Consider the following 72,089-nt stretch of genomic DNA (forward strand, 5'->3'; position numbering starts at 1 on the left):
GCACCTGTATGGTAGGGTGGCTCACAAAGACCTGAAACTTCTGGGGATCCAATAACATCTTCTGGCATCTAAGGGTATCTTTACACATGTGATATACCCCCCCCCACACACACACACTCAAAGTTATACACACAGGTACACATATGTATGCATAGTTAAAAATAAAAATAAACTTAACTCTGTCTCAAAAAAAAATAATTCCTAGGTTTGGACTGCTCATAGCTTTGGTGGCAGACAATGGTCTGACCTTCACAGCCAAGTTATCTCAAAATTTAACAAAGGTATTAAATATTAAAGGAAATTATATTATGTGTATAATCACAGAGCTCAGGTCAGACAAAAAGGATGAATAGAACTCTTAAGGAGACTTATCAAATTGGTCCTAGAAACTGGTGAAAACTGAGCCAACCTTCCCCCCGTTTCCATGCTCAGAGATTGATGTATTTCTTGCTAGGGGGAGCTTACTCCTTTTGAAGTTACATTTGGGAGACCATCTCCTATCCTTCTCCATCTCCAAGATTTTCCCCAGACAGAAATTTCTAATCATTCCCTTCTCAAGTCCTTGAAGGCTTCTCAGGAAACTTGCCAGGCCATTAACTGGACCATGAAGGGAACCCTGCTATCCCTCATCTCCAAACCCACCCATCTGTTCCAACCAAGAATACTTGATTTAGATAAAGAGGATCCCTACCTGGACTCTGGAACCTGCCTGGAAATGACTCTACCCAGTTACCCTTACAACTCCAACTGCTGTGAAAGTAACTGGCACCATCCCTTGGATCCATCACTCCCAATTAAAGAGGGCTACTGAGGATGGTAACAGATGGACCATGGCTCGGACTTAAGACACCTTAAAGATAAGACTGACCTCAGATTGTTTACCCAGAATGCTATGCTTGCCTTTTTCTTTTCTCTATATATGGGGATGGGAACCTACACCCTTCATTGTCCCCCAAACTGGACTTGGAAATTAAGAATAACAGACACAAGGAAGTTGATAGTCAATCTAACCCCAATTACATATGGACCTTTGTTCTTTTTTGCCCAGTTTTGGAGCTTGGTTAAACTACAACAGGGATGGTTATAAAGACTTATCTTCTGATAGAGAAAAACAGGAAATCAAGGGTGGTGATATTTTGTTTGTGATCTAACAAATAAAGCTTGCCTGAAGATCAGGCCACTAGTTAGCCATGAAGCCAGGCAGTGGTGGGATATATCTTTAATCCTAGCACTTAAGATCTCATACCTTTAACCCCAGCAGTAGGGAGGTGGAGACAAGAAATGATATGGCTGAGTGGAGAAAAGGAATATAAAGCAGGAGGAGACAGAAACTCCTTCCCTTTTGGCTGAGGAGTTGGTAAGGTGAGAGGTGGCTATGGCTTGTTCTTTGTATCTCTGTTATTTCAGCATTTACCCCAATATTTAGCTCCAGGTTTTTATGAAGACCAATTAGGATTCATGCTACAGTCAAGTTCTATGAATGGCCCATGAACACACCTCCACACTGTCAGGGGCTAGGTAATAGGGGGAATTTGTGTTGTGCCAAATGGGGTTGTGGAACTGAGGCTTCCTGGAAGCATGCCAATGACTATATATACATAAAAGAGGGGTCCATCCCAAGCACTGCAAAATATGTAACTGTAATCCTATAACCATAATACTAAGATATTGGAAACAACAGAGGGGTGGCTATGTTGCACTCAACACTGGAAGAACTTGGGAAATAAGACTATTATGCTACCAAAAGAGATGTAGAAAATAAGTGTACCATTCAGAGGAGGCTACCTCCTCAGGCTCTCAACACCCATGGGTCCCAACACAGACACCTTTCCCATCATGAGGGGAAAGACTCAACCTTGGCTGTCTTAGTTAGGGTTTCTATTACTGTGAGAAGACACTATGACAAAAAAAGACCCAAACCTAAAGGGAGCTGGAGAGACAGCTCAGTTAAAAGCACAATGTATACTTCTTAAAGACCCTGGCTTATTATCTATCTGAAATATATCTATGTATACCTAGAAAACTTAACTAGTATGACTACAAATTTGATTATCATGGATGACTAAAAACTAATCTGTATTTCTTAATTATACATTACAATATTAAATGAGCTACACAAACATAATACCTTAAAAAAGAGTAGAAATATGCATATAGTATAACAAAATTAACTTTAAATTTGTAACAATAAAATAAAATCCATAGCAATGCAAAATATTTTAAGCAAGTTGTTGCTCTTTAAAAGTAAATTCAATAATCTACCCTTTTATCCTATCATAACTATATCCTATATTTATATATCACATCCCCCTTTCTTTTTTTAGAAAGAGATTGACTATGACCAATAACAATTTGTAACCAAGAACCTAAACGAAGACACACATCCATAATTCATTTTTTTGGGGAATGGGGAGTAGTGCTCTAGGCTACTTCCTGCTGATAGGGTGCTCTGGTAGACTTATGGGAATACTGAGAAAGTTCAAGATAATGGTCAAGTCCTGGGAAGACCACTTGTAACCTTTGTTGATAGGTACCATCTGTTAAGGTTCAGGAGGTCCAGTTTGATCAAATCTGATCCATCTTGGCCTGGAACAAATCTATAGCCTCTTGCTTCCTGTGGAAACAAAAGCAGAGCCTCTTTTCCAAAGCAACATATCCTTAGATCCATAATTTGAAGTCAAGATACCTTTAAAATACATGTATTGGTTTAACTGAGCAGCCTTTGTAATTAAATGTCTTTCAGCAGTTAAAAATCCCAAAGACAACACAATCCAGATTATCTGTATAATAGCCATCTTTACCTGGCTTATTTTTTATATTACCTTTACTGTCTCTTTAAAGACTTTATTTTTTAAAACTTTCTATTTCTTTATATAACTGTCTATATTTCTTTTCCTCTCTCTTCCAAGCCTACATGTATTTTTACACATATTATAAACAATTTAACAGGTTAATCCCATCTAAATCTGTCTTATTGCAAATCTATTGCTTTAAACTGCAGTGGCTAGTACTGAAATGGCAGCTTTGGCTGCTGGCTCCACCCACCTCAGCTTTCCAACATGGTGAAACTACTTTTACTGCCAGCTCTGAAGGAACCATGCTCATTGCTGGCTCTGTGAAGCAGTGGATCTATGCTTCCATCTAATAGCTTGTAGCCCTTTTTTTTTTTTTTTTTGTCTGTACTAGCAAAAGCTATATCCACCAGGAACCATGCTGTGTGGCTTGCAGACTCCACTGTGTACGGTGGTAGGGAATCCACCATGTTGCACTCAAGGTCATACTCCATGAACCTGCCATGAACCTGCCATGCTGTAGCTCAAGTCGATACGCCACAGTGTCTCTGTACCTTGGTGTTTCTATACCTCAATCCACATGATACATGAAGTAGAAAGCTGGTTTTGGCTCTATTATTGTGTGTTTAAAAGCCCTTTTTAAACTCTGTTAAGCCTTATGGAAATTTGAAAGCCCCATGTTGGGTGCCATTTGCTCTGCAAAATTGTATAGGCTTAGATATTTTCTCAATGAAGCAAGAAAAATTATGTATAACTTTAGGGGAGATTTGCTGTTTTTTTTTGTTGTTTTGTTTTGTTTTGTTTTTTTTGTTTTGTTTTGTTTTTTTTTTGTTTTGTTTTTGTTTTTTTTTTTTTTGTTTGTTTGTTTTTTTTTTTTAGGTTTTCCGAGACAGGGTTTCTCTGTGTAGCTTTGCGCCTTTTCTGGAACTCGCTTTGGAGACCAGGCTGGCCTCGAACTCACAGAGATCCGCCTGGCTCTGCCTCCCGAGTGCTGGGATTAAAGGCGTGCGCCACCACCGCCTGGCTGATTTGCTGTTTTTATCCCAATCAATTACACTTAATTAGGAAAAACCTTGTTATGGTCAGGGGAAACATCAAATAAAGATATAGATCAAATAACTGCCATCAGTCTCTGTTTACCTCATTCCTCCTTGGCTGACCACCTTACTGTCAGCATTAACCTGATTGATTGTTAACTCTTATCATGATCCAACTAACTGTGGGACCCTGCATTCTCAACTGCATGGCCAATTACATCAAACAGAGAATAAACTCAGTTCAACTACTGGTCCTTAGCACCAACTATCTCCCTCAAAGACTAGGAGGAATCAATAATTTGACTCATGCCCATTGAACCAGTGGGGAATGTGATGGGGCAAGACAATGAAGAGGTTCCTCCATGTTGCAATTCTTGCTGAGGCCATTCCACATTTAACTAGAATCTGATTTCGTTGATGAAAATCATATGGGAGACTACTCAATTCTATTAAAGGTCAGGATATCCTAGCTAAATTATTTTAGCTTTTGTTAAAACTAATGGTTGTGAGGAACCTCCAACTTGGAACTTCCTCCAACTAACCATTTACCTTAAATGTCTGCGCAAAACCCCTCCAGCTAACCATTTAGCTTCTGTTAAAACTGCCTCCAACTGCTTACTCTGTAAGTCCTCTCCCCAACCCCATAGCTACTAAGCAAGATTCCAGAATGAGGTTTCTGCCTTTAAAATTTCTGTGTTCAGAACACCTGGAGGCGATACCTAAGTCCCTGAACACTTCAGTGTGGTCCCAGCTGGCTGGAAGAAAAACTTTCAACTGGCTATACACTGTGTTTGAGTGATCATCTCTAGCCAACTCCTACTAATAACATGAAATATTTTGTTTGTCTCTGCTGTTAGTCTGCCTCCTTCATACTGTACTTGGAATTCAACCTCTCTTGTGACTTTATTCTTTCTGCAACAACTACCATTTAATTATTTTTAGTTTTCCATTGTTTTTGGATTACAGGCATGAGCCAGTCACAACCAGCACATAATATCAAGCTTTTAGGGGAGCCATGCCTACTGGTACAGGGTTGTGTATAAAATCAGGTACTCAGGAGGGTTAGAAAGGAGGATCACAAATTCAAGGCTTATCTGAGCAACTTAGACTCTGTTTCTGAATAAAAGCAAAAATGGGACCAAGGATAGAGTTCAGTGGTAGAGTACACATGTTGAGGCCCTGGCTTCAATCCTCAATACTGAAAACAAACATACAAAAACAAAAACAAGTGGCCATGATGAGTACCTTCATGTCATATTCCCCTTATGCATTGATTTAGGGGTGAGGATGACTGGAGGCAGCAGAAACTTCTGAAGCATCTCTACTAGGTTGGAAACTTGGTCTTCTTAAGCATTTCTTTTGTTGCAAAAAAAAATAATGGTAAAATCACCCTGAAGTCAAGGATGAATTTGTTGGCATAGTCCCTTTAATATTTAGGTGTCATTTTTATAGGCACACAATTTGCTAGATATTTCTCCCCTATTCCTCTTATCTGAGTCCTGTTGGCTTGCCATACTTTGGTAAATCTATTCTCTTCTCTTTATACAGGAAGTATGAGGAGGAGTGAGTGTCAGTTGTGATGGATAAGGAAGTGGTATAGAGTTACAATGATATGGCTGTAGATGGTGGTAGAGTACTTGCCTACTTTGCTTGAAGCAATGGCTTTGATCTCCATGCCCCCAGAGCTTCCAGAATATGGTATTTGATTTTGTGTTTCTTTTTTCATAGCTCTCTCTTTGGAGATATTTGGAACATACAAATTTCAATTCTCTTTCTGAAAACACATCATTTTCCACTGTAGAAAATTATGTTCCCTGTTGATAGACAGATCCATTTTCATTTCTTTGGAATTTTTATTAGCATTATATTACTTGTACAAAATAATATGTTTCATTTCTTCTTTCCTTCCTTCTTTCTTTCTTTCCTTCCTTTCTTCCTCCATACCTTCCTTCCTTCCTCTCTCCCTCCCATCCTTCTTTCCTTCCTTCCTTCCTGCATTTCTCCTGCTCCATTTTTTGAGAATTATTTTTATTATGAATTCCAAATTGACCGGATACTCACTGTGCAGCTGAAGCTGACCTCAAATTTGGGGCAATCTTCCCATTTTAGCTTCTTGAGTGTTAGTATCATAGATATGAGCCTATGTCAATATCTTAACAATGGGTTCCATTACAATATTTCAGATGTATATCCAGTTGGTTTTGATCATATTCACCCCATTCCCCTTTCTTCTTTGCTAATCTTCAATTGTCTCAGAATCCCACTGGTTGGCATCTCCCCCTTCTACTTTAATGTACTAGTTTTCCTTTAAGAAAATATTAAAAAATAATTCCCCCTAATCCACACAACTTTGAAAGTCTTGCCATCCATCGTGTTTCAGTGTGTTTTCTTTGGGAGGAACAGGACTGTAGTTCTGTTAATTTTAAAACTCAGTATCTGTTTATATTGCATGTAAAATAGAGCCAGTATGGACAATTTGATGCAAAATGTCAATGCTATGTGTCATTAAAGGATTCATTTTTAATATAAACCACTACCTCATTTAGCTATGGTGTTTTGAATCATTTTTGTCAATTATTTGAATTACATCAGTGAGTAGACTAACCATAGCTTCTATAGGTCTAATAAACTGAAGTGGAAGAATAAATACAAATACAAAAAAAAGTTTTTTTTAAACAATCAAAGAGGTATTCAAAGTCTAATAACAGATCTGTAGATTCCAAGTACAAAAACACAACTCTGAAGAACTGAAAACTAAATGAAATGGGCATCAAGAGTAACGCAGGGGTGATCTTGACTCACCTCAATTTGCAAATCTTACTGGTTCTATAGATACAAAATCATGATTACTTCATTCATTCATTCATTCATTTATACCTTCAATTATAATCGTTGGGAGAAAGTGAGGCTGGGGTATGCAGTAGAGATAGGCAGACAAGTAAGACCTATTGTGTATTTGGAGAGGCCTTCCTTTATTATTTTTCATTGCTTTTGTTGTTGACTTCCTTCAGAGAGTTGAGCCAGAAATTATGTTGAAATATAATGTATCAAAATAGTTTTCCTTTGATAAGAGTTTGCCCTGTGATGGTTTAATATGTACTCTCAACAGTTTTTTGTTTGTTTGTTTGTTTGTTTGTTTGTTTGTTTTTACCAATAGCAGCCTAGGCTTTCTACTAGCTAAGAATTCCTGGGCTTTACTAGTAGAGCCAACGGAATAACATTTAAGAAAATATGTCATTGTGTAATTTGGTGGTAGAGTACTTGATTGAATTATGTGAAACTCTGGGTTTGATTCCTGAGCCATGTCCCACCTAAAAACTGTTCAGTTGCTTTAATGTTTGCATTCTTCTGTACTTTGTCCCTGCTCTCCCTCTGCACTGTCATCCTTCCTTTCAACTTTTGCATCAATTTATGTGTAGCTTTCTTCTAGAATTGAGAGAATTTGACTTTGAGATATAATTGACTATTTGTAGGATAAAATTCATTTTTTTATTCCATCTAGTCTGCTCTAGAGTTCAACTTAGAAAATATCTATAAGATGTCGAATGAGAGCCAGAGGTAATAGCATTATCTTGTAATCCTAACATTGGGAAGACTAAGACAGGAAGACAATGAGGTCAAGGCCTTCCTGGGTTAAAGAGTACATTCAAGGTCAGCCTATCTAAATAACTGTAAATAAAATGGAAAATGAATAAATGGGGTTTGGTTTACATGGTACTCAAGGAAAGATATGAGTGAGATGCATACATTTGTGTCCACAAATGAATCTCTGCTTTTTACATAAGAACGATCCGGTGGAGAGAAGCGGGATACAGGGCTAGAAGATGTTCTGCTGGTGATCTTTGCCCTTTCCTCCATTTTCTCACAAGTGAATTATCAAAGATACTTTTTGAAATTTTCATTAGCCATTTTTGGTAAATTCTGCAGCTGCTTTCCTTTGGAGAAGAATTGATATTGGTACATTAGGACTAACTGAGGAATGGGAGGTGAGGGGAAGAATATGGTGGAGAAAGAAAGTGTCCACTAGTTGAGCTTGGAAAGAAACAATGAACACAACAGTTGGCCCAGTTGTGCACAGAATCAATGAGCAGCTACAATAGGGTAGAATTAGGAAGTGAAAGATAAGAGAATGAACTTGCTATGTAAACATTTGACTACAGAAGCTATTCAGGGACAATAGACTGGTCATTGTGTCCTTGTTTGCCATGAGCTATTCATATGATAGCAACAGCAAATGACTACAGGAGCTCTTGGTGAGCTCTGGGTTGGAGAGAGGAGCAGAAAGTTCTTGGAACCCAGCCAACAGAGATGAGAGGGGAGGCAAGGGTAGATTCAAAAGTCAAGATGGAATGTACTTTCAGATATTTGCCTCCTACAAAGCCCACAGCACTGCTGCACTTTAACCTTGACTCTGTCTAGAATCTTGAAATTCAAGGGAGTGTCACTCTTTGCTATAGATCAGGGATTCTCAGATATTCAAGTCCTATGTTTCTTTTTGTTTTGTTTTGTTTTGTTCTTTGAGACAGGATTTCTCCGTGTAGTTTTGGTGCCTATCCTCGATCTCACTCTGTAGACCAGGCTGGCCCTGGAACTCACATAGATCCACCTGGCTCTGCCTCCCGAGTGCTGGGATTAAACCTTTCTGCTATCACTTTCATTATGATGAAACCTCCCCTTCATTTTTCCAATGAAAGACATGCTGTCAGTACATGTATGATTTTTGATGATTTTCAAGAACATGAACATTCGCAGAAAGGCTATTGGACATAAATGTAATTGCTACAGGGCATCAGGGTGATTTGTTGATATGTAAGAGAACCAGAAACAAAAGAAACATGGGGTTTCTCTGCTTATTCTCAGTGGACTACAAAAGTTACAGATGGAAATTCAGGGAATGGAAGGAATGTGGGTGGGAGGCAGTGTTTGACATGTCTACCTGGACTCATATCTTCCTAAATAGCTGACTATGTAGGAAGAGGACCAATGCTAAGAGGAAAATGACAGCACAGTGAATGAGGCACAGGTACTGCCACTTTCCACTGAATTGATGATCTTAGAAAATAAACTGAAATCCCTGAACTCTGTTTCCCTTATGTGTGAAATGAGGAAGGTAATATTTGTCCTAGGGTTTGGCTGGAGTTGCCTTTCCCTCATTCCAAGTTATCATACTTTAAGATGAATATGTAAATGACCAAATATAGTCTTATGAGTTGTAATTTTTGAAGAAAGTTTTGATTGAAAATAAATTGAAAGTTTCCAGAGGTTGTTTGATATAGTTTAATATCGTTGCAATCTACTTTAAAACTGTAGGTATTTTAGTCTTTAGTCTCACTGATTAAATGTCTTTAATTAGCTTTATATGATTAGCAGATGACTTCATTCAAAGAGAGAAAATGTCATCGTGAATTTTCTCTACAAATATAAAAATTTCTGGGATCATACTAAGATTTGTAAGACCATTTTTGTTTACTTGAGCAGAAGTTCATAAAAGTATGTGCATATCTCCTTGGTATAAAAAGTTGGTCTTTGAGAATGCACAGAGAATTTTGAAATTTTGTGTGATGACTACCTTCTGTTCAATAACATTGTAAATACTAAGAGGTCTAGTATTGCACTTCTTGTGCAAACCTCTGATACTCAGACGCTTAGCCCTACAGGTGTTTCAGTTCTTGTGTGGGACAAAGCAGTAGAGAATGTTCAACCTTCCTCTGTAATTAGACTTGCAGATCCAAGGCAGCCTTTGATATTGAAAAGTCTCAATCCTTGGCAGCAGACATTTATAGGTCTTATGTAGGCCTAGGAAGTAGGGGAATTTCTTAGACATTAACACAAGCCAGCACTACAGCTCTTAGCCTAAGACTGAAAACACCTCTGAAACAAAGACTTGACTGCTCTCTGGAATTTTCTGTTGTCCAGGGACAGTTGTTTCTTCTGTATGACACTTTAAAACTCTCTCTTCTTCTTCAGGCTCAGGTCTATTCCACTCCTATTGCATCTCTTATACTGTCCTTCTTTCTGCCCTAGCCACTCTTGAAATGTTCAGCTATTTATTTCCTGTAGCTGTGTAGACAGCTGCCTTGCTGCATTCACATTTCAATCTGTTGATACTTCAGATGCCACTGATGCTCTGCTGCCTCTTCTGTAACTATCCCACCTCTGAAGTTTATCCCTGGGTTACTATATCATTTTATGAAAATGAGGCAAGAATATATCTCTTGGAAAGGATGGAGAAATGAATCTGTGGTTAGTAACACTTGATGCCCTAACAAATGACCCAGATTTGATTTCCAGTAACCACATAGTGGTTAACAACAATTTATACTTCAAGTTCTAGGAGATCAACACATTTTTCCGACCTCTACATATACAAGGCATGCACATTGGTACACATACATTCATGCAGGAAAAAAAAACTTACATAAAATAATAATCAAAATATATATAATCACTTAAGAGATATCTTTTGTTTGGCTAGATATTACATACCAGGAAAGGCAATAACATATGAATGTCTGCCTAGTCATTCATTAAGCACAACTGCTTTGGCTTGTAGAACATGTCACAAGCATTAAGTCTTGTATTTTAGGCCAATTACAGCATTGCCACTTACCACCAATCATTCATCAAAGATTATGTTTTGAACAAATCACAACATTGACACTTAGGACCAATCATAGTAATTGAAGTTTTTATTTTTATATCAATCACAGTCTTATTCTTAACAGAAACCAGAGTCATTTAAATTTGTGTTTTGTCCAATCACAGTCTTGGACCAATCAGAATCCATGGGTCTTATGTTCTCAACCAATCACATAGTCAGTGTGCATTCTTTGGTTGCCCGGATACAGTAAACATAAGAGCAGTTGACTTCAAGTGGGTGGTGAGGTAAGGTTAAGTCAATTGGTGCTGTGCTGTAATGGAAAAATCTTGAGTTATTTTATGTTTAATGTTGTACCTATCATCGAGACAGGGATGGTGAACTCACCAACTGTAAACTGTGGATTTGATAATTTCATATTTCAGTTATATCAGTTTTTAGTTTAGTCTGAACTCATGTAGTCAAGTACATACCTATCTTTGGTCTTTAAGCTTAGTTGTCTAACTTGATCTTTAAGAAATGCCTCTCATTTTCTCAAGTAATACTATTTATAGCACACTTCACTATCTCTGATATCCTTGTGCCTTACATTGATAAATAGGACCAGACTGGCTATATTTTTAAATACTGAAAAGTTTTATCATGAGGGTTAAATGGTACCAAAACACATGAAAGGTGACAAATGATTGATAGGTGATAAATTATTGGTCACTGATACAAAAATAATGGTAGATTATAGACAATAGATGGCAATGTATAGATAATAGAAGAAGAACTAAGGTAAAGAATAGCTGATAAATTGAAGAATGGGGGTATAGAAGAAAGAAGAGAGATTAAAGATGACTAGATATATGATAGAGGATAACTAAGGGATAGATGATAGATAGATGGAAGATAGATTCAAGATATTTTGAGGATAAATGTCAGATAAAAGGACAGTCATAGTACAGCTAAAATATAGATGATGGATGATAGTTACAGGATACCTAGAAGAAAGATGATAGATGGAAAACAGACAGAGGATAGCTAGAGTATATATAATATATAGATGTCAAATGAATTGATAGAAGATGGGCATAGACATGCTAGAGGATAAATTAGAGGTAGAAGATAGACACAGGATAGGTAGAGGAGAGGTGATAGAGGAAGATTGGCATAGGATATCTTGAGGATGAATGATAAAGATAAAAGACAAGGGAAAGATAGAGGCTAGATAGATGGTAGACAGATACAGGATAGGTGGGTGAGAGATGCTACATAGATGGAAAATGATAAATGGAAATTGACACAGAATAGGTAAAGGACAGATAAAAGATAGATTGAAGGAAGTTGTTTGGTAGTTAGAGGATTAATGATTGATGGTAGACAAACAGGATAGGTAGAGGATAGATGATCCTTACATGGAAGATAGACTCGGGATACCATAAGTATAGGTGTGTGTGTGTATAACAAAATTAACTTTAGAAATTTGTATCAACAAACTAAAATCCATACCAATTTAAAACATTTTTAAACAAGTTGGTCTTTAAAAGTAGATTCAATAATCTACCCTTTCATCCTGTCCTATCTATCTCATATCTCCATTTTTTCTTTGAGATAGAGATATACAATTTGTATCCAAAAACCTAAACAAAGATGAACATCCATAATCCATTTTTGGGAATGTGGGAATAGTTTTCTAGGCTTTTTCCTGCTAATAAAGGGCACTGTACTCTTGTGGGGATATAAAGAACATTTTAGGAATATGTTCAAGTCCTGACTGGAATAGTGTGAGAGGCTGTCTTTTCTGAACCAGTTTTCTTGAAGTTGATTTTAGATGTTGGTTGATCTGGGCCATGGTGTTATTGGAGACCTTTCAGTAGAACTTGGCTGGTCAAATCATATTAACCTTCAATCAATCCAAAGGTTCTCATCTTCTGTGGAAAAAAAGCTGAACCTCTTTCCCAAAGTAATATATCCTTAGACATAAACTTTGAAGTTCAGATACCTTTAAAATATATGTATTGGCTTAACTCCACAGCTTTTATAATCAAATGTCTTTCTGCAGTTAAAAATCCAAAGACAATAAAATCCAGACTCTCTGTGCTCTTTCCATCTTCACATGGCTTATTTTTTATGTTACCTTTACTTTCTCTTTAAAGCCTTTATTTTTTAAAACTTTCAATTTCTTTGTATAACTGCATATATTCCTTTTCCTCTGTCTTTTGAAGCCTACACATATTTTTAGACACATTGTAAACCATTTCGAGTATTATTTTATCAGAATCTGATTTATTGTTAATCTACTATTTTAAACTGCAGCATTATTAGGACCAAAATAGCAGCTTTGGCTACTGGCTCCACCCACCTCAGCGTTTCAAAATGACAGGGGTAATTCACCTTAAGTTCAGGGAGCCATGTTTTCTGCCATCTTTGGGAGACAGTGGGTTCAAGCCTCCATATAGTAGCATGTAGCCCAGAGAAAATTTTTGTTTTTACTAGTAAAAGATTAATCGATCATGCAGCATTCTACATGGCATGGAGATGCCTCTGTGTACCATGGCAGGAATCTGTCATGCTGATTGGCTCAAGCCCCTGCACTGTAATCCTGCCATAGCCAGGGCACACATCATGTACCTAGGTACACCATGAGCAACATGAACTAGGAAGGTGCTCTTAGCTACATTTATAATCTCTTCTCAAGTTTGCTCAGGTTTTAGATGGAAACTCTTGCCACCACGTGTGGATGCCAATTGTAGTTGAAAGTTTTTCTGTGTTCTGCCTGGTCTGCAGCCACTCAGACCCAAATAAACACACACAGGCTTATATTATTTTTAAACTATGGCCATGGAAGGCTTCTTGCTTGCTAGGTCTTATATCTTAAATTAACCCATTTCTGTAAATCTATATTTTGCCACATGGCTCATGGCATACTGGAACTTTTGTATCTTGCTTCTCATGGTGGTAGCTGGCAGCATGTCTCCACTCTCCTTTATCTTCTATCTGTTTGGATTTCCTGCCTGCATCTAAGCAGCTTTGACATAGGACAAATGGCTTTATTTATCAACCAACCAGAGTAACATCATTCACATCATATAGAAAGATATCCACTCCAACATAAGCTGTCTTCAGTGTTTTTGATCTTAGCCATTCTGACAGGTATAAGATGGCATCTCAGAGTTGTTTTGATTTGCATTTCCCTGATGACTAAGGATGTTGAGCAATTCCTTAAATGCCTTTCAGCCATTGGAGATTCTTCTGCTGAGAATTCTCTGTTAAGCTCTGTAGACAATTTTTTAATTGGATTGTTCAGTATTTTGATGTCTAGCTTTTTGAGTTCTTTATATATTTTGGAGATCAGCCCTCTATCAGATGTGGAGAGTATGTGGAGTGAGTCGAAATTTTCTTAATGAAGAAAAAGAAAGAAAAAAAGAATCAGTGAAGTTATAGTTTGAATTCTAAGAAAATAAAGTTGATCTATCTGAGCAAAGTGCGAAAAAAAAAAGACATCCAGAGAACTTTGCCTCCTTTTCTAATGGTATAAATCTCAGAATTATAATTATATTTTTATTATAAGTAAAATTAATTTTATATATAGATCTATTTCTATGTTTTCACTTCCATTCCATTATATTTTACAAGTCTTCATTGTTTCCCACAAGCCTGATTATGAGTGCTTTAAAATAACCCTTGATAGCTAGTAAGTAAAGACCCATTTTATATTATACTCTTCTTTTTAAATTACTATGAGGATTAGGGGCTCTTTTTTTTTTCCACAGCTACACGAATGGCAAAAACATCAAATATTATTCATAAAATATTGGGGCAGTGATATGAATCATTTGGTTTCCATCTCAGCCATACAGAAACTGTATATGTTTGCAGAGACTTCTTTTTTTAAAAAAATTTGTTATATATACAGTGTTCTGTATGCATGTATTCCTGCAGGGCAGAAGAGGGCACCATATATCATTACAGATAGCTGTGAGACACAATTTGGTTGCTGGGAATTGAACTCAGGAACTCTGGAGGAGCAACCAGTGCTTTTAAACTCTAAGCCATCTTTTCATCCTGGTTGGCAAGATTTCTAAGCCTTGTACTTGGGAGCTGGAAGCAGGAAGGTCAAGAGTATAAGGTCATATAGTGAGTTTGGGGGTCAGGTAACTTACATGGCATCCTTTGTCAAAACAAACAAATAAAACAAAAAATTAAAATTTAAAAGTATCCACAGTAGTATGAAGAGCAGGAAGTGACACCCTCTAGTATTGCAGTTCTTGTATAATCCTCTGATATTGAGACCCTTAGCCTTATAGGTGTTTCAGTTCTTGTGTGGGCCAAGGAAGTAGAGAATGTTCAGCCTTCCTCTGTGGTTAGACTTGCAGCTCCAAGGCAGTCATGAATATTACAATGTCTCATTCCTTGGCAGCAGATATTTATAAGTCTTATGTAGGCCTAGGAAGTAGGGGAATTTCTTAGCCATTAACACAAGCCAGCATTAGAGCTCTTAGCCCAAGCCTGGAAACACCTCTGACCTAAAGACTTGACAGCTCTCTGGAATTTTCTGTTGTCCAGGGACATTTGTTTCTTCTGTATGACACTTTAAAAGTCTTTATCCTTCTTAAGCTCAGGTCTATTCCCTCTCCTGTTGCCTCTCTTAGTCTGCTCTTCTTTCTGCCCTAGCAACTCTTGAACTGTTCAGCTATTTTTTCTTATACCTGTGTAGGCAGCTGCCTTTCTGTGTTCATAATTCAATCTGTTGATACCTCAGCTGTCACTGCTGCTCTGCTGTCTCTTCTGTAACTATCCTTCCTCTGAGGATTTATCCCTGGGTTACTATATTATCTCATATTATGAAGAAAATATCACTTGAGGAGGAGGATAAACGTTTCTGTGGTCAGGAACACTTGTTGCCCTAGCAAACAACCCAAGATTGATTTCCAGTATGCACATACTGCCTCACTACTATTTATAACTTAAGTTTTAGGAGATCCAACACATTCTTCTGATTTCTACATATATCAGGCATGCACATGGTACACATACATACATGAAGGCAAAAAACTAACATTAAATAATAATCAAAATATTATATATACATCAAAATATTATATATATTCATACATATAAAATCTCTTAAGAGATATCTTTTATTGAGCCTGGTGTTACAACTCAGGAAAGGCAGGAACTTGTGAATGTCTCCTGAGTTACTCATTAAGCCCAACTGCGTTGCCTTTTAGAACAAGTCACAAGCATTGAGGCTTGTATTTTAGACCAATTACAACATTGCCACTTACCTCCAATCATTCATCAAAGATGAATGACACTTAGGACCAATCATAGTAATTGAATTTGGTATTTTTAGACCAATCACATTCCTGCTCTTAACAGAAACCAGAGTCATTTAAATTTGAGTTTTGTCCAATCACAGCCTTTGGCCAATCAGAGTCGATGGGTCTTATGATCTCAACCAATCACATAGGCAGTGTGCATTCTGTGGTTGCCTGGATACAGTAAACATAAGAGCAGTTGTCTTCAAGTAGGTGGTGAGATAAGGTCAAGTCAGCTGGTGCTGTGCTGTAAGTTGAAAATCTTGAGTTATTTTATGTTTAATGTTGTACCTATCATTGAGACAGGGATGGTGAACTCACCAACTGTAAACTGTGGATTTGATAATTTCATATTTCAGTTATATCAGTTTAGTTCAGTCTGAATTCATGTAGTCAAGTTCATACCTATCTGTGATCTTTAACCTTAGTTGTCTAACTTGATCTTTATAAAATGCCTCTCATTTTCTCAAGTAATACAATTTATAGCACAGTTCATTATCTCTAATACCCTTATGCCATACATTGGCATATAGGACCAGACTGGCTGTATTTTTAAATACTGACAAGTATTATCATGAGGTTTAAATGGTACTGAAACACATGAAGGATGGCAAATGATTGATAGGTGATAAATTATCAGTCACTGATACAAAAATGATGGTAGATTATAGACAATAGATGGTAATGTATAGATAATAGAAAATGAAGAACTAAGATAAAGAATAGGTGATAAATTGAAGCAAGGGGATGCAGAAGAAAGAAGAGAGATGAAATGTGGCTAGATATATGATAGAGGATGGCTAAGGGATAGATGATAGATAGTTGGTAGATTGACACAGGGTAGTTAAAGGAAAATGACAGCTGAAAAACATAGTACAGCTAGAATATAGGTGATGGATGATAGTTACAAGATAGCTAGTATAAAGGTGGTAGAATGAGAACAGACAGGGTAGCCTGAGTATATATGATATATAGATGTAAAAAAAGTATATAGAAGATGGGCATAAACATGCTAGAGGATATATTACAAGTGGAATATAGATAGAGGAGAGGTACAGGAGAGTTGGTAGAGGAAGATCGGCATAGGATAGCTTGATGATGAATGATTGATAGATGAAAGAAAGATATGCAAAAGCTAGAGGCTAGATACATGTTAGACAGACACAGAGTATTTGGGGGATAGATGATGCACAGATGGAAAATGATGAATGGAAAATAGACACAGAATAGCTAAAGGATAGATGAATGATAGATGGAAGATCAATGATAGTCAGAGGATAAATGATTGATAGTAGATAGACAGGATAGCTAGAGGATAGATAATCCATTTATAGAGATAGTATCAGGATAGGAAGAGTGTTCCATCAATGGAAGATAGACACAGAATAACTACAGGACTGATTCAAAGATAGACACAAGATAATTAGAAGGTACACAGGTAGATAGGCATAGGAGAGGTAGAGAATAGAGATAGATGGATTGAATGTAGACACAGGATAAATGTATGACAGAGTGTAGAAATTTGAGAGATAGACACAGGGTAGCTAGATTGATGACAGATGAAAGATAATAGATCTAGGAGGGATACAGTATATATAGGCAGTTCATCAATGATCTATGAAAATTAGACACAGGATAGCAAGGATATAAATGATAAATTGAATGTAAACACAGGATCAGTAGATGACAGATTAAAGATAGAAGATAATATCTGAAAGACAGATACAGTTTAGTAAGACAATAGATTATTGATGTGAAATAAGAAAAAACACAGGATGGCTTGAGTATGGTGGATAGTTAGATGATAAGTATAAATCTATGACAGATGTTATATATTACATAAAATACAGGCAATTGAAGATAAGTGATACATGGTAGACAAAAGGTAGGTGCTATATAGATAAATGAGAGGTGCATATATGATAAATACCTAGTGGATAGAAAATAGAGTATGGATTTATATAAATATATAGACAGATGATAGAGTTTAGACAGATTTGATAGAAAATAGACAAGAGGAGATATATGATAGAAATACAGTACATGATAGAAGATAGATAATAGGTTGATAGATGATAGAAGATAGATAATGATATGTAGAAAATAAATGGTAGACAATGGATGATGGAAAGATTGGTGGCAGATAGTTGAGAGATGACATATAGAAGATAGATTGTAGATGGGATAAATGGAGGATTGAAAGCTGATAGGTGATAGATTTAGCACAGGTTGATGCTATAGATTGTAGAAAGATGATTATATGGTGAAACATTGGTCTGATTTGGTTTTAGAATCCACCTGTACCTGACTGTATATTGGAGCAAAATCAGCAACAAAAAATGAAGAGATAGGTTTTCATAACTGATGTAGATGGCAAAGCCTTTTGCTCTGCCCCCTGTTTTTAAGTGGGAAGAAAGGATTGAAGGTGAAACTCTGGTAGAACACTTGCCTAGTATATGCAAGGCCCTGGGTCCAATTCCTAGCAGTACAAAAAATGGGAACAAATTAACCCATCTTTAAAGAGAAGTATTTTCACTTTTGACCACCTTGTTGCTTGCATATAACTTCAGTGATAAGTTTGAGACCATAGATTATTGCTCACTGTTTTGCGAAAAGACTGTGTTACAGTACTATGATCTCACATTAAATTATTTTTATATGAAGGCTGCTTACTCCAGGGTATAGAACAACATTAACTATAAACTTTGCCTCTTTTTTTAAATGGTATAAACCTCAGAATTATAATTCTTTTTGTTATAAATAAAAATTTATTTTATGTATAGATCTGTTTCTATGTCCTTTCACTTCTGTTCCATTGTATTTGACATGTCTTCATTGTTTTCCTCCAGCCTGAGTACTGGAGCTTTCTAATAACCCCTGATAGCTAGTAAGTAAAGACCCATTCTATTTTACCCTCTTGTTCTTAAATTATTATGTGGTTTAGGGGCTCTCTATTTTCTACAGGTACATGAATGGTATAAACTTCACAAATTATTCAGAAATATTGGGTGGTGATATGACTCTGGTGATACTTTATTTGTGCTGAAATGTGATATTTTATTTGTATGTTAATAAATAAAGTCTGCCTGGAGATCAGAGGTCAGGAAGCCATAAACAGAAGTCAGGCAGTAGTAGCCCACACCCTTAATCTGGTTACATGACAGGCAGAGTCTCTGTGTGGTCCAGGGCACAGCCAACCTTGGTGACAGGAGCCTTTAATCCCAGTACCAACCATAGAGACCTGGAGGTCTGTATAGACAGGCTGTGATGAAGTCATGTGGCTTGGCTTAGAGCCAATGAGAAGGCAGAAGAGGAAGGCAAAGAAGTTCAGTTTAGACAGGAAGAAGCTCTCTTTCTGTGTGTGGAAACTACTGCTGGTAGTAAGCTAAGGCTAGTCACAATTATTCGCTCTGGTGTCTTCAGCTATTACCTCTGTATTTGGCTCTGTGTTTCTTATTTAATAAGACTTTAAAAATTTGTCTATATGGCTCATTTGGATTCCATCTCAGGCATGTAGAAATGGTATATGGTGGCAGAGACCTCTAATCCATGTACTTGGGAGCTGGAGGCAGGAGGATCAAGAGTTCAAGGTCCTATAAGTGAGTTTGGGGGTCAGGTAGCTTACATGGCATCCTTTGTCAAAACAAACAAATAAAACAAAAAATTAAAATATAAAAGTATCCACAGTAGTATGAAGAGCAGGAAGTGACACCCTCTAGTATTGCAGTTCTTGTGCAAGCCTCTGATATTGAGACCCTTAGCCTTATAGGTGTTTCAGTTCTTGTGTGGGCCAAGGAAGTAGAGAATGTTCAGCCTTCCTCTGTGGTTAGACTTGCAGCTCCAAGGCAGTCATGGATATTACAATGTCTCATTCCTTGGCAGCAGATATTTATAAGTCTTATGTAGGCCTAGGAAGTAGGGGAATTTCTTAGCCATTAACACAAGCCAGCATTAGAGCTCTTAGCCCAAGCCTGGAAACACCTCTGACCTAAAGACTTGACAGCTCTCTGGAATTTTCTGTTATCCAGGGACATTTGTTTCTTCTGTATGACACTTTAAAAGTCTTTATCCTTCTTAAGCTCAGGTCTATTCCCTCTCCTGTTGCCTCTCTTAGTCTGCTCTTCTTTCTGCCCTAGCAACTCTTGAACTGTTCAGCTATTTTTTCTTATACCTGTGTAGGCAGCTGCCTTTCTGTGTTCATAATTCAATCTGTTGATACCTCAGCTGTCACTGCTGCTCTGCTGTCTCTTCTGTAACTATCCTTCCTCTGAGGATTTATCCCTGGGTTACTATATTATCTCATATTATGAAGAAAATATCACTTGAGGAGGAGGATAAACGTTTCTGTGGTCAGGAACACTTGTTGCCCTAGCAAACAACCCAAGATTGATTTCCAGTATGCACATACTGCCTCACTACTATTTATAACTTAAGTTTTAGGAGATCCAACACATTCTTCTGATTTCTACATATATCAGGCATGCACATGGTACACATACATACATGAAGGCAAAAAACTAACATTAAATAATAATCAAAATATTATATATACATCAAAATATTATATATATTCATACATATAAAATCTCTTAAGAGATATCTTTTATTGAGCCTGGTGTTACAACCCAGGAAAGGCAGGAACTTGTGAATGTCTCCTGAGTTACTCATTAAGCCCAACTGCGTTGCCTTTTAGAACAAGTCACAAGCATTGAGGCTTGTATTTTAGACCAATTACAACATTGCCACTTACCTCCAATCATTCATCAAAGATGAATGACACTTAGGACCAATCATAGTAATTGAATTTGGTATTTTTAGACCAATCACAGTCCTGCTCTTAACAGAAACCAGAGTCATTTAAATTTGAGTTTTGTCCAATCACAGCCTTTGGCCAATCAGAGTCGATGGGTCTTACGATCTCAACCAATCACATAGGCAGTGTGCATTCTGTGGTTGCCTGGATACAGTAAACATAAGAGCAGTTGACTTCAAGTAGGTGGTGAGATAAGGTCAAGTCAGCTGGTGCTGTGCTGTAAGTTGAAAATCTTGAGTTATTTTATGTTTAATGTTGTATCTATCATTGAGACAGGGATGGTGAACTCACCAACTGTAAACTGGATTTGATAATTTCATATTTCAGTTATATCAGTTTATAGTTTAGTCTGAATTCATGTAGTCAAGTACATACCTATCTGTGGTCTTTAACCTTAGTTGTCTAACTTGATCTTTATAAAATGCCTCTCATTTTCTCAAGTAATACAATTTATAGCACAGTTCATATCTCTAATACCCTTATGCCATACATTGGCATATAGGACCAGACTGGCTGTATTTTTAAATACTGACAAGTATTATCATGAGGTTTAAATGGTACTGAAACACATGAAGGATGGCAAATGATTGATAGGTGATAAATTATCAGTTACTGATACAAAAATGATGGTAGATTATAGACAATAGATGGTAATGTATAGATAATAGAAAATGAAGAACTAAGATAAAGAATAGGTGATGAATTGAAGCAAGGGGATGCAGAAGAAAGAAGAGAGATGAAATGTGGCTAGATATATGATAGAGGATGGCTAAGGGATAGATGATAGATAGTTGGTAGATTGACACAGGGTAGTTAAAGGAAAATGACAACTGAAAAACATAGTACAGCTAGAATATAGGTGATGGATGATAGTTACAGGATAGCTAGTGTAAAGTTGGTATAATGAGAACAGACAGGGTAGCCTGAGCATATATGATATATAGATGTAAAAAAGTATATAGAAGATGGGCATAAACATTCTAGAGGATATATTACAAGTGGAATATAGATAGAGGAGAGGTACAGGAGAGTTGGTAGAGGAAGATCGGCATAGGATAGCTTGATGATGAATGATTGATAGATGAAAGAAAGATATGCAAAAGCTAGAGGCTAGATACATGTTAGACAGACACAGAGTATTTGGGGGATAGATGATGCACAGATAGAAAATGATGAATGGAAAATAGACACAGAACAGCTAAAGGATAGATGAATGATAGATGGAAGACATATGCTAGTCAGAGGATAAATGATTGATAGTAGATAGACAGGATAGCTAGAGGAAAGATGATCCATTTATAGAGATAGTATCAGGATAGGTAGAGTGTTCCATCAACAGAAGATAGACACAGCATAACTACAGGACAGATACAAAGATAGTCACAGGATAGTTAGTGGGTATATAGGTAGAGAGACATAGTAGAGCTACAGAATAGAGATAGATAGATGAAATATAGACACAGGATATATGTATGATAGAGTGCAGAAATTTGGGAGATAGACACTTGGTAGCTAGATGACATATGATGGTTGATAGATAAAGTATAGCTAGAGAATAGATGGTAGTTAAATGGAAGTTAATAGATGGAACCAAGACTTAGAATAAGTAGAAGATGGATGATAGATGAAAGATGATAGATCTGAGAGGGATGCCGTATATATAGGCAGTTCATCCATGATAGATGGAAATTAGATACAGGATAGCTATAATAATAATAATAATAATAATAATAATAATAATAAAATGAATGTAAGCACAGGATATGTACATGATATACTATGATAAAAGATAATAAGTGAAGGATAGATACATGTTAGTAAGAGGATAGATTATTGATGTGAAGTAAGAGAAAACACAGGATAGCTTGAGTATAATGGAAAACTAGATGATAAGTATAAATCCATGACAGATGTTGTATATAGCATAAAATACAGCCAGTAGGAGATAAGTGATACATGGTAGACATAACATAGGTACTACATAGATAAATGAGAGGTACATATATGATAAATACATAGCAGATAGAAAATAGAGTATGGGTTTACATACATATATAGACAGATGATAGAGTTTAGACAGATTTGATAGCAAATAGATGATAGGAGATATATGATAGGAATACAGTACATGATAGAAGTTAGATAATAGGTTGATAGATAATAGATAATGGAAAATTATATGTAGAAAATGAATGGTAGACAATGGATGATAGAAAGATAGGTGGTAGATAGTTGAGGGAGAACATATCAAAGATAGATTGTAGATGAGAGAAGATGAGATAAATAGAGGGTAGAAAGGTGATAGGTGATAGATGTAGCACAGGTAGATGCTACAGACTGTAGAAAGATGATTACTTGACAAAATATTGGTGTGGTTTTGTTTTAGAGACCACCTGTACCTGACTGAATAATGAGGCAAACTCGGCAACAATTATTGAAGAGGTAAGTATTCATATCTGTTGTAGATGGCAAAGCCTTCTGCTCTGCCCTCTGTTTTTATTTCAAATCTAGCCAAAAAGACTTTCTGAGGAAAGCCTGGCTCTCTCTGGAGAATTTTGGTCTCTTTCTTGGGTTTTACATTCTTCCAGACTCAATTGCATTGGAACACCTAGTCTGAATTATTGTTATTAAAGTAGATGAAAACAGATGTAAAGCAAAAACCATTACACTCAAGCTAATTTGGGTTTACTTTAAGTAATTGCTAAACTACAGCTCCAGGCATGGTGTTGGACTGTGCTGAGGAGACATAGAAATAGATTGGTCTCCACTTTTAAGAGCCTCACCATCAAGGACAAAAACATCAAACTTCATTTCATTGTTTTAAATAGAAATTAGATTTATTTGTTTTATTGTTCATTTATTATTTATTTCAAAGCCTCGCTCATGTGACTTATCCCAAAATTTACCTCAAATCCTCAGTCCTCCTGCCTTCCCATCTGAGTATTGGGATTAAGGCCATTTGCTGACATATTCTGCTGTAGTAGTTATTTTGTGTAAGGAATACAGTGGATGCTTAATTAATGCAAAGGTCTATCTTTCCGTGATCTTAGTCCTCATATTGAGGTACCATATGAAAAATTTGCCTGATCCTTACCTTTCATAAAGCTCACTCTTTACTTTTCTATTGATTATGCTGTTCTTTATTTGTAGGCAGAGGCAAATACGTGAGGATCTTTGCAATTTGCAGAAAAAACTTCAGAAAATAATGGATAAGCTTGGAAATGTACCCTCTAGACAGAGATTCCAAGCACGAACTGCAAGGCGTCAGGCAACTGTTGCCTCTGCCTCTACCTGTTCACCTTATAATATAAGAGGTTTGACTTAGGCTCGTTTCTACCATGTGCCATTGCTGAATTGAGAGCATCACAACTCTCACCATGCTTCAAGTGTCTTAGGGAACAGATTATTGGTTGGAGGAGACCTTGAAGTACTTTTGGCTACACAGTTTGTTTCTCTCCATTCACATGGCTTTGTTTCGTTTTGTTTTTTGTTTGTTTGTTTTATGTTCAATGCATAAAATATTCTTGAGGTTTATGCAAGAATGGAGCTTACTAGAAGCATATATGGAAAATAGTAATGTCCATTTATGTGGACCTGTAAGATGAAAATTATGTCATCAGGCACATTTAGTTAAGGACATTAGATGGCTTTATGCCAATAAGCAGATAGTCTAACTCTCCTAATCTTATAACTCTCCTAATCTTAAGTGAAACAACTATTTTCCTGACCGCATTATTCCTCTAGGAGTTTCTCTGTTTCTATGCCCTCTCTGTAGTTAAACTTCCCTTAATATTTGTTAGGCCTCGTGTCCACTCCCTCACACTGCATTAATTCTTCAACACTCTTCAACAAGGCTATAGCTGCTACCACTCTTCATTTTACTGCACTGAAGCTACACACCCTATTCTCATTGCCTCTTTAGTGAAGACACTTGAGGTATTTCTCCCCCCAGAATATTCACCAAGGGCATGCTGTGAGACTCCTGCCCTAAAGTCAGAATCATGCAGCACAAAGTGGTATACCCTGAGTCTTTCTCTTTTTCTGGTGTATAGAGGAAGTAATTCTTATTGATGCAAAGCATGGAGATAGGAGGTTGTGTTGCTGAATTGCTTTGCTGATTCATATCAAGGAGGAGGGGTGGTAGGGCTGTGAGGAGGAGGAACAGAGGACAAGATCAAGTGTGCTGCTCGCTGAGAAGACCTGGAGATTGGGAAGCAAAACAGGGACAATTGTTGAAGCCTGAAGATTCTCTAGTGAAAGACCTTTGTCCAGAAATGAAAAGAGTAGAATTCCAATTTTTAGCTAGGGACTGGTAGTATGAGTATATGTATAGTTCTTGACTTGGGATATTATGGGTCCTGAGTTTTGATAGAACCAAAAGGAAACCAATAACTTGGGTAATTTTCAGTTACATCATTTCTTTCTTTATGAGAATTGGTACTCCACAGTTGGAGTCCTTTTTATAATATTAATTATAACTTTGGTCTGGCAAGATGGTTCAATGGTTAAATGCACAAGGCATGAAAGCCTGATGATTTGAGTTCCATCCTCAGAACCCACATAAAGATGGAAGGAGATAACCAACTCCTAAAAGTTGTCTCTGATCTCTGCATATGAGCTATGGAACTTGCCCCCAACATACATTCACAAAATAATAAAATATTTTCCTAAATTATAAGTTTGAGGAATATAACATTGACTGCTAATTATCTTAACATAACACCTCTCCTTTCTTTTCTGAAAAGGAGTTTTAAATATGAGAAAAAACTTTGGCCAAAATGAAGTTCCTGTCTTCAATACCTATGAAGAATTTCATAAGACAGTTCTTCGGGTAAGGGTGTTTTTGTTCATTGCTTACTTTACATGTGAATCACATACAATGTAAGATGCACTACAGCACTTTTCTTTTTTTTCTTTTCTTTTATTGGTTTTTCAAGACAGGGTTTCTCTGTGTAGCTTTGTATCTTTCCTGGAACTCACTCTGTAGCCCAGGCTGGCCTCGAACTCACAGAGATCCACCTGCCTCTGCCTCCCGAGTGCTGGGATTAAAGGCATGCACCACCACCGCCCGGCTACTACAGCACTTTTCAAAGGGTAGCTGAATCTTTGGCTAATGATTCACTCAGACCAGTTTCAAACCACATAAGTTAATAGAATATTTGAATATAATGGTTCAGTTCTTTAATGATTATGTTATTATTCAAATTTTCTACTTTTCATGAGTCATCTTTGGTAAATTATATTACCTAAGAATTTACCAATCCCATCACTTTCAATTTTACTGGCATAAAATTGGTGATAATATTTTCTAGTTATATTTGTTATGGCTGAAGCTTCTTTATGATACCTACTTGTTGTTCTTAAGATTGTTTGTGGGCCTAGAAAGACAGATCAGCAGTTAAGAGCACTAGCTACTCTTACAGGGGATCTGAGTTTGATTCCTAGCACCCACATGACAGCTCATAACTATCTGTAACTCCAGTTTCAGGGGATCTGACACTGTCTTCTGGCCTCTTTCGGCACCACACACACACACGTGGTACACAGACATACATGCAGGAACAAACCACTCATACATATAAAACAAAAATATTTTTAAGAAGAATTAATGAAATTGTGCTTTTCACTTTGCAAATCACTTCATCAGAGGTTTATTACCAGTATTGTTCTTTTCAAAGAATTGATTTTTTTTTTACTTTCTTTTTTAAGGCTCTATTGTATCTTTACATTTTGCTCTTCACTTCCATTCTGTCTCTTTATAAATTTGATTTTGTTTGTTTGTTTGTTTTTTGTTTTTCGAGACAGGGTTTCTCTGTGTAGCTTTGCGCCTTTCCTGGAACTCACTTGGTAGCCCAGGCTGGCCTTGAACTCATAGAGTGCTGGGATTAAAGGCGTGCGCCACCACCGCCCGGCTAAATTTGATTATTTTAGAGATTTATTTATGTCATAAAATAGAACCTTACGTTCTTCTTTTCCTGAGTGGCTTATTTCTCCCACTAAAATATTTATGCGATCCATTCATGTTGTAGCTGGTGACAGAATTCTCTCTGAAGGCTGAATAATAGTCACTTACATGTCATATGACATTTTGCAGAGCCTTTTATCTGTCAGTTGCTTGAAATATGTGTTAATACTTCTCTGTAGCTAAATCAAATAGTTGAGTTGAAGAAGTATATAAAGACAAGAAGCTTGATGTCGCATTGGTAGTGTAGTGGTGAGCATAGCTGTCTTCTAAGAAATGAGGCTTATTTAGCTGCAAGTTGAAAACTGTGTCCTCTTTTAATGGACTATTGGCTGAATCATTTGTGAGATGGTTTCACAGTGGAACTGGCTTCACGTATGAGAAGAAACAATTATAGTGTAAGACAGAAAGCCAGATCGTGGGGAGGAATCATCAGTCTTCTTCTGTAACAAACACCTGTTAGGAATCAATCACAGTCTCATAAGAACTCAATTACTAATGAAGGCAGTTTCCTCAGTGTCCTCACACTACTCTCCTCTTAAAGACTTTATCGGCTATCCCATTGTACAATGAGGACCAAGCTTCTAATACATGAATGCTTGGAGGATTGACCATATCCTGTCGCATGAATCTTCAAAGTTCTTATTAATAAAAACAAACCTGGAGCCAGGTATTGGGGTGACTGATGAAAGATCAGAGAAACAGAACCAGCCACAGCGAACCTCGCCTTGCCAATTCCTCAGCTGATTTCATTTCCTCAGACTGGAAGCCTCTGTGTCCTCATCTGAATGGATCTCAGCTGAACTGCTGCTCAAAAGCCTAAAAGCTTAACAGACTTTAGTTCCTGGTTTTCACACCTTTTATACCTTTCTGCTTCCTGGTGTCATTTCCTGGGATTAAAGGCATGTGTCACCATGCCTGACTATTTCCAGTGTGGCTTTGAACTCACAGAGATCCAACACAGCCATTTGAGGCTCTGCTTTCAACTCTTTCTTCTGTTTGTCCAGAAGTAGAAACACTACAGTCTATGGTGTCCTCTAATATTTTGAGGACTGGCCATATAGTTTTCTACAGCTTCTTCATTTTAACCTCTCAGTGACAATACACAGGGATTCACATTTCTTCACAATCTTCTCAAAGCTTGTAGTCAGAGTCTTGTCTTCAGTTCTAGTTCCTTTCCACTTGTGTTTGCTTTTGATTTTTGTCACTGGGCTTGGGTACCAGGGTCTTGAGCATCTGGCCAGTACTCTACGAACATAATCAAATGCCCAAGCTATCCAGTTGTGTTTTACCGTGCAATTTAACCTCTACTTTGATGTTTTCTTTCCCTTTATGCTGAAGATAGAACCCAGGGCCCCATACATGCAAAGGAAGTGTTTTGCCACTGAACTATAATCTCAGCTCCTGAATTGATATTTTTATGATAATTTCATTTGAAGACCCTTTGCTTATGTTCACATCTCTGATCTGTTTAAAATCTCGGGTTCACTCAATTTTTTTAAATCCTTGTTATCTATGTTCCTACATCTAGCACTCTTTTCGTGTCTTAAAACTCCATTTTTTTATTTCATTCTGCATTCTACTGTTTCTATACACTCTTCCTTTATAATAGATTGCCCTTCCCTGTGCTTGCTATTTTGTTTTTGCTACGAGATCTTTTATTTGTAACTATCTGTCTGCATGAATTCTGTGAGCCTGTTTCTTAAAATAATCATTTTATTGCAGAACAGGGCTAAGGACTGCTTTGAGTGACATATTAGATTGGAGTTGTTAAAGATCACACATGCAGTATCTGGATTGTAGGTAGCTCTATTAAAGTTAATGTGGACATCTGATTAATTCTTCCTAAGGCAGCCCATCTTTAGTTGCCCTCTTCTTAGAATTGAAACTGTGGCAGGCACACACATGTCCACATCTCCTTTGTACAATCTTTTGGCATTTCCCATGCTCTAGATGTCACCTTTTTGGAAACCTGGCTTCACATCATGGTTTCTGACTTCTTGTACTATCTGTTAACACACCTTTGCTTTAATCCCAAGCTCTAAGTCATCTGTGATGGACAGGTTTCCCAAGTCTCTAACATTCCTTCATGTCCTAGTGCCTACATTCATGTTAGTCTGTGATATGTTGTTTCCCTTACTTTACTATGAGCTTGGTCCTAGTATTGAAAGCAAGTTCATTATTTTATTAGCATACACAAATTTCATGTAATAGTCAGTTTCACTATGACATTTTCATACATTTATATAATTATTTTGATCAAATTTGCATCCCATTACCCTCTATTGTTCCTTCCCCTTCTCACTGATCGCTTTCCTCCTCCCAGCCATTCTACCCTTCTACTATCATAACTTGGTGGAAAAGGATTTCATGACACCACACCCTACCCTGAGCATTAATAGTTAACAGGAGAGCAGATCATGAGTCCTCAGCTCTTCCTAAGGGTCTCTATGCAATTAATGGTTGCTAAGGGAACAAAAGACATTTTATTCTGGCTGTAGCCACTGAAAATGTACTCAAACACCTATACGGAACCCCTCATCCATGCTCCTATAAGCAGTCCTAATGAAATTTATAGAATCAAGCATGAAAACATTTTTATACATTAAAAAATCATTTTAAATGTTATTTACAAGGAAGTATTTGTCTGCATATTAAATCCATTACACAGAAGAAAAGTGATGGCAGTAACCATCTTTATAAGTAGATAGCTAGAATAAGCACAAATGAAAGTGCCCTTAAAAATTCCTAGCATTAAAAAATTAAACATGCTTAAATTGTGACAGTCTAGACACAGAATTGAACCTTGCTAGCTTGTGCTAGAGAGTTTAGTGTTAGTTGTGTGTACATTGAAATTTGTTTGTCTAAGTGACACGTCATTTGATAAATATCTCATGCATAAGATTAAGTAGATTCTGTGTAGGAGGCAGAATAACAGATTTTTTAATTAAGTATGTGCCTACTTTATAGATATGTAAGTAATATACATTTTCAGTATTCTGTTAGAATTATTTATAAATGTATACATAAAGCTATCATTTTATTATTGTTGCACTATTTGATTATGTTATTATTCTCTTTACTAGTCATTTGAAAGCATTTCAATTGTACTGAACATAGATGGAAAAATTGTTTTTATATCGCAGAATGTGTCACCTCTTCTTGGCCATCGACCAGTAAGTTTTTCCAGCTTTTGGGGAAAAGGGTCGTTCTGGTTTGCTGTTTGTGGGGTTTTCATTTTTGCTTTGTATAATTCATTGATGTCCAACTATGCCTATTTAATTATGGCATCTATCGTAGGTCTAATTTTTCTGTATCTTAATTTCTCATTTAATTTATTTTAAAAATCTTAGATATATTTCTTTATTTTTATGTGTATAAACATTTTGCCTGAATGTATGTCTGCACCAAATCTATGCCTGGTTGCTGTGGAGGACAGAAGAGGGCATTGCTCCCTTAGAATTCTAATCTCAGACAGTTGTGAGCTGTTATGTGGGTGCCAGGAACTGAATCCAGGTCCTATCAAGAGTAACAAGTGCTTTTAATAGCCAATCTATCTCTCCTGCCTACCTCTCTTTTTGTAAAATATATGATAACTACTAAGTTGTTGTACATACTATTAATGTTTTAAGGTTCATTTTTAATTTTTAAATATTTTTTTAGCTACTACTAACTGTTTACTAATTCTCAGGGAGAGAGGTGGGGTCTCATGAAGTTCCTCCCCTTAGCTACTGTTAACTATCTGTAAACCATCAGGGAGGAATAGGGCCTTTAATTACTGTTAACTAACTGTAAATTCCCAGGGAGAGGTAGGGTTTCATGAGATCCCCCCTCCAAGACGTGATAATAGAATTGGAAGGGGTTAGCTGCAAGGAGGAAAAGGGTCAGTGAGAATGAGAAAGTATAAGAAAAGGTAATGGAACAATCTTCCTCAATAAAGTCTGTGTCATTTGGTGGTGGTGTTATTCATATATGAGTGGTTTTCACTGTATATTCCACATTACACAAAGTTGCTTTATGAACCAGAGAGCTATAGCACTTGGGCTTGAAGCATGGGAATCAATAAAGTTTAACAGATATACTAGAGTTATATTGAAAGTAGATTAGAAACTATTCTACAGCAAACTCCAATATTGTTCACTTTTTTTCCTAATTAATTAAATGAAATTCATGATTAGCTGAAATTAGTTACTTCTTCCTATTATATGAGGATTTCTTATACTGAGAGTGCTAGCAATAATATTATTCTGATTGTTTTAGGTAATTTGTCCAGAAATTTTATGTCCTTTACCATATGTGGTAAAACACTTACACACACATATGCACATGCATGCACACACATATACACACATGCACACACACATATACATATACACATATGCACACACATGCTACATAAGGTAAAGTATCTGGGTATGTGTTTTGAAGGAGAGGCCTTAAAGAATATGTACTTGATTACCTGAGACTTACGTGAATAAAAATAACAGTATAAAACTGAGAATTCAGCTTAGTACAGTGCTTGCCCACCATACACAAGGCTCTGGTTTTGAACCCAGCACCACATAAACTGAGAGATGAAGACTGGAAGGTAAGAATTTTAGTCATTTATGTCTACGCTATAAATTTGAGACCAGCTTGGGATTCAATGTCTAAAATGCATAAATAAAAATATTTTTATATAAACACTAAAAGGGAATGAAATTGTGTTATGTTTATCACATAGGGTTGAGAAAGTATACCTGAAGCACTATTTTCTTATTTTATGTGCCTTTTCACTAAATCTAATTGTTATACATTTTTCATAATCAATTAAAATCTGAGAAGTTACACAGAGTCATTCTCCTGGGTAATCCCTAAGGAAACAGACCTTTCCATACATAAAGTTCATCACGGGAAGAGTTTCTCAGGCTTTAGAAGTTTAGAAGGAGCTCATGGCATTGAAGAACATTGGTCTCTATTTCCAACCTGGGGCTCCTGCAGAGATTCTTACCCTCCCTGGGCCTTATCCGCTTTTCTGATGTATGTGTACTGTGAAAAGAAAACATGTTTCTTGCCAAGATTCTCAGCAAATAACACTGAGCAGGATAAATTCCTTTCTTCTTGTGGAATGACTGAGACAAAACTGTTAAACAGAATGTGTTGAAATAGCTATTCAAATTTCTCTTTAAAAACCTTCTCATTTATGTTGCTGTTATTTCTTGCCTCATAAACCTTAAGTACCTTGAACTTTCTGCCCTGTATAATGAGAAGACTGAGTGCCAGAGATAAAAAAAGTAAGATGAGTCTAGTCTTTGTCTCTTTATTCTCTCCCCCCTCCCTTCCTCACTCTCCTCCCGATTTCCATGTATTTGTATGCACACACTTGCACATGGGTCAATGGTGTGATTGCTAATGTCCACTGTTTTAGTTGGTGATTGATCATAACTCTTATTGCAGCCCAGGTTGGCCTTGAACTCATGATGATCATTCTACCTTGCCTCTAAAATGCTGGGGTTACAGGTATTAACCAGCACGTATCTAGCAGGGATTGTGTGTGTGTGTGTGTGTGTGTGTGTGTGTGTGTGTGTGTGTGTGTGTGTTAACAGCAATTGAAAGCAAGGCCTTGTCCATGCTAGGTGAGTATAACTCCTACTGAGTTAATCTCCAACTCTCTGATTTTTTATGATGATATCCCCATTTCTTCTACTAACGCAAGTGTAAGTGACACCACTTGTTTTATATTTCACATCATATTTGTCGTGTGTATCATTTAGAAATTCTCATTTTTTTGTAAGTTTAATAGTTAACATACAGTCTGGTTATACTTTGCTTTGCATCTAATATCCACTTATGAGTGAGTACATACCTTCTGAGTCTGGGTTACCTCTCTCAGCATGATATTTTTTAGTTCCATCCATTTGCCTGCTAATTTCATGGTGTCATTGATTTTTACTGCTGAGTAGTACTTCATTGTGCGTATGTACCACATTTTCTTTATCCACTCTTTGGTTGAGGGGCATCTAGGTTGTTTTCACGTTCTGGCTATTATGAATAATGCTGCTGTGAACATAGTTGAGCAAGTGTCCTTGTGATATGATTGAGCATTCCTTGGGGATATGCCCAAGAGTGGTATAGCTGGGTATTGAGGAAAATTGATTCCCAATTTTCTAAGAAACCACCATACTGATTTCCAAAGTAACTATACAAGTTTGCGCTCCCACCACTTGCCTTAGTGTCCTGAGTCCTGCAATTACAAGTATGAATCTACTTCTAGCTCATTAGCACATTTTGTATGCATAGACATACTTTATTCTTATTGTACTCCTGAAAATTATAATTCATGTAGTGTTCATCCTCGGTAATGTTTACTCCCTGCAGAAACATTAATTACTTCATATGTAATGTCTATAAGTAAGAATGTTCCATAGCACATTTAGTAGGATGAGTATAAGTTGGATTTGAGACAGTTGTGGTGCAATAAAAAGAACAATAATCATGAGTAAAATGGAAAATAATTCTTCATCTTGCAGGGAATAATGAAGCTGTAGTGTGTGTATATATTTAGACAGTGTCTGTGAGGTAATTGTTTAATCATTTGTTGGATGTGAAAATCAATGAAAGTCCAGATTAATCAGAGATAAATTAGTTTGGGTATTTGAATTGTATATTTATAAAAATGAAAACATTTTTATTGAAAAAATAAGTATTTCTTTATGGTACTGGGGATTGAGCTTTCCCCACCAAAATGAACAAGGCCAGATTAAAATGTAGAGAGGGCTTTGGAACAAGTGTGAGGAAGGTACAAAAGAGAAAGGATTCACATTGAAGAGTGAGAAAGTGTGGGGGTTTCCCATCACATTCAGTTTCTTGGACACTATGGACAAAGAGCTGAGATTTTTCCAGGCACATAGCACAGAGGGAAAGAACACATGCTGATAATTAACATCGGTCATCTCTGAGATGGCTAGGGAAGACTTCAACTGTCTGAGGGAAATAATGTAAAGAAAAACTGTATCCAGAATAGATTGTAGCAAGGAATAACTGCTGTAAGGTAATAAAAACTGACTGAAGCACAGTAAATACAGCCATAAATGGTCAAGGGTAGAGCTAAATTCACTGGTGATAAGGAGACAGGACAGACTAATAGTATTTGTATAGAAAGCAAAATCTGTTCTCTCTCCTTCTCTCCAGGAAGATATTGTGGGGAAGACTTTATTAAATATTCTTCTTGATGAGGAAAAAGAAGAAATATCTCAGAAGGTCATTCTTAATCTTCCTTTGGCAAAGTCAGGTATGTTTACATGGTTTTATTTTGTTTTAATTTAATTTTGAGGTTTTGAGTGACAAGCAACACTCAGCTGAATAATTTCTTGCTCTCTTAACACTTAGTAATTTTTTGAAAAAATGATTAGTCACTGTAGCTGCTGATCATATATTCATTTAAGATTATAGCTTATCATATCAAACACTTCGTTTCTAATATTTAAAAAAATTTTCTCCTGTGGGGGAGTGGGGAGGAGCTCATGCACCCTCACCCTCAGATGAGGAGCTAGTGACAGTTGATGCATACTGGGAGAGGTAAGTGGGTTTTCTTCAAGGTTTGGCCCCTGGCAGGCTGACCATGATCTAGTACAGTGTTTCTCAATCTTCCTAATTCTGTGATCCTTTAATACATTTGCTCATGTCATGGTGACCCCAACTATAAAATTATTTTCATTGCTACTTCATAACTCTAATTTTGCTACTGTTATGAATTGTATTATAAATGTCTGTATTTTCTGATGATCTTAGATGACCCCCATGAAAGGGTCATTTGTCCCCCAAAGGAGTTACAGCCCATGTGTTAAGGACCACTTCTGTAGTGAATGTTTGCATTCAGAAGTGTATGAGCAGCACAAATTGGAATTATGTGGTTTTTTGGGCCCAAAGTTTGGAAGGAATTAGTGGGGATATGGAACTGGATCTAGTAGGAGCTGGTGGGAGTGGGACATGAACATGATCAAAATATACCACATGCATATATGAAATTCTCAAAGAACTAATAAAAAATTCTTTATTGAAAAGTCATTCCCAGCCCTGTCTTTTTCTTTACCCTAAATCCTGATTACAGCAGTATTTCTCTAATTGCAGTGTAGACAAATTTCTAAACAGTCTTATTAAATAAGATACACAGAGCCAAATACAGGAGTGAAAGCCATAGAGATCAGAGAAATAGGAATAGCCACCAACTAAACTTAGCTCACCATGCCACTGTAGCTACCCGAGAACCTGCTTCTTTCTGTCTAACCTGAGCCTTTATTGCCTTATTGTTCTGACTTCTCATTTGCTCTTAGCCCAGCTACCTCACTTTCTCCTCACTGCCTGTCTGTACAGACCTCTAGGTCTCTATGGTTGGCACTGGGATTAAAGGAGTGTGTCACCACACTCGGCTGTGTCCTTGAACTCACAGAGACTCTGCCTGCCATGTGATCAGATTAAGGGCATGTACTACCACCTGACTTTTATTTATGGCTGGCTATGAACTCTGATCTCAGGCAAACTTTATTTATTAACATATGATTAAAATATCACCAAATTTCAGCACAAATAAAATGTCACCACATTGCAGTAGTGCTATATAAATATCAGTGTCTTATATTCTGGTTGGTACCCTATTCTACAGATGATAGCCCTATGAGTACCATCATTCATGGAAAGAAAATTGTGTTCTTTAAAATGTTGCCCTGTGCAGGGTGTGGTGGTGCACACCTTTAATCCCAGCACTCGGGAGGCAGAAGCATATCTCTGAGAATTCAAGGCCAGCCTGGTCTACAGAGAGAGTTTGAGGACAACCAGGTCTAGATGGAGAAAACCTCCCCCAACAAAAAAATGTTGCTTTGACTAAAGAAGACTTTCATTGACTTAAATAAACCCTCTGACTATACAACTTTATTTGTTTCTTGCTCTCTTTAGTTGGCAACCTTATTGAATTTTGCTGTTATGTAAGAAAAGGAAACGCCGGCAAGGATGCTCTGGATACATATGGTTACAGGGACATGTACAAAGGCAGGGACACATATGAGTATGTAAAATTCATCTTGTACCTGCAGGATTCTTATGATGGTAAGCAACCCAGCCCCAGTCCATGATTTTTAAATAATGTTCAAGAGTGGTGTATTCCTAATTGATAGCATACATGTTCTTGTATTATTAGTATTTACAAAATCTTTGATACCTCTACACTGACAATTTCTGGCTACACCTATTAGGCATCAAAAAATAATAGAAAAATTCATAACTTGGAGTCATAGAGAAACATGGTGGATTAGATTGATAAAGAATGGCTTTCTCCTCTTACAAAACAAAATAAAATGTAAAATTTATTCCTAAAGTTTAATGCACTGCCAAGCTTAAAGGGAACCCCATGAATACCCAAACTTACAAATGGATTTTGTAGTTTATAAATCATACCACAGATTGGATTAACTGGGGTCTAAAGTTCTAACATCCTATCAAAGACAAATATATAAAATATAAACACTAAAGTTCTGTACACTAATATAGGAAAAGAAGTTTGTCAATTGTGTAATGTGTACTATGGAGTCTAGTGTATAATTTTTGAGATTTAAGGAAGTATAAGCTGATAAATCAACGTACATAATTAAAATTAACTGCTTTGGAGCCATAAAACATCTAACGTAATCAGAGGTAAACTATATTTTATGCTTTTGGTACCCAAATGCTTGTTAAGACATTTCTCATGTTCCTTGGAAGTTAAAGTTGAAGTATCTTTTAAAAACACTTGGATAGGTGCATGTACATTTATACTTACACAAACACACACACCATATTTCTTTCAGAGACTACCACAATACATAGGGCAACAGCAAAAGATAGACATCAGCTCAAATTCACGTTTGATTTTCAGTATGAGTGTCTCATATTTTGGTGGTGACCATCTAGGGAGCTCAGAATGGCTCAGAATCTTGAAAAATGCCAAAGGGATGATAAATAGCATTGTGATGTAGCAATTGTCTGCATCCTTGCTTATCTAGTATGTATTTTAATTTAATTGCCATTGTGTCTATCAACCTTAGAGTCATTTGCCTTTTTTGGAAACTATGGTCCAAATAGCAGAATCATTCAATCATCAACTCCAACGATGTTATGGGATCAGCAGTACTATCTTGTGGGAACCATTTCAGTTCTTCGTACAAAGCCTGAATCAGTGAGTATGCTGTCTGTTTCTCACACTTTAAAGGGCAGATCATTTTCACTTTCAGCCTATGGACATCAGTGCACAAACATTCAATACTCAGTAAAGAAAGAACAACTTGTATGTTTCTGTTAGTAAGTGAATTTCCATGTAACAGCAGCTCTGTTTTTTCCTCTTAGGTAGTTGATTGTAAAGGTTTTTTACCTCTCAAAGGAAAAGCTAGTTTTTAGAATCCAAGTGATAGGTTGAAATTTCTGTAGTTTATTCTTTCAATAACATGGGACACTTTTCATGTCCCAGATGTTGTGGTAAGTGCCAGGGGAATACATAGAGGCAGACAATAAACAAAGCATTGATGAAAAATGTCATAGGGATGGGAGTTGGTAGAGTATCTCTGGTGATTTGTGTTTGGAGTACAGGACGCCAAGAATTATTTTTAAAAAGGCAATCTGTAGAGAGTGCCTTGGCCCTAGTTTGGAGAGTTTGAAGGAAAAAAATGGTTATGTGACTCAAATAAGGGGAAAATGGTAAGGGGATAGTGGAGGCAGGCAGGGAACAGAGTGTACAGAACTTCACTATCTGTACAAATACATATGAAATTTATGTTAAATACACTAGAACGCAGAGGGGTAGTATGATATGGACTGAAAACACCAGGCTGCTTTATAGGTAAATCATGAAGCATAAAGAAACAGGAATGGAGCTAACCAGATGAGGATGGTAGGTCTGGACTGATTGTGGTCATGGGGGTGTAAATTCCAGGATTTGGGATGAATGGAGGCACTATCAGCAGATACAGACAGGACTAGAAAATTGTAGACTGTGCAGTATTGGTGGCCCAGATGAGGAGCTCCGTTTGGCCTGTGGACCATGTTAATATTGTGATGGCAGAGTAGATGGTTCCTACATTCAATTTTAGAATAAACCACTTCTCTATATTGAAGATAGTAAGGAAAGTGGTATAGAGGGAAAAACTGAAGGAAGTTGGTCTGATTTGATTGCCTCACTCATTCTTCCTTTGTACTAACCCTCTAGGACCTGAATTCCATTATCTGACATGAGAATACCATCTTCTAATATGTAGGACTCAGCCTCAAGGTCTATTTGTTTTTCTGAGAAAGAGAAAACAAATCTTTCTTGGTTCACTCATATTCCACTAGTCTCCATCACGACACCAGGAAGTTTTTTGTGATTTCCTCCAGTTTTTCTTTCTGGGCCTCTAGGATATTGTTTCTATATCAGTGGATATTTTGGAATACATATCTCAAGAGAACAGAGGGATAGTGTTCCAAACAGTCCGTACAGTATGATGGTATAAAACAGTGAGAACTTGAGTCGAAGTGAAATTCATCTTCTGGATCTACTAGTGTTGGGCTAAACCATTGTATGTGTATACCTTGTTTTCATACCTGTAAACCCAGTGTCTTCCTCACACTAACATGTGGATCAGTTGTATCTTGAATATGTAATGTATGTGATAAATGTCAGGGAATTTTTAGTATACAGATACATTTAAATGACAATTAGGGGGCTGGGAGAAGGTATAGCTCTACTCTGCACAAGGCTATATAGGTTTGACTCAAATAAATGCCAAAATGATGATGACAACAATGGAAACCAATATGCTAATTTTTCTTCAGAAACATCCTGTTGAAATTCAACCCACTGTTATAATTATTGAATCGGATGATGACACTGATATACAGCACCGCAGGTAAGACATATCATGGCTGTAAGTAATTAAAATCAAAGCAATTAAAAGATCATCTAAGGATTTTAATAAATCTAAAATGACCAATTTGTTGGTATGAACCTAACTCATCATTTAATATAATTTATAGTTTTCCCACAGAATACATATAATTGCCTTTTTATTTTCAATTTATTTATTTATTTATGTATTTATTTATTTATTTTGATTTTTCGAGACAGGATTTCTTTATGTAGTTTTGGAGCCTGTCCTGGAACTTACTCTGTAGACCAGGCTGGTCTCCCACTCAAAGTAATCTGCCTGGCTCTGTCTCTGGAGTGTTAGGATAAAAGGAATGCACACCACTGCCTGGCTTACTTTTAATTTTTAAATTTTTAATTATCATAATATGTGTAGATTTTTCTTGCCTATCTGTCTGTCTATCTAACTATCTATCATCATCATCGTCATTATCATCTATCACCTATCTGTCTGTATGTGTATTTGTGTATACCACCACTTCCAGTTCCAGATCTGAGTATTTTAATGTATGTAAGTGATCATGTATCCAGTGTCTGTTGCATTATTTTCCAGATTGGTCTAATAATTATCCTAGAATAAATGATAGAAAAAAAATAAGATAAACATCTGAGTATGTGAGTCCAATTCTTGGGACCCAAAAGGATGGAAAGAGAGGCCTGATTCCTGAAACTTTTCCTCAGTCCTTCACACAAGTAACATACATGAATGAACACATACACACATAAAAAATGAATAAATATTTTTTAAACAATAGGAATATTGAAAGCAGACGTGACAGTATTTGAGATACAGAGTAAGAGAATCAATAGCTCCGAGTTATCCTGGCTATCCTAGACCTCACTATGTAGACCTGGCTGGCATAGAACTCACAGATATCTACCTGCCTCTGCCTCCCAATTGCTATGATTAAAGATGTGGGCCACTGTGTACAGCCTACAAGATAATTTGAAGGCAAAAAGTTGCTTTAAGATTTTAAGAAAACCCTAAGCTTACCCTTTAAGACAGTTTTGCCAAGCTAAGTCATTTTAAGGTGAAAGATTAACATCTGAAGTACTTGGGAGACCCAGAGGTACCAGGCTGTTTACTACCTTAAAAAATTCACAGATGAGAACAGATGGATAAAAAGTAACAATATTCTACAGGTAAGACACCAGGTTAAGAAAAAGTTGGGGAAGGCTTGAAGTTTTCAGTCTTCAATGATTGGTTTAAAATGAGGGATGGGAGGAGTCTGGGTCTAGTACAATTGTCAGTTGGGCTTGCAACTAGAAGCCCCTGAAGCTGGCCAAGAAGTCAGCCAAGACAGACTTTTAAATTCCACTCATCTGTAAAGTCACAATGGAGAATTCTACAGAGACTGAAAGTGGATTAGTGGTTGCCTCTGGCCAGGTGTTGTATGTGTATGGGGACAGAAGGGAATGATTGCTAGAACAGTATAATTTTTTTTTTCTTAGATAAGAAAATGTTCTTAAATTCTCTAGGGGTTGGAGATTTGTCTTAGAGCTTTGCCCAGGAACTGCAAAGTCCTGAGTTCAGTCACCAGCAAGCATATAAATAAATATGTAAAGACAAAAGGACTAAAACCCTCAAGGGAACTAAAATTACTCCAATAATTGTATGATTTGAATGTGCTCAAAATCATTGAATTAAAAGCTTTAATTGAATTGTATGAAATGTAAATTTGATGTAAAAAAAAGCTCTAGGGCTGGGAAAATAGTTCAGTTGATAAAGCATAGACCTGGAGTAGTTAGTAGTACATGCCTATAATATCAGACTCCAGAGGTGGGAGCAGACAGATCAATTTAAAAAAAATATATGTGTCTGGTGCTTTGCCTGCATGTATGTCTGTGCAGCACATGTATGCAGTGCCATGGAGGCCAGAGTGGGGTGTGAGATACCAGGGAAGTGGAGTTACAGACAGCTGTGAGCTGCCACATGGGTGCTGGGAAATGAACCCCAAGCCCTCTGAAAGAGCAGTCAGTATTCTTAACTGCTGAGTCATCCCTCCCACGCCCAGATTACAATTGTAAGGTATTCTTTGGTAACATACTGAGTTTAAGGCTAGTCTGGGATACACTGAGATCCTGCCTCCAAAAGAAAATCAACATGTATGTGTGTATACACACACACACACACACACACACACACACACACACACACACACACACTGAGTTTAAGGCTAGTCTGGGATACATTGAGATCCTGCCTCCAAAAGAAAATCAACATGTATGTGTGTATACACACACACAAATACATATCTCACACACACACATATGTGTGTGTGTGTTATATGTGTGTGTTTGCTGTCTTAGAATTTTCTTTAAGTATTTAGATATTATAAATAATACATGACATTGTTTATGTTTAAATTACTTCACACTGGAAATCAAACCAGTAAGAGTAATTATTAGCCAGGTGTGGTGGTGCACACCTTTAATCCCAGCACTCAGGAGGCAGAGGCAGGTGGATCTCTGTGAGTTCGAAGCCAGCCTGGGCTGCAGAGTGAGTTCCAGGAAAGGCTCCAAAGCTACACAGAGAAATCCTGTCTCAAAAAATCAAAAAAAAAAAAACCACCCAGTAATTATTAAACATTTTATGTCCAAATCATATATGGATGTGCATCCAATAACTCATTAACTGGCTTTTTTTTTCTATTTTTTTTTCCCGGTTTTTCGAGGCAGGGTTTCTCTGTGTAGTTTTGCGCCTTTCCTGGAACTCACTTGGTAGCCCAGGCTGGCCTCGAACTCACAGAGATTCGCCTGGCTCTGCCTCCCGAGTGCTGGGATTAAAGGCGTGCGCCACCACCGCCCGGCTTTTTTTCTATTTTATCTCCTCTAAATGCACTCAGAATTTCCAAGGTGTCATTTACCGCATTTACTGTTAGGTTATTTTGTTTGTTTGTTTTTGTTTTTTAAAGTCATATTTATTAACATAATTCATCCTCTTATATTTTGGAGTGATGGAATTTTTCTGTTTGTCCTCTCAAACTAAACCCTTTTTTTTGTGTCTGTGTGTTTTAGAATGTTAGGGATAACCAGGCTTTTACACATATTGGCTAAATGTTCTTCCACTGAATCATACTTCTAATCCTAAGACACAGTACATTTTAAAGTTAAGCATACAAAGTAATGGATTTGCATTATGACATTTCCATATTTATCTATCATATAAAACAGATTTTTAATATAATATCCTTATTAATTCATTGAGAATTTCACATGATATATTTAAATAATACTCACCTCCAGCTTCTCTTTCTAATTCTTCCTAGATCTATTCCCTCATATTCCACCCCTACCCCTTCCAACTTCTTGGCCTCTTTTTTTTTTTTACATATTCTACTTAGTCTGGTTTGTGCTGGCTACATACTCATGGATTTGGGGCTGTCCACTAAAACTTGTTCAGCCTACCAATGGTCATACTCTTAAGTAAAATTGATGCTTCCTTCCCCAGAAAACACCAACTGTCAACAGCTTCCCAAATTAGGGATAGAGGCTTATGAGCCCCTCCCCACTCCATTCTGGAATGTTGACTGACCTGATCTTACATAGATCTCATGCAGGCCATACCACTCCCATGAGTTTATGAATGCAGTGATCCTGTCATGGTCAAGATGACACTGTTTCATCCTTGATCTCTGGTCTTACAGTCTTCTTGACCTATCTTCTGCAATAGTCCCTAAACCTTGTGTGGCAGGGAATCATAGATTTACCATGTAGGACTAAACACTGCAGTAACACTTATTCTCTGCACTTTGACCAGTTGTGAGTTTCTATGTTAACCACTGAATACTGCACAAAGAAACTTCTTTGATGCGTTCCGAGAGCTATACTAATCCATGGGCATAAAGATATTAATTTAGAGGACAGTTTGATACTATGTTATTTAGCAAAATAATGGCAAGTTGATTCACCCTAACGGCTGGTGAGCTCCTCAGCCTTGTGTCCTTTGTCAGATTTATGGTGCTAGTCATCTGTTCTTCCTCCTGTGGTGGGTCCTTCAATCCATTCCGAAATGGGTTGTTTGTCCCCATAGCATTCATGCCACTATTGAAAACATGTGCATATCTTGCCATGCCAGTCATTATTGTTGATCACAATGTTCACAGCTGGTAAGACCACTGATGACTTTTTCCTCCATCAGCCTAAATAACCCTTCCAGTACTTTGAAAGCTAGCCAGCAGAGAGGAAGCTTCCTGGCCAGTACACAAAACACATTTTGATAATGATTTCTTTATGATTTTATATTAAGGTTTCGAAAACGACGCAAGAGGAAGGGAAATCAAAGGAATCGCAAGGCTAAATATTTGAAAACAAAACATCCTGTATCAGCTAATGAAGTATGTACATTGACAGCCGTTAAGTAAAACCATGGACCTTTATACTTGTAATTCTATTATTTAGTTAATATGTGTTGCCAACATAGAAAGACTTTCATTTTAGTAACTGTCTTGTGAGTATGGCAGTGTCCTATAATATGTTTTTTTTTTCTTTCTGTAAGAAATGGCCATGCTTAGAATAGTCCCTGTGATATCTTAAAAAAAAAAATCAAGCTAAACTCCTTTTCAGACATCATAGAAAATGTTTATTTTTTGTATTTTGTAAAGAAAGTTTGAAAGTTGGGCATCTTGACTTATGCCTGTAAGGCTAGAAATTGGGGCAATGAGGTAGGAGGATGGCTGCAAATTTCAGGCCAGATTGTGCTACATATTGAGTTCCAGTAGAACCTGGCCTAAAAAGTGAGACCTTGTAACAAATACAAGTTTATCAAGGCTTGCTTGGATAGTGTGAGAGACTCAACACCTATGCTTGTCATGTAGCTTCCAAATACAAGTACACATGTGCACAAGCACCTTCACATACACATGTGTACACACACATATACACATTATTTATAGAAACAGTTCTTTTAATTTTCATTTTTAGTACATTCTAAGCTGATGGTAGCCTGTTTTATATACCCTTACAGTGCTGAAGAACAGACTGCTCTGTTCACTCTTGCAATGCTGGGTTTCCACAGAGAGCAAAAACTCCCATTTACCATATGGTCATGAGCCGCCATGTGGTTGGTGGGAATCAATCCCAGGTCCTGTAGAAGAGCAGCCAGTGTGCTTGAGCACTGAGAAATCTCACCAGTCCCCACCAAATTGCATGTTAATTTTAGAGAATTTTCTATTTAAGGCTAATTTCTTGGTAACTAGCCTGATTCTAAGTTGAGCATCCATGAGTGGTTAAAATTAGCATTTGACTAAAACACGAGCAGCCTAAGGGGAACTGACAGCAATGGATACCTTACTACAGCCAAAATACTCTTACTGATATCATCCCATTTAATCAACCTAAAACATTAATCATCTCTTACTTGGCTTTCACTTGCTTGAAGCATACTTTCCATGTGCAGGAATTCTGGAAAACCCACCAGTGGCTACTATCCAAAAGATGTTGAAGCTTAGTACCTTACAACAATATTTTAAAGGATATATGTGGGATGTTGTGTTGGCTTTTATTTGATTGAAGTATATTTAAAATTATAAAAAAATAAGTTTGGGTTCTTGCTTGTGTTTCCATTTATTTGTGTCTTATTCTATCTGGTTAGTGAAATGTGTTATCTTCTTTTGGAAATTCAGGTTGAGATTATGGATATTCAACCGGCCACTCAACAAATTCCACTTGAATTAGTTCAGATTAGGCCACCGTCTCAATCAAGTACATGCACAATAATAAGTCTAGATACAAGCGAGAGCACGACCACAAGCGTTTCATCCATAGAATTTTCAGCAGCATCGTTTTCACCAGGTAGGTACAACCAGCTATTTGGATGTGGACTAAATAAATGGGATGACATTTGAGGTGGTTGCAAGGTTTAAAATAAAGATAGTGTCTGGTTTATAATGGTGTGAAATCACAGATGTCAAGTCCAACATTGCTCATTTTTCTGTGAATTTTTTCAGATGATGATTTCAGAGCAATAAAGTAAGAATCTTCTCATAGATTCAAGCAATCAAGGCTCTTACACATTTTATAAATCCAAGCAAGAAATGTGCAGACTTTCCTCCTTTCTGATGAATTAGTATTATTCAGTTGTTTTTTATTTTAATACTACAAATGTTGTGATAGACCTGTCCTTGGAGAAATAATGTTTTATCATTTGTGTCCATGTAGTCTAGTCTATTGCAGGAACATGCTTTTAGTGTTTTTTGTTGATGTTTTGAGACAGAGTCTTGATGTATAATTCACCCTGTCTTAGAAGTCATCACAATCCTTTTACCTCTACTCCTGAGTGCTGGGATGACAGAAACACAGGCATGTGCTTTGCTAGAAAATTTTAATAGGAGGAGAGGCAAATAGGTTAATCCTTCAAAAATACTGCTGTTCCTTTTATGTGTTTCAATAAAGTACTAATTGCACAATTGTACAGAAAAAACTGAAATACTTGAGAAAAAGACGGGTAGCCATTTACCATGTTATTGTAGAGATTTGTATTGTGGAATTTTCAGGTATTGTGGTTAATCTTTTATTTTATTCTATTTTTTTCAGTTCAAGAAGTAGTTTTAATGTTTAAATAGTTTTTAGTAATAATACTTCCATTATTTCTGTAAGTTTCACAGCTCTATTTCAAACTATCCATTGAAAACAGCACAGGGGTGTGTTTGTATGTGTGTGTGTGTGTGTGTGTGTGTGTGTGTGTGTGTGTGACTATTTCTTACATTTACATGAGCAATGATTGCTTATAACCTACATGTCTAGATTTACCTTGTAGGTTTGTTCTGAGGAATTATATTCATTACTGTTAAACCAACTGTGGACAAATCTTATCAGCTCTCACAGCTGTCCTTTCCAGTCAAAAGAGCACATCAAGATATCTAGCAACAAATGTTGAAATTGAGAAACTTCTGGGTCTATTGCTACGGCTTACTGATATTTGAGTTTCTTCGTTTGGTACGAGAAAATTGCAAATATACTGTTAAAGTTCAAAAGTTATTTGGAAGTGGTTGATAGTACAAGAGTTTAGTCTAAATTCTGAACACTGAAATTATCAAGAAACTAGAGTTTTCCAAAATGACTAAAATGGATAATCTAAAACTAATATAATGGTTGACGGGCTATTTGCTTATATCCATAGCATTGTGGTGAGTTGTGCATCCTCAAGTTGCACAGAGCAGTTGGGAGGTGCATTGTGGGTCAATCTGCCTGATTCTGATGTTTACATTTTGTATTTTTTTTCCATTTTAAAATAATTTTGGACTTAGAAGAAAATTTCAATGCAGTACTCAGAAGATAGAGGTAGAAAGACCCAGAGTTTAAGGCCATTCTTGGCTACACAGTGAGTTCAAGGCCATCCTGGAATTCATGAGATCCTGTCACAAAAAATAAAATAATTTGGGTTGAAAGAAAAGTATAGAGAAAAATGAACAAAAGAGAGAAAATTTTAACTATTTTATTCTGATCCCCCTAAAACCACACATTACATAAGCAAAACACCACTGGGTTTCCTGCCTATTCCTAATGGGAAGCCTTTTCCATCTGGCTTCTTTCATTTAGAAATGTACAGTTGAAACTTTCCATGTCACAAGAGGAAACAATGATCCACTTCATTTTATTGTACTTTATGAATATACTACAGGATTTTAGTCTATCCACCAGTGGAAGGACATCTGGGTTGCTTTCAGGATTTTGCCAATTGTGAATAACCTTACTACAAACATTTTCCCAAAAGTTTTCTGTGGAACTTTAAGTTTGCTTGGAAGGTTACTAACAACTGGGCTGGATTTAAGCCCCAGTGTAAACTGGGACATGGACAGAAATTCAGACATACTTTACTTGTCTTTTACTTTCAAATATGAATGGGTTTTAAACTACTGTTATCCAAATGATTCCTAGTACCTGGCACATCTCATTCTTAATCATAAAATTAATCCATACTGTCCTGTTGTATAAAGCTGGCATATTTTACCAGTATATTCATGCTCTCCTTTGTGCTTCCTTCCTCAGCTTCTACATTTGAACAAGGCTCTATGATAGATCCAAAGTACTTTCAAGATCCCATGGACAAAGAATTTGAAGTATCTCCAGAATTTCTTCTCAGTGACAGCGAGGAAGAACAGGCTTCTCCAGAACAAAGAGAATGCAGTAATGAGAATGTGAAGAAACCCTTGGAAGAGGCAATGCGCTCTAATCCCGAAGACCGTGTTATTCATGAAGTGCCTGGTCCTTCACATGAAGATTCCTGTGTGATACTAGAACAAATTGAAGTTAACAAAGACCCTAAAATCCAAGAACCCATCGTGGACCAAGGACAAGAACATCAAAAGATAGTTAAGACAGCCCCAAAGTGTACAAGCACAGTAGTACGGCCTGTGCACCCAAAGGCATTGGTGGAACCTAGGGTGCGCAGAGATTTGCCAGCCACTGTTGTAACTGAGGTACATCTGAAAGTCTTTCAAAATTCATTTTTCTTTTTGTTTGGACCTCTAACATCATTGAGCTTAAATTTACTGTTTGCTCAGGTGTGCTTTATAAAAAGCATGATCTCCATTTTTCAAAAACATATATAACTGTGATGTACTAGCTTTTCAGAAACAGATGAGAACCCTTGAACCTTTACAAACAGGGAGGTTGGATGTTCTCTAAGGTACACCAAACTCCTGTGGTTCTCATCCTGTTAAATATACAAGGATGTTAAATACTTCTGAGAAAATTTGAAGTAAGTGGGAAATTGAGCTGCTCTGAAAATGCAGCATTTCCAAGGGTCCTGCTTTTCATCAGTTGTGAGGCAATGCTAACCATCTCAAGAAAAGACAGCTTTCTTGACAACTCATCCCACCCTTGCCCTCAGCACATACCACAGCGAGCTAGGTTTCTCCTCTTCTGATCTTCTATCCTTGAGACTGTGGACATAACCATGGATTTTGATAATCATTTTTTTATACTAGACAGAATTCTTAAATGTACAGGATGAACAAGCTAGGAAATGAGCTTTGTATCAGTAATGTAGAATGGTATGTACCTATTACGGACTCAAAGATCAGATCTCCTTCTGCAATGACCAAAGTAATCTTCATAAAATGAAAAGCTAAAACACAGGCATTTCTGTTTAGTCCCAGTAGTGTGACAATGGCAAATTTCTGCGCCTCAATGTCTCCATTTTTGAAAAGGCCTTCTTGCCTTTCAGGGATTTCTGGAGTACCATGAAATTTCTTTGAACTATTTAGGAAATCTATGTGAATACATTTACCCTTTAAAAAATGCCTGTACCGCTCCCCCCCCCCAAAAAAAAAGAAGCCGGACGGCAGTAGTGCACCCCTTTAATCCCAGCACATTGGAGGCAGAACCAAACAGATCTCTATGAGTTTGAGACCAGCCTGGTCTACAGACTGAGTTCCAAGACAGGCACCAAAACTACACAAACTCTTTCTCAAAAAAACAAACTAACTAACATTCCTTATGCTAAAATGTTTTTGGTTTTTTCTTCTTTTTTGGATTAAGACAAAATTAAACTCTTAATGCAGTTATGATTTAAAATTCCTAAAATAATAAGTGATGGTTCTGCAATCTGGCTGTGTACAGGAGCTGAGGAGAGCCCAGCCACGTCTTAGCAGGGGCCAGTGCAACTTCTTAATGTTTGGGCTTGGGTGAAAAACACTTTTCCATGTTCACTGTGTTCTGTGCACTAAGGAAAACCATTAACTAAAGCAAGACCTTTGTAATTTTGTGTCCTTCCAATTACAGCCAAGAAGACCATGTCACTTCCGGCGTCCACTTTTGGGAGAAAGGTTTGCCCAACTCTGTGGCCCACGGGTGAGGACACAGGTCTATGATTTGAGTATAAGTAGATCCTTCCATGAGGAACCAACTTCTTACAGAGATATTGAAGAAGAGGTATGGAATGTTCATTTTACTTTTTATAACGGAAATGAAATTACACTTGCATAAAAAGTTTGATTGGCTCCTTTACTTGGCTCAGCCTACCCCATATGCTGCAATTGAGTTGCCCCAAAGAATTAAAAATATCTGTAATAAGTAGATCTGTATACAGGCTCAATGACATGCACATGCTTGTGCAGGTGTTCTGGATTCTCAAAAGTCTGTAACCCAATGGCATGTCTGTAGAGACCAACAAAGGTTTCCTAGTAAGATCTGAACATGCTTTCCTCCTCATAGGAATCTTTTAAAATGTGGGAGTTGGCCTCCCACACATATCTGTGACTAGTGTACTGCCAAAGTAGCCAGTAGTTCCTATAGCCCAGTACCAACACAGACCAGACTTCCATTATTTTCAGATTCATTTGAAGGTTGTTCATTTCTAGCAGGGGTGCTTTTTCAGACATCAAAGTATTTTTATATTTGTTTCTGATGCATCAATACCTGCAGGAAAGGGAACGAGAACAATGTGAATATGAGTTGGCTCAACGTATTGAGATGCTTCGCAATTTACCGTACGAACGACCGATGGCACAGCAACAGATGGGGCAAAGACAAGAAAATCGGGTGTATCGGCCACGAGATCAGGTACAGGAGTAGTCAGAGCCTAAGATGTTGATAAGGGGATGAATGGCATACTGTATCGTTTGACAATAACTGTTGGTTTTGTGCAGGTGGTAACCGTTACTAATAACCTGAGACGATTTCCCATTAATTCCTTTGGAAATAACTCTGCACAACCACGAAGTGAGACACAGAGGTAAAAGACAGATGGATTGGGGAAAAGGGGGGAGGCCATTTCTTTTCCCCTGTTCTTGCCTATATAGAGCCTATTTCAGTATCTGTTGATAAAATGGAGGGTCTTCCACACAGAAAGGCTAGATAAGACACCCTAAAAGCTAGAGATTTCACATATAAACCTTGAAATCATTTGGGCTTCATTGCTCAAGCCCAGACTCTCAGCACAGGGTGTTTGCAGAGAAGTCTTTAGTGACCACAGCTGAGTAACTTCAGAATTACATGTCCATTTTTCAGCTTCTCTGGAATAAAAGCATTGACCATAAAAACCATGGAAGTAGATGTTTTTTACATTCTGTGAACAGGCAACAGCATATAAAGGCTGAACATGGATCATATAGTATGAAGGCATACATACATTCTAGCCCAATTATAATGTCTCTCACTTCAAATACCAGAGAGAAAACACTCTTCTTAGCATGTACTTAAGATCCAATAAGTGCTTTTAAATGAATGCTTTCTTACTGAGGCAGAGTCTCAAAAAGCTATGGGGATTTCCATCTGCCCTTACATGTGGTGAAGTAGGTCAGTGTCATGTTTTGTAATGTTTCTCATCATCAGAGCCTACCTTAAAAAGGATTAAAATGAAGATTCAGGGTCTTTGGTAAGGCTTTGCAATCCATATCATTCCCTGAATTGCCAGAACTTTTGTTTGTGGAAGAGCTCTGGACTTGATGTTAGGAAATATGCCTTGCTGGTAGGTATTACTCAGCCACCAGATCCCTGAGGTAGTCATTTTTAGCCAGATGGAATGGCATATACAAGGCCACAGAGAGCACAGGCATGGTGAAACTATTTATGTGACACAAAAGAAACCAGGTGAGACAAGTGACTTGACTGTAATTTATCTCAGCATCTGTGTTCCTTTTACATTGGCAAGCTCTTATACTGAAAACAAATGTGCACCACTCAAGACCAGGAGAATTTCTCATGGTCCATCATTCTTTGACCTATGTCACTGATCCAAATTTCTTCTTTTGCAGAGTTTGTGATGATAATGCCGATCATACTCCTCCACTGCTGTATCGCCCATTGGTAAGGTCACGTCAAACAACACCAGTGCCACATCAACCAGTAGCAGAGACATATCAACCTCTGGCAGCAACCAATCACTCAGTAGCAGCAGTGTCAAGTCACCCATCTGCAAGTATACAACACCCATTAGCAATGTCACATGTAAGTGATCCCCAATCATCTGAAAGTCTTGACTCAAACATACCAGGACTGGGGATCTCAGAAAATTTCATGCAGCTATGGATGAAATAATAATTTTCACAATGTCATGAGCCACATTACAGAACCTCATCATTTATTAAGGGTCAACAACCCTTGGCTTTACAGACAACTTTCAGTCTTCCACAGCATAGATTACCTAATCAAAGTGAGACACAACTCATTTTTAATGCCAAACACATTGCTGAGTCCAGATTGCTTTCTGGACTTACAGATCTTATGATCCTGCAATACAGTCTAGGTCCTACCTTGGGTGTGTCTCATTATACTGAGAAAATCCCTAAAGTTCACTTTGCTGAATGTGCTTTAACGTAAAGCATCTATGAGGTGCCTTATGTTAGACAGGGCAGACATACTTGGGGGCCATCTGTTGGGGCTGGGATTGCAGTATGAAAGCTGGTCCAGATGACAATAATACAGAAGAATTAGCTCCTCATGTTAAGACCAGCTAGCCCTATGAGGAGCAGAACTATAAAATCTGACAAATTAATAACCCATACAAAAGTGTTTTCATCCTACAACACAATCTACCATAAACAAAGAGAGTAATCAAAAGGATGGTTAGACATTCTAAATGTTTAGAAATTCTAACTAGCTTAATGTATGATATTTTCAAACACATTCCTTGACCAACTCAACCATCAGTGTCATTAGAAATTGGGTCCCGATGAGGGACTGACTATATATAGAGATCAAAATGAGCAAATGATCTGATGGGGCTTTTAGCAAAGTAGACTTTAGTAGTACCCCACTTCTTGCCTTTTACCAAGACAACAACACCCTTGAATGGGGTCCTTATAGTCAGAGTTGTCACCAAGTTGATTTGATAGTACAGGCCAGTGAGGATAGGGTTTCAGATAGCTCATTTTAAGAGAAGAAAAGTAGGAACATTAAGGGCTTCACTGTGAGGCCACACTCTGAATCAGCTCTCTGCCTTCTGGTCATTCCTGCTCTGACTGCCTAGGTCTTTAGCTGTCTGCCCAGATTAGAGCCCAATACCTACTCGATTTTTTTCTTATTCTTATTTTTTCACCTCATTAGATTCCACTTACTGAGTCATAATTTATTTCAAAATATTCAAAAAAAGAGTCCTACAATAGACATCTTTGTAACATTGCCTTTGTGCTTGTTCTCCTCCTCCACTCCCTGGTGGGAGCTGACAACTCTTCTTCCACTCTGGAAATGTAGAAATGCAAGTCCAAGCCTAAAGGTGGACTTTGGCTAGGCCTGGTTGCAGAAAAGTTGAGGGGCAGACACACATGCTTCTTCAGCTTAAAAGGGAATTTTGATGTCTCAGGACTGCCGTTAAGCCAAGAAGCAGCTGGAAGAAAAAATGGTACAGGCCTCATGTCTTTCCCAGTTCTCTCTCTCTCCTACAATCACCCTGTAAGCCCCTACTGCAAAAGAATTTGTCAATTGCTCTCTAGCTTGAAATAAAAGGATCCTTCCATAGGCACAAAATGGGCCAAAGAAGTATAACACAATATTTTACTCTATCATCCTCCCCCTCTTTTTTTTTTCAGCTTGCCTCTTCTAACCCCCGAAGAGAGAATGGGCCACACTTGATTCAGCCTGGTCAAGGAAATTCTTGTCGTTTTCAGGCTGAAGTGAACATTGATCCTCATCCATGAGGGGAAGATGAGGCAGAAGACAGACCACCAGATGGTCTGTGTGGGAAAGGGACATACAAAATGGGCAGAGTCCCTTTATGGGAGAGGGAGGGTGGGTTATTTTTTTCTCTGTTCACCAATTGATTTTCTAATTATTTTTAAAGCATAATCAGTTTATTGGAAATGATGCTACAGAAGCAAACTGTCACATCCCACTTTGGGTGTGATAACAAGTATTCACTGGCCCCTGCTTGCCCCAAGCTATTTCATGTGGCAAGCTGACTTCAATGGACATATTTTCAGGGAATTTTAGCCAAAATAAAAAATGCCACATAAGTTTGCAATATCGAAAATTCATTCCACCATATCCTTTTCCCAAATTCTGGGGTCTTAATCTTGATTTATTCCCACCTCCCTTCTGTAGCCCTAGAGCCCTGTTACATTGGGTAACATATGTGAAATAGGTATCCAATTGTGAGAAATTAATATCTGCTCAAAATAAGGTACATTTTGCTTAATAAACACTATGCTTTACTGTAAGTCTTGTGTCTGTGTGGTTGACTTTGAGATCCTAGGAGTATTACTGACTTGGTGGACCCCTGCATATGTCCTGAAGAAGAACCCATGTTCTAGAGCTAAACATTTCACACAGTGCCTGTTCCTACCATATCATCCTATTTGCCAAACTTACAGATATCAGTGGCTGCTACTCTCCTGTGTGGTTATGAATATTGGCTCCCGCTCTGTCTGCAGACTTTTTGTTTGGTTGGTTTGCCTTTGTGTGTCTGTGTGTTGTCTCTATCTTACTTTTTAAGACAGAGTCTACCACTGAACTTAGAGCCCACAATTAGACTAGACGTGCTGGGCAGTGTGTTTCAGGGATCATGTCCTCAGCCCTTACAGCCTAAAAGGTGATCTTGCTCATTGGTCTAGCACCAAGAACATATCCCCTATTGTCTACACAGTGGTGGAAGTAGGAGAGTTTGGTATTGGTAAAATTATTAAGGCCATTCCTTGTAGTTAAAAGGGAGGTATATTTTGTGGGATAACTTATAAGTAAAGGGATTGGTTACAGGGCCTGGGAAAGGTGTAGCACAGTCTGGCGTTGTTCTCTGGAGAACTCTGCTTGGTCTACCTCCAGCGTCCAGGGTCCAGGAACCAAGAGAGCTGGCTCATCTGGATCTTGGGTCTTCAGGGTCCTCTCTTGACCCCACCTTGTGGGAGTGACAGTTACCGAAGCCTCAATGGGGGTTGGAACTTCCAGATCAAAGCTGGAATGGCTACCCACTACAGGTTGGGGCATAGATAGTCCTGCTAGAAATCATCTCATGTCTTTTGTAAGGCAATGAACTATAATCATAAGAAAGCAAAGGAAACAGCCAAGAGTGTCATGACATATCTTGGGCCACATGATTTATACTAGGGTGTTAGAAAAGGAATGTTTGTGTGCTCCTAAATTCATCAGAATCCATAACCTCCAATGTGATGGATTTGGAGATGAGGTCGTTCAGAGGTGATTATAGTCCTGAGTACAGGATGAGGATGGTATTGGCATGTGGGCTTTTGATAGGTACTCATCCACCCTGGTGCCAGTGTTACTTTAAAGTTTACTCAGTGGCTTTCTGGACAGCTATAGTTCTCACAATCATAGGTAAAGCTCTGCATATGGAAAGTCATTTTAGTTTTTGGTCTTCAGCTGGAGAATAGGATGTTAGAGAACAGAGCACTTTCCTCACAGAGCATAGGAATGCTGGATGAAGCTGTAAGATTGAACAAATCTTAGGGGGAGGCATGGGAATCCCAGGAGCCTGGAGGACACCTGTGTGGGTGACTGCTTGACATTACTTTTTAAGATGTCGCTGTTCTTGATGCCAAACTCCTTGAGCAGCCCTGGAATGGCTGAGCACAGTGGCCCTCACATTGTTAGGTAGCTGAGTAATGCTGACATGGCAGAGTTTTCTGGTTTGTCCTTTTCCCTCAGTCCATATGCTCAGGCCATACCAGTTGGGGGGAAGTAGAAGCACAGAAAAGTTTTCTAGAGCTTGTGAGTACAGGGTTCCACAGCTGGAGCTGGCCTAATATGGTGATCAAGGAACCCCAATGCCACACCACTGACACACACAACAGGAATGGCTGTCAGAGCCTGTAGATTGGAGCGACTGAAAAGGAAGCACCAGACCTCAGGCTTCCTGCACACTATAAAACATAGTAGTCAGTGGTCCTAGGATTCAAAGCAGACATCTGTTATCCCTTCTCAGGGGCTTCCATGCTCCTAGCAATGATATCAGTAAGGTGGGCCCAAGATGAAGCACCTTACTAGAACCCTATGAGACCTGGGATGCTAGAGTTAGTTTGAGTTTGTTTATATTCTCAGCATGAGACCAAGTTCAATTCACTTATCTGGGAAGGCTCGGAGTTGAATGTCTGTGTGGCTTGTGGAGGTGAAAGGAGGAAACACACCAGAGCTTCTAGACAGTCACTCTAACCACACACCTGCTTATTCCCATGTAGACATGAGAAGGCTTGACCTGTATGTAATGCAACATTCCATTCACAGGCTTATAGCTGCATATTCAAACATTTATAAACATTCCTATTCCCAGATGCATTTTATAATAAAGAGAGAAGAGTGTTATTCAAACTATCAGCTTCAGTCCATATCTTTCCTCAACATTTCATACCACACAACACAGTACCAGCTGATACCCAGGAGTATATATTGAGCAATTTATTAAAGTGTATCTTGACAACAAAAGGAGCATGTGAGTACTGTTCACTCTGATTAAGCTGTGCACTTATTCTACAGTAATCACCATCCTAACTGCTGTGATCTTAAGCCATCTGAAGGCTTGCACCTGAGGCCCTGGTGCACTCCAAGGGAACTCTTCACTCCCTCTACCTGATGGGATTCTAATACTATCTGATCAATGCCTGTGCTGAGAGTTTGTGCACCCTACTGAAAATCCTCATCTCAGGCTCTTTGGCATATGACTTCTGGGTAAATGAAGCAAGAGCCTGTTAGCCTAATGGAGGATTCATTGGTGTGGTCAGAAGTCACACCTTGCCCTAGCTGAACTAGGATGGTGTCTGCTACCCCAATTACACAGCACCACTGAGTGGCCCCTAGACTTTAAACCTCAAACTACATTCACCAATATTAACAGAGGGGTAATGGGAGAGGGAGAGTTGGTATTCCTGGGGTCCAGCTTCTCATTGACTGTCCATGTTCCAGTGAATGGTCCTACACCCATGCACATACTGGCTGCAATAAAGAGACTCTAGGTTTTTAAATGGGTACATGAAATTGGTGGGGATTGGTGGTAGGAAGGGAAATGTGAGGAGTTAGAGGGGAGGAAGTAGGGAAGAGTGATCAAAATATATTTTATTCATTTGCAAACATCAAATTAAAAATAACTCTCAGGTTCAGAGCTGGTGTCAGATTAAATATGCGACAGGTGATGTTAAATGTTGAACTTTTCAGCATTAATGGGTAAGCAAGGCACTGCTGAATGATCATCTCTTCTTATTCAGTGCAATTCAAGTTCTCCTTATTGGTCCTATCATTTCCTTTCCTCTGTAGTTGTATCTTTCTTTCTTCCCATCATACACTCTGCCCTCAGCTCGATGAAACAATTGGGTTTGATACAAAAATTCTGCACCTTTTTTGCCTTCACACCTTGCCAATATTCTAAACACCACGAAGTTCCTTCCCTCCTGTTTGTGCATATTCAAGCCTTGCCCACAATGCAGAACTCAGGTGTGAAGAGCAAATGTTAAACACCTGGTCAACTTGTAATAGGATTCTACCAAAGGACTGACGGGATTTGGCACAGGCTTTTCTTGAACCCGGACAAAATCTCCAGTGGAAAATGTGGTTCAATAATGAGGCTAAAAATATAGAAAAACAGTGGAGGGATAAAGGAATACAAGTCTGCCAGGATAAGCTTATTGGAGAAGGCCAATACTCTTCAGTACAAACACAATGTTTATATGATGTCCAAACCCTAATTTTATGTTGAACGGCAGCCTTGAATGCATGGGACAGAGTTGAGGAACCAGGAAAAAAAAGAGTCATTTACAAAGGTTACACAGGGCCCAAAAGAATCTTTCACAGATTTCTTACAAAGATTGACTTCAGCAGTACAGAGAATGGTCCCAAATTCAGAGGCTAGTCAGATAATAATTGAATCTTTGGCCTTTGAGAACGCAAATGCAGCATGCAAAAGAATAATCAGGCCATTAAAGGCAAGATCTACACCTTTGGAAGATTGAATTAGAGACACGGTTAATGTTGAGGCTTATGACCATGATGACATGTGGGTAGGAGAAGCAATTTCAAAAGGTTTGAGAAATGTTAGATGTTTTGGATGTGGAAAGCAAGGACATTTACTGGACCAACGAATGTAGATCAACAAGGGACAGACAGGGTAATCCTTTGCCTCAAGGTTCGGGAAACTCCCAGATGGGCCTCAGGCAGGCCCCCACAGTAAACCTAGTTCAAACCTTTCCTGCGGTTGTAGAGGAAACCCCTACTCAAAGCAACTAAATAACCAAATGCCTATTGGAATAAATCATTTTGGTCGGGATGATTAAACAGAGAGAATAGGAAATTCAGGAAAAAACATAAAGAAATTTTTTTGGCAAACTTCTATTAATGAACAAAGACCAAAACTAACAATAAAAATAAATGGTGTTTTGTTGTCTGGTCTGGTAGACACAGGTGTGGATGTTACCATAATTGCGCCAGAATTTTGGCATCCAACTTGGCCTCTTCAGGAGGTAAACGTTCAACTGTTAGGAATTGGGACATTATCTCAGGTGAAACAGAGTGCAAGATGGCTCGAATGTATAGGTCCAGAAGGACAGAGAGGAAAATTAAAACCATATGTGGCTAACATAGCTATGAACCTGTGGGGTCGAGACTTGTTACAATAATGGAATACTCAGATTAATATCCCTCCAATCTCAGAAACAAATCATAAACTAGTACATGTTTCTGGGAGAAATATTAGAAGATATTATTCTAATGAGTGCTCACTAGCCATCCATATTATACAAGAACAGGGCACAACAACTGATAATCTTTCAAAAACACCAACAGCTCTACCTTTAAAATGGTCAACAGATAAGCCTGTATGGGTTCAGCAATGGCCTTTAACAATAGAGAAACTCAAGGCTTTAGAAGAGCTGGTAGAAGAACAGTTAAATGCTCAGCATATTGAAGAATCAACCAGCCCTTGGAATTCTCCTGTATTTGTTATTAAAAAGAAATCTGGTAAATGGAAAATGGTAACAGACCTTAGAGCAATTAACAAAGTAATTCAGCCAATGGACTCTCTACAATCTGGAATTCCTTTGTCTACTCTGTTATCAAAAGGATGGCCTCTCATAGTTATTGATTTAAAAGACTGTTTCTTTTCAATACCCTTACAAGAAAAAGATAGAGAAAGATTTGCTTTCACAGTGCCTACTTATAATAATTCTCAACAGGTTAAAAGATTTCAATGGAGAGTTCTTCCACAGGCAATGTCGAATAGCCCAACTCCGTGCCAATATTTTGTACAACAGCCATTGGATGTGGTACATAAAAAATTTCCTAAATCTATAATTTATCATTATATAGATGATGTTTTATTAGCTGACTCAAATGCAGATACTTTAGAAAGGATGTTTGAAGAAGTAAAGAAAATTTTGCCTTGCTGGGGATTACAGATTGCTCCTGAAACTATACAAAGAAGAGATTCTATTAATTATTTAGGATACAAAATAGAACTACAAAAAATTAGACCCCAAAAGGTGCAAATTAGAAGAGATAGACTACAGACTCTTAATAACTTTCAAAGATTATTTGGAGACATTTCTCATCTACAAACTATGGTTGGGGTAAAAAATGATGAACTGAATAATTTGTTCAAAACCTTAGAAGGTGATAAGAACTTAAATAGTCCCAGAGTATTATCACCTGAAGCTGAGAAAGAATTGGCCTTGGTAGAAAAGAAAGTACATGAAGGGCACATAGATCGTATTGATCCAAAGCGGAGTTGCATTTTGGTTATTTTACCTTCTAGGCATTCTCCAACAGGAATATTAATGCAAAGGGAAGATATTATATTCGAACGGATATTTTTACCAAATAAACCAAATAAAAAATTAAAAACTTATTTGAAAAAAAATCTCTGACTTGATTTGGAGAGGAAAATTGAGACTTCTTCAATTAGCAGGAACAGACCCAGCAGAAATTGTCGTACCTTTAGCTAAGGAGGACATTGAAAAATTATGGAGAGTAAGTGAACCTTGGCAAAGAGCTTGCAGTAATTTTTGGGTGAAATTAACAGCAAATATCCCAAAAGCGATAGAATTGATCTTATAAAGAGAGCTGATTGGACCTTGCCTCGAATTGTGCAGAAAAAAAATCCCATATCTGGAGTTCGTACATTTTTTACAGATGCCAACAAACAAGGAAAGGCAGGTTACAAATCTGAAAATTTAAGTAAAGTGGTTCAAAGTCCTTATAATTCAGTTCAAAAATCAGAATTGTATGCTATTCTGTTGATATTAATGGATTTTTCAGAACCTCTCAATGTAGTAACTGACTCTCAGTATGCTGAAAGAGTAGTATTACATATTGAGACTGCAGAATTTATCCCGGATGCTTCAGAATTAACTTCACTATTTATTCAGTTATAAGATATAATCAGGAAAAGGAGTCATTCTTTATATATAACTCACATCTGATCCCATACATGTCTGTCAGGCCCTCTAGCACAAGGCAATGATGAGATTGATAAATTATTGATAGGAAATGTGCTGGAGGCCTCAGAATTTCATAAAAAAAAATCATATCAATAGTAAAGGTTTAAAAAAGGATTTTTCCATAACCTGGCAACAAGCCAAGGAAATAGTAAAGAAATGTCCTACTTGTTGCTTCTACAATCAAATGCCATTACCAGCAGGATGTAACCCAAAGGGTACTCAGAGGAATGCAATCTGGCAGATGGACGTGTTTCACTTTGCAGAATTTGAAAAATTGAAATATGTACACCACACCATCGGTACTTATTCAGGATTTCAATGGGCAACTGCTTTGAGTTCTGAAAAAGCTGATTCTGTAATCACTCATTTGCTAGAAGTTATGGCCATCTTGGGTATACCTGCACAAATCAAAACTGATAATGCTCCATCATATGTCTCTGTTAAAATGAAACAGTTTTTTGTTTATTACAATATAAAGTATATTACAGGTATACCACATAATCCTACAGGTCAAGCAGTTATAGAAAGATCAAACAGAACTCTAAAGGATATGCTAAATAAACAGAAAGGAGTAACAAAACCCCCCAGAAATAGACTACATAATGCTCTATTAACTTTGAATTTTCTCAATGCCAATGAGAAAGGAACAACAGCTGCAGAGAGACATTGGATATTAGAAAAAACTACAGAATTAAATCAGCCTATATACTTTAAGGATGTGCTGACCTCAGAATGGAAACCAGGATATGTGTTACATTGGGGACAAGGTTTTGCTTTTATTTCTACAGGAGAAGATAAGCTATGGGTACCATCAAAATTGGTAAAGGTTCAGTTTGAACAAGAGAGACCTCTTAATTAGAGGAGGTGATAGTTCATCAACTAGTATGAACATCCAATTTAAACTAACTTATGCCAGTAACACATGTCTTTTCATTTAATCAGATAATAACTTGTCAAAAAGGAACATCCCCAAAAAAACCTTGGGAAAAAGTTTTTGTTTTTGTCTTTTAGGAGAATGAAGTTTAAGGAATTTGAAGAACACTGGACAAATGAGACAACTGAAAAAAAGGGACAAATCATCTATCCCAGGAAACAGAGTGAAATGGTGTAAGGGTATGTTATCTAAAAAAATTTATGTCTTCCTAAATGTTTGTTTCTGCTTTTCTTTAAAGATTTAACACTATTCGTCTTCTGATAGTCCCAGTTCAATTAAAATTTAAAGCTGACTTTGGAGTGGGAGAATGGCTCTCTCCTTCTTTAAACTCAAGCATGTTGTTAAAAGGAAAATGCAAACTCCCTGTATCATACCAGAAGAAAAGAGCCACCTTCTGCTATGGGACAGGAGAAAAGTCAAATTAGTTAAGGGACTATTCTATTACTAATCTCAACTCTTTGATTCTATTATGATTCTTTAAACTTTTCTTAAAGTATCAATTTTATATCAAATTTTACAAGATTAATATATATACATATATATACATTTTAAACTTTGTTAAGATATGAATGGTCATATAGAGTACTAACTAATTCTAAAGAGAAACAAGGCTTCAATTACCTGCATATATATGTCTTTGTGTTCGAGTCTCTTATCAGTTTTCTGCAGGAATTCACGGCCAGGCCTAACATCAACTGAAGTCTCCAGGAAGAAGATGGGGCCCCACAACAACAACAATTCCACGTGGACAATAATAACACCACTAAGCTGACAAACATCATCTACAGATCAGCTTTGAACTACAAGGTGCTCAGAGCAATTTTGAGAGAGCTAGCTGAGATGATCCAGTCTCAAAGACTACTTGAATAAAGATTTGAGATAAAGCCTGAACTTTGGCATTATACACAGACTGGATAATGAAGGTTATAGTTACGTTTCCTAGAATTTGACAATTAACCTAAAATTTTTCTTTTCAGGATAAAGATACCTTTGCCCATATCCAGCAGGAAGCAATTTCAGGAATACGATGCCCACATTCCCAAAGAGGTTGTGTGGAGTGGGTGGTTTTTTTGGTCTTTTAATGGGTTTTGGATCTGGGATAATTTTCATTGATTAGGGGGGTTGGTTACAAGTTGTTGTCAAGGGTTAGGAAAAGGGCTAAGCAAAGGAGATTAGATTTAAGGTTCTTGTTTAAAAAAAAGAAAAGAAAAATGTAAATATTTTACATTTGGTTGGATTTTTTTATATTGTATACAAATTATATATATTGAAATTGATATTGTTAGAAAATGCTATATGTATATTTCTAATTGTACTTATACCGTTCATTTAACTATGTAATGCAATTTTCTGATCCTTGAATGTTGTTATTTCCAACTATTAGGAGATAAAGAAATGAAAGTTAGTAGTTAGACATTATAATAGAACTTGTAGTCATATTAGGTATGCTTTCAAGATTGAGTAGATATATTTTAGGTAGACAGGTTATCTTCAAACCCTTCAGAGATCTATAGAATATGGCATTTAAAATGTTTTAATAACTTAGAAAATTATCCTTTTTTGTTATGACTATGAGACATGTCAGCTCCTGGCAGTATCAATCTACTTCAGAGAAAATATGGGCATTAAAAAAACTGCAATTGGAGTTAACTTTCATTGTGGCAAAAGTTAGCCACTGGACAACAAAGTATCCTTGAATCAACTGACAAACAGGACAGACAGGACACAAAACAAAGGACTACTGGTTCTTGTCAACAAGTGTGGTTATGGCTTTATCCAAAGGCATCTTCTGAGGCCAGGACAATATGGCATTATCCCTGAAGTGGCCTTCACAATCTGGAAAAGGTACAGTGCCCTTTTCTTCGAAGGCAGCTGAACAGGCAGTGGGCTGATGGCTTCTGATGTGCAATGGAACAGCAGCTGAAACAGTTATTCTTGAAGAGTAATTAAGCTCACGCCTCTCAATAGTAGAATGGCATTTAATAGAGGGATGTGGAGAAGAACGGGATGCTGAAATGAAGCCACATACACACATAGCCAAGAAGAATGGACAGCTGAATTCAAAAAACATCAACAATTTCCAGAATTTAAAATCCTGAATCATGACATGACACTAGTGGAATTCAGGTGTTTCTGGTATATAGACTGCTCTCACCCAATGTGAAGTTGAACTGTTGACCTTGTGTACATCCTACTTCACAAATGAGTCTGTCAGATACACTAAGTCTATAGGCTGAAGATGATGCCCCAATATGCGGAGAAACCTCAGGTGACTGTCCAGGCAGCTGGTTGTTTCTGTCAACTCACAATTTTTTGGAAGTTGCTTGCATGTACTTCCTGTTTTAATTTTTGTTAGCTAATATTATTTCCTTCTTGGATCTCTGAGGGAGTTGAAGATTAGTTAGTTATAGTTGAAGATTAATTAGGATAGAAAGTGAATTAAATACAATAGGATAGATAATGGAATTATTTTCTCTGAATTTGTCAAATACAAATGAACTAGACATTGCTTAGGTATTTATTATTTGTATATATTGTATATAGTTATTGTACTTTTGTATATAGTTTTTCTTATGTTAGTTATAAGCTTTTTCCTTTTTTCTTTTTATTAAAATAGAAAGGGGGAAATATGATTATATTTTATTTGTATTAAAATGTTATTTGTATGTTAATAAATAAAGTTGCCCTGGGGTCAGAGCTATTAGCAAGCTATAGGAAAGCAGGGCAGTGATGGCATATGCTTGTAATCCCAGCACTTGGTAGGCAGAGCTGGGTAAGTCTCTGTGTGTTCAGGGTTACAGCCATTATTGGATACACATTCCTTTAACATTCCAATCATTGAAAACCTGGAAGTCTATACAGACAGGCCATGATGAGGCGGTCATGTGGTTGGGTTTACAACCAATGAGAAGGCAGAACAGAAATTCTATATAAGAACTTTAACACAGAAAGTAGCTCTGGTTCGGAGAGGTAGGACCACCGCAGGAGGAAGGGTAAGGTTTTAGCTCTTAGCTCTGACCTCTTGGCTTTCTTCTTTGCATTGGTTCTGTGTTTCTTATTTAATAAGAAGGTTGGTTACATCTACAGGTCTTTGATAAAATTTTAGGCAGTCTGAAAATGGAACAATTATATGAGAAGATTAATGTTGATGGGATGTACATTACACCAATTATGCATATTATTATTTTACTTATCCTTATTTTACAATTTAAAATGATAGTCAGTTTAAGTGCCAGGATAAAAGCTTTAGAAAAAAACTATTAAAATGAATTATAGAGAAATTCAGACTCAGACAGAAGAATTTAAGGGTGAAATTATTTCAGGATTGGATTATAAGGTTACAGAAAGAAAGCCTGTTTTCAAACAATCAAACTTAATTTATCTGGTAACTGTACAGCAGCTACCTGGTCAAGTGAATGTACAAAATAATTGGACTCCAATTGAAATGTTAGATTTAAGAAAGTTTAAGGAGGCAATAGTATCTTATGTCATGCATTCCCCATTTGTAAAGCAAATGTTAAACTCCTGGTCACCTTATAATAAGATTATTCCTCAGGACTGGAAAGAGCTGGCAAATGCTGTCCTGGAACCCAGGGCACAGCTGCAGTGGCATATGTAGTTCAGAGATGAGGCTAAAACCATAGAAAGTCAGTGGAGGTTTAGAGGTGTGGAAATCTCCCAGGATCAGCTTCTTGGAGAAGGCCAATATGTTGAAATACAAAGACAATGTTTACATGATGACCAAACCCTAATTCTATGTCAAATGGCAGCCATGAATGCATAGGACAGAATTGAGGAAGCAGGAAAGAAAACTGAATCACTCACAGAAGTTATACAGGGCCCAAGAGAATCCTTCACAGATTACTTACAAAGACTGACTTCAGCAGTAAATAGAATGGTCCCAAATTCAGAAGATAGCCAGATAATAACTGAATCTTGGCTTTTGAGAATGCGAATGCAGCATGCAAGACAATAATCAGGCCATTAAAGGCAAGATCTGCACCATTGGAAGATTGGATTAGAGACACGATTAATGTTGAGTCTCATGGCCATGATGATGTGTGGATAGGAGAAGCAATTTCAAGAGTTTTGAGGAATGTCAGATGTTTTGGATGTGGAAAGCAAGGTCATTTGAAAAGAGACTGTAAACTGAGCATTCCTAGAAACAATGTTTCTTCAAGGAACAATGGCAACAGAATGCCCCTTCCTTCTGGAGAATACAGAAGGTGTGGTAAGAGTAAACATTGCACCAACAAATGTAGATCAGCAAGGGACAGACAAGGTAATCCTTTGCCTCAGTAGGGAAACTCCCAGCAGGGCCTCATGCAGGCCCCACAGCAAATCCAGTTCAGATATCTCCTGCAGTCATAGAAGAAACCCCTACTCAGAGCAATTAAATAACCAAATGCCTATTGGAATAAACCAGGCTGCTCAGGGTGATGGAACTGAGACAGAGAGAATAGAAAATTAAGGAGAAACCATAAGGAAAAATTTTTGGCAAACTTCTATAAATGAACAAAGACCAAAATTAACAAGAATAACTGATGTGTTTGTTGTCTGGTCTGGTAGACAAAGATGCTGATGTGATCATAATTGCACCAGAATTTTGGCATCCAACTTGGCTTCTTCTAAGGTAAACATTCAGGTGCTAGGGATTGGAACATTATCTCAAGTGAAACAGAGTTCAAGATGGCTCGAATGTATAGGTCCAGAAGGACATAGAGGAAAATTAAAACCATATGTGGCTAACATAGCTATGAACTTATGGGATCAAGACATGTTACAACAATGGAATACTCAGATTAACATCTGCCCAACCTCAGAAACAAATCATAAACTAACATATGTTTCTGAGAGAAATACTAGAAGGTATTATTCTAATGAGTGGTCACCAGCCATCCAGATTGTATAAGGAGAGGACACAACAACTGATGATCTTCCAAAGACACCAATGATAAACAGGCAAGCCTATAAGGGTTCAGCAATGGCCTTTAACAGGAGAGAAACTTCAGGCTTTAGAAGAGCTGGTACAAGAGCAGTTAAATGCTCAGCATATTGAAGAATCAACCAGCCCTTGGAATTCTGTATTTGTTATTAAAAAGAAATCTGGTAAATGGAGAATGGTAACAGACCTTAGAGCAATTAACAAAGTAATTCAGCCAATGGGCTCTCTCCAGTCCAGAATTCCTTTGCCTACTCTGTTGCCTAAAGGATGGCCTCTCATAGTTATTGATTTAAAAGACTGTTTCTTTTCAATATCATTACAAGAAAAAGGCAGAGAAAGTTTTGCCTTCACGGTACCTACTTATAATAATTCTCAACCAGTTAAGAGATATCAATGGAGGGTCCTCCCACAGGGAATGTTAAATAGCCCAACTCTGTGCCAATATTTTGTACAACAGCCATTGGAAGGGATATATAAAAAAAATTCCTAAATCAAAAATCTATCATTATATAGATGATATTTTACTAGCTGACTCAAATGCAGATACTTTAGAAAGGATGTTTGGAGAAGTAAAGAAAATTTTGCCTTGCTGGGGATTACAGATTGCTCCTGAAAAGATACAAAGAGGAGATTCTATTAATTATTTAGGATATGAAATAGAACTACAAAAAATTAGACCCCAAAAGTTGCAAATTAAGAGAGATTGACTATAGACTCTTAATGACTTTCAAAGATTATTTGGAGACATTTCTCATCTACAAACTATGGTTGGGGTAAAAAATGATGAACTGAATAATTTGTTCAAAACCTTAGAAGGTGATAAGAACTTTAATAGTCCCAGAGAATTATCACCTGAAGCTGAGAAAGAATTGGCCTTGGTAGAAAAGAAAGTACATGAAGGACATGTAGATCGTATTGATTCAAAGCTGGATTGCATTTTGGTTATTTTACTGTACTCTAGGCATTCTCCTACAGGAATATTAATGCAGAGAGAAAATATTATATTGGAATGGATATTTTTACCAAAAAAACAGTAAAAAATTAAAAACTTATGTGGAAAAAAATCTCTGACTTGGTTTTGAAAGGAAAATTGAAACTTCCTCAATTAGCAGGAATAGACCCAGCAGAAATTGTCATACCTTTAACTAAGGAGGACATTGAAAAATTATGGAGAGTAAGTAAACCTTGGCAAAGAGCTTGCAGTAATTTTTTGGGAGAGATTAGTAGCAAACATCCCAAAAGCAATAGAAACGGTCTTATAAAGGGATCTGATTGGATTTTGCCTCGAATTGTGCAGAAAAAAGAAACCCATATCTGGAGTTCGTACATTTTATACAGATGCCAACAAACAAGGAAAGGCAGGTTACAAATCTGAAAATTTAAGTAAAGTGGTTCAAAGTCCTTATAATTCAGTTCAAAAATCAGAATTGTATGCTATTCTGTTGGTATTAATGGATTTTTCAGAACCTCTCAATGTAGTATCTGACTCTCAGTATGCTGAAAGAGTAGTATTACATATTGAGACTGCAGAATTTATCCGGGATGCTTCAGAATTAACTTCACTATTTATTCAGTTATAAGATATAATCAGGAAGCCGGGCGGTGGTGGCGCACGCCTTTAATCCCAGCACTCGGGAGGCAGAGCCAGGCGGATCTCTATGAGTTCGAGGCCAGCCTGGGCTACCAAGTGAGTTCCAGGAAAGGCGCAAAGCTACACAGAGAAACCCTGTCTCGAAAAACCAAAAAAAAAAAAAAAAAAAAAAAAGATATAATCAGGAAAAGGAGTCATTCTTTATATATAACTCACATCTGATCCCATACATGTCTGTCAGGCCCTCTAGCACAAGGCAATGATGAGATTGATAAATTATTGATAGGAAATGTGCTGGAGGCCTCAGAATTTCATAAAAAACATCATGTCAATAGTAAAGGTTTAAAAAAGGATTTTTCCATAACCTGGCAACAAGCCAAGGAAATAGTAAAGAAATGTCCTATTTGTTGCTTCTACAATCAAACGCCATTACCAGCAGGATGTAACCCAAAGGGTACTCAGAGGAATGAAATCTGATAGATGGATGTGTTTCACTTTGCAGAATTTGGAAAATTGAAATATGTACACCATACCATTGATACTTATTCAGGATTTCAATGGGCAACTACTTTCAGTTCTGAAAAAGCTGATTCTGTAATCACTCATTTGCTAGAAGTTATGGCCTTCATAGGTATACCTGCACAAATTAAAACTGACAATGCTCCATCATATGTCTCTGTTAAAATGAAACAGTTTTTTGTTTATTACAATATAAAGTATATTACAGGTATACCACATAATCCTACAGGCCAAACAGTTATAGAAAGATCAAACAGAACTCTAAAGGATATGTTAAATAATCAGAAAGTGGTAACAAAGTCCCCCAGAAATAGATTGCATAATGCTCTATTAACTTTGAATTTTCTCAATGCCAATGAGAAAGGAACAACAGCTGCAGAGAGACATTGGATAATAGAAAAACTACAGAATTAAATCAGCCTATATATGTAGAGGTAACCATCTTATTAAATAAGAAACACAGAGCCAATTGCAGAGTTAAAAGCCCAAGAGGTCAGAGCAATAGCTAAGAGCTAAAAACCCTTTCTTACCCTAATGTCACTGCTGTCTCTCCTCTCAGCAAGAGACCTACTTCCTATGTGTTTGTCCTTTTTATTGACTTTCTGTTCTGCCTTCTCATTGGTTGTAAACCAACCACATGACCTTCTCATCACTGCCTGTCTATACAGACCTCCAGGACTTCTATGGTTGGCATTGAGATTAAAGGTGTGTGTCTCCATGCTGGCTGTATCCTTGAACCCACAGAGATCACCTAGCTCTGCCTCCCAAGTGCTGGCAATAAAGGCATGCACGAACATTGGGAACAAGGTTTTGCTTTTGTTTCTACAGGAGAGGATAAGATGTGTATACCATCAAAATTAATAAAGGTTCAAATTGAACAAAAGATACCTCTTAATTAGAAGAGGTGATAGTTCATCAACCAGCGTGACCATCCAATTTAAATTAACTTATACCATGAACACATGCCTTTTCATTTAATCAGGTATAACTTGCCAAAAGGGAACCTCCTCCAAGATAGTCTTGGGGAAAGTGTTTTTTTTTTTTTTTTTTTTTTTTTTTTTTTTTTTTTTTTTTTTTTTTTTTTGCCTTTTAGGAGAATGAAGGCTAAGGAATCTGAAGAACAATAGACCAATGAGACATCTGAAAAAAAGGACAAATCATCTAAAAAAAAGTCCCAAGAAAAATAGTAAAATTGTCTATTGGTATATCATCTATAAAATTTCATAAGTCTTCCTAAATGTTTGTTTCTGCTCTTCTCTAAAGACATTTAACACTATTGATCTTCTTGTAGTCCCAGTTCAATTAAAATGTAAAACTGTCTTTGGAGTTGGAGAATGGCTCTCTCCTTCTTTAAACCCAAGCATGTTGTTAAAAGGAAAATGCAAACTCCCTGTATCTTGCCAAAAGAAAGAGCCATCTTCTGATATGGGACAGGAGAAAACAAACAAACAAACAAAATTTAAGGTACTATTCTATTGCTACTAATCTAAATTCTTTGATTCTATTCTGATTTTTAAACTTTTCTTAAAGTATGAATTTTTTATCAAAATTTACAACATTTATATATATATATATATATATACACATATATTAAACTTTGTTAAGATATGAATGGTCATGTAGAGTACTAACTAATTCTAGAAAAAAAGGCTTCAATTAGCTGCCTATACATGTCTTTGTGTTCGAGTCTCTTATCAGTTTTCTGCAGGAAATCATGGCCAGGCCTAACATCAACTGAAGTCTCCAGGAAGAAGATGGGGCTCCACAACAACAACAATTCCATGTGGACAATAATAATACAACTAAGCTGACAAACATCATCTACAGATCAGCTTTGAACTACAAACTGCTCAGAGCAATTTTGAGAGGGCTAGCTGAGATGATCCAGTTTCAAATACTACTTGAACAGGGACTTGAGATAAGCCCTGAACTTTGGAATTATGTACAGACTGGACAACAAAGGATATATTTACCTTACCTAGAATTTGATAATTAAGCCAAAATTTTTCTTTTCAGAATAAAGATACCTTTGCCCATATCCAGCAGGAAGTAATTTTAAGAACATGATGCCCACATTCCCAAAGAGGTGGTGTGAGGCATGTGTTTTTTGGTCTTTTAATGGGTTTTGTGTCTGGTATAATTTTCATTGTTTAGGAGAGTTGGTTACAAGTTGTTAAGGGTTAGGAAAAGGGCTAAGCAAAGGAGATTAGATTTAAGGTTCTTGTTTAAAAAAGGATATATAAAAATGATAGAATAGAGGGTAGATTATTGAATCTACTTGGAAAAATAAAGAGAAGATATAGATATGATATAGATAAAAAGATAGATTATTGAATGTATCTACAAATTATATATATTGAGATTGATATTGTTACAAAATGCTGTATATATATTTCTAATCTTGTTCAATATATTGTACTTATATTCTTCATTCAACAATGTAATGCAATTTGCTGATCCTTGAATGTTATTATTACCAACTATTAGGATTTAAAGAAATGAAAGTTAATAGTTAGACATCACAATCGAACTGGTAGTCATATTAGGTGTGTTTTCAAGATCAAGCAGATATATTTTAGACAGACAGGTCATCTTCAAACCCTTCAGAGATCTACAGAATATGGCATTAAAAAAGGTTTAATAGCTTAGAATTTTTTTCTATTTTTATGACTATGAGACATGTCGGCTCCTGGCAGTGCCAATCTACTTCAGAGAAAATATGGGCATTGAAGAAACTGCATATGGAATTAACTTTCATTGTGGCAAAAGTTAGCCACTGGACAACAAAGTATCCCGGAATCAACTGCTGACAAACAGGACAAAATGGACAGACAGGACATGAAACAAAAAACTACCAATTCTTGCCAAGACAAATGTGGTTGTGGCTTTAGCAACAGGTATCCTCTGAGTCCAGGACAATATAGCACCATCTCTGAAGTGCCCTTTCCAATCTGGAAAAGGTACAGTGCCCCTGTCTTTGCTGGCAGCTGAACTGGCAATGGACCGATGGCTTTTGATATGCAGTGGAACAGCAGCTGAAACAGTTATTCTTGAAAGAGTAACTAAGCTGGCAGAGTCTAACCTCTCAATGGTAGACTGGCATTTAATAAAGGAGATGAAACCACCCACAAGCCAAAAAGAATGGAATGCGGAGAAAAATTGGATGCCGAGATGAAGCCACAAGCAAGCCAAGAAGAATAGACAGCTGAATTCAAAAGCATTAACCATTTCCATAATTTAAAATCCTAAATCATGACAGGACACTAGTGGAATTCAGGTGTTTCTGGTACATGGACTACTCTCACCAAATGTGAGGTCGAACTGTTGGCCTTGTGTACATCCTACTACACAAATGAGTCTGTCAGATACGCTAAGCTTATAGGCAGAAAATGATGCCCCAACATTGTGGAGAAACCTCAGATGACTGTCTAGGCAGATGGTTGTTCCTGTCAACTCACAATTTTTTTGGAAGCCACTTGCGTGCACTTCCTGTTTTTTTTAGGTAATATTACTTTTTTCTTGGGTCTCTGAGGGAGTTGAAGATTAGATAGTTATATTTAAAGATTAGATAACTATAGATTTCCTTGTTAAGAATTTCAGAAAAGAAACTCACTAAAGAGGTATAAGTGCATAAATTTGAAAGACATTATAAGGTAGTTCTGTTAGTAATATAAGTTAAGATAGAAAGTGAATCAGGTACATTTTGGACTTACCAAAATAGGATAGATAATGGAATATTATCTCTGAGCTTGTCAAATGAAAATGGACTAGACATTGTTTAGGTATTTATTGCTTGTGTATATTGTGTAGTTATGGTACTTATTGTATATAGTTTTTCTTATATTAGTTATAACTTTTTTCCTTTTTATTAGAATAGAAGGGGGAAATATGGTAATATTTTATTTGTGCTGAAATGTGATTTTATTTGTATGTTAATAAAGTTGCCTGGGGATCAGAGCCAAGAGCAAGCTGTTAAGCAGAAGTCTGGTAGTGGAAGTACAAGCTGTTAATCCAATTAGATGTCAGGCAGAATCTCTGTGTGTTCAAGGACCCAGCCAAGTGGTGACCTGAACCTTTAATCTCAGTATGAACCATAAAAACCTGGAGGTCTGTATAGACAGGCAGTGATGAGGAAGTCATGTGGGTGGGTTTAGAACCAATGAGAAGGCAGAACAGAAAGACAATAAAAAGACAGGACACCTCACTCAGGATGATTTTTTCTAGATCCATCCATTTGCCTGAAAACCTCATGATGTCATTGTTTTTCTCTGATGAGTAGTATTCCATTGTGTATATGTACCACATTTTGTTTATCCATTCTTCAGTTGAAGGGCATCTAGGTTGTTTCCATGTTCTGGCTATTACAAACAATGCTGATATGAACATAGCTGAACAAGTGCTCTTGTGGTATGATTGAGCATTCCTTGGGTATATGCCCAAGACTGGTATAGCTGGATCTTGGGGGAGATGGATTCCCAGTTTTCTAAGAAAGCACCATATTGATTTCCAAAGTGGTTGTACAAGCTTGCATTCTCACCAGCAGTGAAGGAGAGTTCCCCTAGCTCCACATCCTCTCCAGCATAAGCTGTCTTCAGTGTTTTTGATCTTAGCCATTCTGACAAGCATAAGGTGGTATCTCAGAGTTGTTTTGATTTGCATTTCCCTGATGATTAGGGATATTGAGCAATTCCTTAAATCATCCTGAGTGAGGTAACCCAGACTCAGAAAGACAAACATTTTATGTACTCACTCATAGGAGGATACTAGATGTGGAACAAGGATGACTGGACTGCTACTCACATCACCAGGGAGGCTACCTGGAAAACAGGACCCCAAGAAAGACATGGGGATCATTCAATGACAGAGAAATGGAAGAGATCTACATGAACAGCCTGGACATGAGTGGGGGTAATGAAGGGCAAGGGTGGAGGGAAAGAGAGCTTTGGGGGGCGGGAGATCCCAGCTGGATCAACAACGGAGGGGCAGAGCAGGGAATGGGAGACCATGGTGGGTGAGGACCACATGAGAATAGGAGGAAGCAGAGTGCTGGAGAGAGAGGCCCGCAGTAGTCCACAGAGATGCCCCCACAACGGACTGCTGGCAATGGTGGAGGGACAGCCCGAACTGAACTACTCTGGTGATGGCATGGCCAGGCATCCTAATTGCCGTGCTAGAAACCCCAACCAACTACTGAGGGATCTGGATGCAGAGATCCATGGCTAGGCCCCGGGTGGATCTCTGGGAGTCCAATTGGCGAGAATGAGGAGGGTTTATATGAGCGAGAGTTGTTGAGACCAAGGTTGGATAAAGCACAGGGACAGGTGGCCAAGCAAATGGAAACACATGAACTAGGGACCAATGGCTGAGGGGCCACC

General features: G+C 37.4%; 1 protein-coding gene across 1 annotated transcript; it reads left to right on the forward strand.

Annotated features, from left to right (window-relative positions):
* Positions 1 to 15,943: 15,943 nt before the first annotated feature.
* LOC131900004 (uncharacterized) lies at positions 15,944 to 51,993 on the forward strand. Its single transcript, XM_059251463.1, has 18 exons — positions 15,944 to 15,982; positions 18,583 to 18,620; positions 22,933 to 22,988; positions 23,697 to 23,860; positions 25,292 to 25,377; positions 29,595 to 29,684; positions 33,679 to 33,778; positions 35,440 to 35,589; positions 36,564 to 36,694; positions 38,323 to 38,396; positions 42,663 to 42,750; positions 44,038 to 44,206; positions 46,403 to 46,833; positions 48,140 to 48,289; positions 48,782 to 48,919; positions 49,006 to 49,091; positions 50,113 to 50,305; positions 51,886 to 51,993. Exons 3-18 carry the CDS (start codon positions 22,957 to 22,959, stop codon positions 51,991 to 51,993), a joined length of 2,190 nt encoding a protein of 729 aa, XP_059107446.1. The 5' UTR covers positions 15,944 to 15,982; positions 18,583 to 18,620; positions 22,933 to 22,956.
* The last annotated feature ends 20,096 nt before the right edge of the window (positions 51,994 to 72,089 follow it).

Source organism: Peromyscus eremicus, chromosome X (assembly GCF_949786415.1).
Source record: "Peromyscus eremicus chromosome X, PerEre_H2_v1, whole genome shotgun sequence".
NCBI lineage: Eukaryota > Metazoa > Chordata > Mammalia > Rodentia > Cricetidae > Peromyscus > Peromyscus eremicus.

Coding starts and splice junctions, on each gene's coding strand:
- LOC131900004 (XM_059251463.1), top strand. CDS start 22,957: ATGAGGCAAACTCGGCAACAATTATTGAAGAG. Junction 29,685..33,678: donor CTCTTCTTGGCCATCGACCA/GTAAGTTTTTCC, acceptor CCTTCTCTCCAG/GAAGATATTGTGGGGAAGAC. Junction 33,779..35,439: donor TCTTCCTTTGGCAAAGTCAG/GTATGTTTACAT, acceptor TGCTCTCTTTAG/TTGGCAACCTTATTGAATTT.